The sequence below is a fragment of the Symphalangus syndactylus genome, chromosome 11 (genome assembly GCF_028878055.3).
Source record: "Symphalangus syndactylus isolate Jambi chromosome 11, NHGRI_mSymSyn1-v2.1_pri, whole genome shotgun sequence".
Classification (NCBI taxonomy): domain Eukaryota; kingdom Metazoa; phylum Chordata; class Mammalia; order Primates; family Hylobatidae; genus Symphalangus; species Symphalangus syndactylus.
Genome location: NC_072433.2, coordinates 131,948,610 through 132,018,532, shown reverse-complemented (window position 1 = coordinate 132,018,532; position 69,923 = coordinate 131,948,610). Strand labels below are relative to the sequence as shown.

The 69,923-nt window shown below is 50.2% G+C and overlaps 3 protein-coding genes and 1 pseudogene across 22 annotated transcripts; 1 reads left to right on the top strand and 3 right to left on the bottom strand.

Annotated features, from left to right (window-relative positions):
- Window positions 1-7,364: 7,364 nt before the first annotated feature.
- FOXL1 (forkhead box L1) lies at window positions 7,365-8,399 on the bottom strand. Its single transcript, XM_055233039.1, has one exon. It carries the CDS (start codon window positions 8,397-8,399, stop codon window positions 7,365-7,367), a length of 1,035 nt encoding a protein of 344 aa, XP_055089014.1.
- Window positions 8,400-17,319: 8,920 nt separating this feature from the next.
- FOXC2 (forkhead box C2) lies at window positions 17,320-20,203 on the bottom strand. The gene has a single exon (XM_055299268.1). The coding sequence runs from the start codon at window positions 19,703-19,705 to the stop codon at window positions 18,200-18,202; it is 1,506 nt and encodes a 501-aa protein (XP_055155243.1). The 5' UTR covers window positions 19,706-20,203; the 3' UTR covers window positions 17,320-18,199.
- An 11,571-nt stretch (window positions 20,204-31,774) lies between these two features.
- MTHFSD (methenyltetrahydrofolate synthetase domain containing) lies at window positions 31,775-57,767 on the top strand. Of its 20 annotated transcripts, none has more exons than XM_055232623.2 (8): window positions 31,775-31,837; window positions 33,845-33,948; window positions 36,491-36,604; window positions 40,057-40,170; window positions 41,969-42,059; window positions 45,540-45,652; window positions 46,179-46,304; window positions 55,472-57,767. In XM_055232623.2, exons 1-8 carry the CDS (start codon window positions 31,786-31,788, stop codon window positions 55,940-55,942), a joined length of 1,185 nt encoding a protein of 394 aa, XP_055088598.1. In that variant the 5' UTR covers window positions 31,775-31,785; the 3' UTR covers window positions 55,943-57,767. The 20 variants fall into 20 exon arrangements, with proteins under 20 accessions (XP_055088598.1, XP_055088599.1, XP_055088596.1 ...); XM_055232624.2 differs by lacking the exon at window positions 36,491-36,604 and adding an exon at window positions 36,345-36,458; XM_055232621.2 differs by having other exon boundaries at window positions 33,842-33,948.
- A 5,805-nt stretch (window positions 57,768-63,572) lies between these two features.
- On the bottom strand, window positions 63,573-64,380 carry LOC129457460 (large ribosomal subunit protein eL8-like; annotated as a pseudogene).
- Window positions 64,381-69,923: the final 5,543 nt, after the last annotated feature.

Below are 69,923 nucleotides of genomic sequence, written 5' to 3'. Positions count from 1 at the left end.
ATTACGCATTTCCTGTATGACCACATATAACTTCTACAGTGGTATTTTACTGAAAGACAAATCTACACAGAATAAAGAAAAAAGGTAGTTGAGGTCATAGAAGGATGCTGAGAGTCCACTCTGAACAAACAAAACTTGTATATAAATATGAACAGATGAAAAGAAAGAAATGATAGCTAATGCTGAGTAGGTCTTCTCTCTACCCCTACAAATGCACCCAGTGGCATCTATACCTGACTGCAGGGGTTCTCAGCTCTGGTTGCAGAATCAACAGAATTGCCTGAGGAACTTATAAAAATACACCTGTCTGGTTTCATCAAAGGCCAAGTGAACCAGGGTCTGGGGTCAGGACACAGATGCTGGGCGAATCCAAAACTCCCAGGTCATCCTTGGTGCAGAGCAGGTGGGAACCACAGCCTCATGGGTTTCTTCTCATCACATTCGGATGCTGCAGTGAACACCTCCCAAAATGGCTGAGTCAGAAATGCAACACACTGGAGATACATTTGTTTCTCTTCCTTATGCCACGGAGTGGCCCTTATGGAGACAGGGGGCTGCCCTTCCCCTGAGAGTGTCTCCCTGCACATCCATCCTTGTCCCACAACTTGAGTCAATGCAGAATGTCCATTACACTCAGGGTTCCAGAAAGAGCCCTGGGCAGTGCCAGTGATGAATTATTCATTATTTCCCCACCAGTCACGCTCTCAAGATGGAGGCTGCAGGGCCGACTCAAAGTCCAAAAATGTGGGAAAGTTTATTTATTTCTCCAAAACATTCCTGATTTGTAATGTGCTTTCTAAAAATGTTCTAGCTGACCAAGTCCTGCTATATTTAGCTACAGCATTGAAAAGAAATACTCTACACTTTATAAGGCGGGCTATGAAATGCATGAGTTTAGGGAAAACTGCTCCTCCAGGCTAGGCCTTTTCTCCCCAGGAGAGGGGTGGAGCCTCTGTTTGGGCTTATAGGAATGGTCTCAGTGCTGGGGGGCAGAAATAAAGAGTTGTATTCATTCCCAAGGCCCTTGAGTTCACAATGGCTAGACAGTCAGCCCTGGGAATTCTCCTCTAGGCTCCTTGTACCGCCTGGGCAAAGCAAAGAAGCACCAAAGGAATGTTACTCTCCTCCAGCCTGTGAAAATCATCTCTCCTACGGTTTTCCTAAGATCCCCTGCCATGTGTAGCAGCTTATTTTGCTTTTGGTTTCGTGTTCAAACGGTTGGATCATCTCAAGAGAGAAAACATGGCAACAAAAAGATGAAATGGATCCCACCTTGCCCAGGCAGGAGAACTGGAGAAATCAGCCCCAGGACCCTTCTGTTCTTGACAGAATTCTCTAACATGAGCAGCGCTGTTTGTTCGTGTTTTTGTTGCTGAACAGAGAAGTCATGAATGGAGACTAGAGGTTATGTCTGTATACAGCCATAGGACTTATCATGTACTGAGTGTTTTCTGTATGCCAGACATTTTACAAACATCAACTAATTTAACTCTGATGAGGTCTCATGCAGGAGGAGAGATTACTCTTCCTGTTTTACAGATGAGAACCAGGGCAGGCTGTTGTCATGAATGTATAACCATTATTTAATTTATGCCCCATGACAGCTCTGTGAGGCAGTTACTAATGTTGTTTGTACCCTTGCCAGGAGTTAAGGGACAAAAGAGTTAGGTCATTGTGCCAATGTCAACAGCAAGTGAGGGCTCAGCTGCATTATTAGCCTCTGTCTGATGGGCTCTAAGGCCACACTCTTATCCAGGTTAAGGAACCCTCTTCCGGGGCCACCTCACCCCGACTAGATCAATTACTGAGGGGTAAGGAATGAATAAGATGCAATTACAGCAATTGTTCCCATTGTTGGGTGTGTTGCGGTGGACCTGGAAGAGGTGGATAGGAGATGGTGACCAGCTACCTGGGAGACATGAGAAGCCAAGAGCTGTGGGTGGCATGAGGTTCATAACACTTTCTGCTGCGCATTGCAAAGGCATGAGCTGTTCCTTAAAGTTCACGCTGTCGAAGTCCACATGACCTCTCAAACTCCAGGGTGTTTTCCTCACCCTTCCAAGTGGGCTTAACACGGACACTGCCCTGGGGTGGAGACACTTTCTTCATCCCAACTTCTTCTGGATTGGGCTTGAGGATGCCCTCGCCAAAATGTGGTCCACACATTCCAGAAGGGCAGGACAGCATCAGCCACACAACCCAGAGAAGGCTGGGCCCTGTGGCTCACCCCTATAATCCTAGTGCTTTGGGAGGCTGAGGTGGGAGAGTCACTCAAGGTCAAGAGTTCAAGACCAGCCTGGGCAACATGCCAGACCCCTCTCTGCAAACATAAAAACTGTAAAATAAGCCAAGTGTAATAGTGTGCATGTATGGTCCCAGCTACTCAGGAGGCTGAGGCAGGAGGCTGGCTTGAGCCCAGGAGTTTGAGGCTAGTGAGCTATGATGACACCACTGCACAGCAATCCAGCCTGGGCAACAGAGTGAGACTCAGTCTCAAAAAAAAAAAAAAAAAAAAAAGAAAGAAAAACCATTGCTACTGTGCACAATCACAGGCAGTCCAGCAACTTCTCAGACTCCAAGACATCCAGGCAGAGATGCACGGCCAGAGCAGGCCCTCTCTGGAGCTCAGTTCAGGCCGAGGCCCTGCCCACCTAAGAGGGATCCAGATTAGTATCTACATCCTGCTTCTCTTGGAAGCTTGCCAGATGGGAGATTCCAGTCTTCTTGAACTCCAGATGCAGCCGCAGGCATTGTCTGGGACATCCCAGCCTTGGTTCTTATATATCAAGGTGTGATCAGGGCAGCAGCAACTTCCTGGTCCCAGCAGAAGGACCCCCAGTGTGCTGGTCACAGTCAGCTTGCCCAGCCCTTCCCTGGTCCATTCTCAGCCCCTCGTCACCTCCTCTGCAGGTTGACCCCTATGGACAGCATTACCTGGGCTCCCTTGCAGGCTGGGCTTCTGGCAGGTTTCAGCCCATAGGAGGCATCAGATGAGGCTGGAAGGCGGAAGAGGAGAGGTGGGATATTTCCCTTCCCTCCTGTCTGCTCCAGCACTGTGACTTTCCACTCCAGCTCTGAAGGTGGTACCTGCTGCGGGCTGAGGGGGCAGAGGCAGGATGAAGCTGTTCTCACCCTTGCTAACCTCTGGCGGTTTCCTTCACCCAGCCCAGTCCTCCATAACTAGTCCTTCCACCCTGATCCTTTCCATGGAGCCATCTAAGTGGGTTTCTATTTCCTGCCAGGACAATGATTCTTGTACCTAATGGAAAAAAACAGGTTGGGACCAAATCTTTGTCCCATTGCCTCCCTCCACCCCCACTGCTAGTGTAAAGACACCTGAGTTGACTGTGACCCCCTCAGATTTCATTTGCACCCCATGGTGGAGAGCCTGAGCTTGACTCTACATCTGGCCTATAAGCCACACATTTGATTTGCGTGCTGCAATCGGCATTTGGATGCCATCTGAAGGGACAGAACTTCCCTCACCCCAGTTCAGCCCAAGCCCCACCATTGCCCGCTCCAGTGATCAGGCCCCACTCCAGGTCACTGTAAACAACTGCAGCCCCTGCCTGAGCCCTGAAGAACTCAGTACTGGGGCCTCTGGATAAGGACCAGCAGAGGAGACAGCTTGCCATGTGGCTATTCAGGCGTATTTAAAAAACTGCTTTAAATGTGAGCCAAAAGAATCTTACTTTTCCACAAACTCACGCTCTTTATTTTTAATGGACAAACTTTGTTTTGTATCATTTATGTTTTTCAATCTATGAAACAACCTTTATTTCATGGAAGCAAGACTCCAGCCACCACGAAGCCAGGAAGTGCACAAAATCATGGCTCTCCCCCTATTTTCTCACTCCCGGTTGCAGCTGGTGACTGGAAACGTCACCCACTTTTGTGATGTTAACATTAACCTGCCAGAGTCTGGGCAGGCTGGCTCTGGCTTTCAGCTGTAACAATAATTATATGTGGCTAATTCTTTAACATGCACAAGGGCATACACTCACTACATTGAGTGAAATAGTGAAGACCACCATTCAAACGGGCACAATTAAATCTGAAAATGGCTAAGAAGGTCCTGTTCAGGTTCTCAAAACTCTTATGGTTCATTGGAGGCCCAGGAGGCCATTTGTTTCTAGAAGAGCCAGCAACTAGATGAGGCCAGGCAGAGCAAAAGTCCTTTGTAAAGTTCTCTGTCCTTGTGAACAGAGGGAAGAATTCTCAAAGCGGCTGTCTTCCGCGATGTTTAAATAAAATCTGTTAGTTTCACTATAATAACACAGAACGATAAAGTTATCCCTGGTTCATACTACATAGAGAAAAAAAACTATTATGCTATATAGAAATTATTATCTATTTTTAAAAACTATATAGAAAAACAAAATCTTTCAAATAGTATCAATACTTGGGTTAAAGTGAAAGGACTCAGTACTTGATCTGAGTTTCAGGTATATTCAAAAAAGATACATTTATGAGCATTCATGTACACAGAACAAATACACACACACCCCCTACACATTCATGTATATATATGTATATACACATATATAAACGTGCACATATGTATACACACTTAGTTATCATACACGTGTGTGCCATATCCTCATTATGATCAGTGCACTCATATGTGTGAGAGTATGTGTTTGTGTGTGTGTATGTAATCAGGGCTTGAACCAAAGATCATTTACAGAAGACAGATCTGTTCCCTTTGTTCAGATGAGAGCAGAGAGGTATTCCTTCAGATTGCATAGGAGCACAATGATGAGCTTGCCTCTGGCTCACCCTAATTATAGCTGAGATTTTGTTTTAATTAAGAGCAGAAACTATTGACCTTATTGAGCGATAATTTTGAGCCAATGATTAAATCTGGATCAATAGAACAGCTATTCGGATTGGTAAGACCCAAAGCTCCTCTTTTTGGTTCGGGAGGAAGGAATACACATGAAATTATACAGATTTCATAAAAATGACCTCACTATCCCTTTGTCTTAGCTTTTCTAAACCAGATGAAAGTGGGGATTAAATAGAATTTCTCATCATGCATGTATAAACACACAAAGTGGACACATCTGCATTTTTTCTGTGTCATAAAAGCAACATTTGTACAATACTTTCTGGAATAGTAACTTTAAAATATGATCCTTTTAAAATTGCAAAACATAGCCATCACAAATTAACAAAACCTCCCAAGATAACATATCAAACACAAAAAAGAAAAAGGACAGATTAAAAACCGATTCAATATGGCAGAATTAACTCATCGTGCTTTCTGATATGGAGGCAGCTTCCTGGGCCCAGCATCCTCTCCACTCCTTCCCCTCCATCTGTGTGTTTACCCCTCGGAAGCCAGAGCCTCCTGAGATGCTAACATGACTCCCAAATATAATCCCACTCTCCTCTTTCTTATTACACTGTTTGTTTATTTCCCTCCAGTAATCCACTGAACCAGTCACTGAGAGGTTAATGAAAAAACAACTTTATTCACAGAGGCTGAGAGTCTGGGATAACAAAATATCCAGTGACAGCCCTTCCACTACATTTTCAGTTAATCACAGTGAGCCTGGATCTCAGCAATGGCACCTCCTGGAAGTTTTTCCAATCAAGGCTGGCCTGCAGTTTCCGAGTCTTCCCACTGGCCTGGGTAGAACCCAGTTGTGGAAGCCTGCTTCAGCATGGATATGAGAATGAATTTTCCAAAAGTCACCTCTATGCCTATGAATTATCCAATTACTCTGACGGCCTGAAATGTCCTTTCCAACACATTGACCAACAGGCCCTCTGGATTCAAAGTTTGTCATCATTTTTAGACAAGTCCTGGAAACTATTTTAAAAGCGATCTTAAAGACCTCCCTCCCAGCCTGTTTCCAATAATGCATGACTACTTGTGTCTTTATCACATGACATAAAATAAAAGTGACTTAGAGGTTCAGAAAATTGCATTTCAGGGCCTCGAAGATTACCCAGCTAGAGATGGCATAGAGGTGGGTCTCATGTCCCCGAAGTTCCAAGCTGAACTTGGTTGTGAACATCTCAATGTTCTTAATCAGATTTTTGTTGCAGAGCTTTGCTCCCCTCCCCAGACTGTCAGTCACCTCTTTAAGGTATTGACTTAGCATCAGCCTGCAGGCCTTCCTGGCAGGGCTGGGAGGGAAGAGCTGGCAACTGCAGGGAGTGCGGGGGCCAGGAGTGTCTGGGAGATTCCTGCCATCAAGCCTCAGATCCTCTGGGGCCCAGAGAGGCCCCTTCCAGCTGACACCAGCACGTCCCCTTATTCTTCCCCCGCATTCATCCCTCTCTCTCTCTCTGCATCTGCTTTTGGTTGTTTCACCCATTTTACATTAAATGTAGTCCTTCATTATCTGTTTCTGAAAAATATAGCGACCACCAAGCCTGGATCTTGAAAAAAAGATGGAAATCAAAACTCTGACACTGTCCGAGGCATACCCCCTTCCCCCTCACACTCTTCCTCACAGTATCCCTTGAAATATTTTGATCCCTTAAAAACAAAAGCAAAAGGATAGGACGTCTGCTGTTGTGTGTTACATAGCTGCATGTGTATTGGCTAATGAGCTATCATAATGCAAGAAGATGTTATATAGAGTGCACTTTCTTAATCAAAGTTATTAATACAGGCGTTTTCAAAGGTCAATGCTTAGAGTCAAGTATTTATGCAAAGAATAAAACATGTTCCTTTTACTACCCAGAAAGAAATTAAGAGAAAAATTCTCTGTTTAAAATAAAAGTGTTATTGCTCTGGGTGGTTTATCAGCTTCTATACCTGAACATAGGTCATAAATCCTCATCGCGCCCTACATCTCCCAGAAAACCTGAAAACTCGGGGTCACCCCCGACACCTCCACAACTTCAAGTCAGCTGTGACCACCCACCACCCAGATGGGCTCAAAACCAAGGCCTGAGCCACACGGCAACAGCGAAGCAGGCGACAGTCATACGGGGGTCGCCGGTCGAAAGGACCACACTGCACCTGTAGGGCCTGCCTTGGGTGGTCTGCGGGCCCTTACATGCCCGGGACGCGCAGGACCTGCGGTGGGCGGCTGAAGACCATACTCCATTAGACAGGCCAAAAGTCAAGGAATCTCCCGCGGTAGAGGTCCCTGCAGGGCCCACGACCCCGCGGGGATCTGTTAAGTCTCCGTAGCTGCGCCCGGTTGCTGGGAAAAGTTTGCTTCGGAGAAGGCGGGCGAGCGCTCCCACCTGCGCGCAATGGTTGGTAACACTTTCCTGAACCCACAGGCCGACCCAGGCAAAGATCATTTTAAAATCCTCCGCGGGTGGGAGCTGTGGCCTTTCGCTCCGCGGAGGCTCAGGCTGGGCCAGGGAGAAGAACCGTGCCATTGTTTGCTTTACTAGAAGTGGAGTACCGTGTCGGGAAGCTGCAGGGGGAAATAGGAGAGGAAGGGTATCCCGAGCTGGTAAAAGCCGCCCTGGACGTGCGGGTCGAGCATCAGGGAAGCGTTGAAAGGCGGACGGAGGCTGGAGGAGGCGGCCAGGAGCGAGGCACCCAGACGGCCGCCGGGCCCAGGCTTGGCACCCCCTAGGAGCTCGTCCCCTGAAGGCGGCTTCTGGCCCTGCCTTCCCGCCAGAATGCTGTCTATGCTAAAGCTCTTGGACTTGTCGGAGCTCTTCGGAGAGCTACGGGAGGCGGGGCGCAGAGGGGACCCCGGGCCTTTCCCCGTGCGCGCTGGCTGGCCGACCGCCACTGCCGCTGCGCCCTGGGCAACGTCACCGGCGTCTTCGTTCGGGGACGCGGTCCCCGGCCAGTGGAGGGGCGCCGGCGGTGAGGGGCCGTCCAGGAGGGGCGAGGGGCCCGCGGGCGCTGCCTCCAGGCGAGGGATTGCGGGGCCCGAGTCCCCTGTCCCGCTCCCCGCCTCCGGCTGCGCCTCCGCGCTGCGCTCGTGCGTCTCGGCGCGGGGCCTCTTGGCCTCCGGGGCCCCGGGGCCCGGCTTGGGCTTCCTCTTCCGGCGCCGATAGTTGCCGTTCTCAAACATGTCCAGGCAGCGGGGGTCCAGCGTCCAGTAGCTGCCCTTGCCCGGCCGCCCTTTCTCGCGGGGCACCTTGACGAAGCAGTCGTTGAGCGAGAGGTTGTGGCGGATGCTGTTCTGCCAGCCCTGCCGGTTGTCGTGGTAGAAGGGGAAGCGGTCCATGATAAACTGGTAGATGCCGTTGAGCGTGACCCTCTGCTCGGGCGCGTCCTGGATCGCCATGGCGATGAGCGCGATGTAGCTGTAGGGAGGCTTCTGCGGGGTCTCGGCCCGGCCGGAGGCAGCCAGAGCAGCCGCGGGGGCGAAGGCGAGAGGCAGCCCGGGTCTCTCGGGACCGTACAGATAGAGCATGGGCGAGGCGGCCAGGGCAGGCAGCCGGGGATCGAAGAGGTGGCTCATGGCAAGCGAGAGCCTGCGCTGCGCTCCCCGCAACGCAGGAGACCCGGGCGGCCTAGGCACTGCGCCCCGCGCCGCAAGGGCCCTCCCGGGGAGCCAGCCGTGCCTCTTCCTCTGGCTCTGCCGTTCTCCCCGGCCGCTCCGTGCTCTGTCCCTTCTTCATGACTTTAAAAATGTTAAATAATTGTTGTAAGTTTGCTGTTATATGTTGACTTAGCCCTGGAAAATAAATTGTCTATGATAAACAGTCCTTGTGTTCTCAGCCCACCCACATTAATTAAAATTTCATTGCTGAAAAACTCCAAGCTTTTCCCTCCACGTGTCTTTTTGATACCAGCCAATCGGTTTGGGGGCTATTCCTTCATTTGTTTATAGAATTAGTCTGTTGATAAGTCCGCCCACCCAAGTTGAATCAAGCTGTGTTTATTTGGAAAAATTTCCGGGCACCCAATATATAAACGCACTGATCTGATGTTTGAAATATCACGTCCACCCCTTGACGCTGTAAGCACACACAGTCAGCGAGGCAGGATGTAGACCTCGGTGGCTCAGAGCAGGGTCTGCTGAGCCAGGAAGGAGAGGTGGAGATGGGGGTGGGTGTGCAGGGATGAGTTTTACGCTGCCCTGGGGGAGCCCCATAACCCCAGGGCCTCCCACAAAAGGCCTTTTCTTCTCCCAGGCTTAACCGGAGATGTCGAGATGCCACAGTCTAGTAAAACACTTTCTGAGGTCCTAGGAACCTCTTAGATTGGGGCAGGGAGAGTGTCTAAGAAGCCTGAGTGTCTGCTGAGAAGGGGATGCGACCCTCCCTGGAAAAACAGGTGGCGGACCCAGTAGGAGGTGGCACTCTCTAGGGACCTGCTCTCCCACACCCTCCCTTCCAGGGGTCTCCGGAAATCGGAGGGAAAGTGGACTCTGGGAGCCCAGTCTCTCTGGAAGGGAAGGCCTAAGGCACTGGGGGCCTGGGGAAGAGCACATGGTTCACAGCTCCATTGAGGAAGGTTTCAAAATAAACCCATTTAGAGAACTGGGGGCAAAAGTAAGGTCCTCCTGATGGGGCCAAGTTTGCAAGAAAGGAACACCATAAAAGGAGGCCGTGGCAGCTGGCGCGGGAGGCCTGGTATTTGTGAATGTGGGTCTCCAGCTTTATATTCTGGGCTTTCCTGTTTATAACAAGGAGGGGGTTATAACAACTTTACAAGTGCATGCAGCTGGCCCGTGATTACATTAGGCATTTAGGAAGCCTGCTTGCTCTCCCTATATCCACCCACCCTGGGGTGTAAGTGGCCCTCCACCCCCATCTCATTTTACATTTTCCCACATCACTGTTTGAATAAAAATCCTGAATCATGCTGATTTCGAAGGGGGCCTCTCTTCCCCACTCCACCGGTTAGGGTAGGGGTAGACAGCACCCAGTGTGACTACTTCCTGTTTATGACCACCACCTGAATATTAAAACACACACACACTCTCACACACACACACTTTCAGATAACTGGCGTCTCATTGAGCAAATCGTGTGAGCATGTGAAGGAGAGGAGGGAAGGGGATGGATGGCAGGTGGGTGTAGAAATGGCTCACTGCCAGTGGGCCAGGAAGGAGGGAGAGGCACTGAGGGCACTTACAGGGGTAGGGGGAGTGTCTGCCGCTGCCACACCCGGCTGGGGATGTGAGTGCCCAGGTAGCCTCTGAACACGGAAACGTGGCGGGCATCCTTTTTCAAAATGAGAAAACCAGAAATAACCCGTGTGTTTGGGGTTCCCGGGTACCCAGGCCATGGCATAAGTAGACCGCAGGGGAACGGGTAAATTTAAAATACCAGAAAGGAAGTCGCAGAAAGGGTGGAAAAACCGGTCTGCGTACCGGCACTGCCTGCGGGAGCGACAGGCCAGTCCCTGGGACACCTCGGGCCTCCCTCCGCGGCCCTAGGTCCTGGGGGTGAACCTCTGGCCAGCAGGGGCGGGGCTTTGTCCTTTCGTGACCACTCGCTCTCACCCGCGCGCCCCTTTCAACCTTGGGGTGAAGGAACCTCAATGCAGCGCCTTTGCAACCCGCAGGCCCCACAGTCTCTGGGGTCACCCAACCTCTCCGGGGCCGCGCGCCCCCAGCAAGCTCAAGTTTGGATCCAGTTCCTTCTCCAGCCTCGGCGCTCGCCCCAACACACCCAGACCGAGAGATAAACCGGTGTCACTATGCAACCCTTTCCCCACCTTCCTATCCCACAGCCTCCCCCGCCGGAGCTCCCCAAGCGGCACCCGAAGTCCAGCACCCACATCCCTGCCTCTACCGAAACGCCCGCCGTCCCGGCGCGTCTTCTAAACTGTAAGGCAAATCCGAGCTTGAATTTGTACAGTGATAAATACTGCCCGATTTGGTAATGGGCGGGACGCGGGCGGAGACACGCGCGGCTGGTGGGCGGGGCACCGATAGTAAAGCAAAAAAAAAAGAGAGATTGGGAGAGAGAGAGAAAAAAACAAAACAAAAAAATAAATGCCCACGCTCTAGTCGCGGTTTGGAGACGCACACCCAGCCCCGCGCGTTTGCAGAAGTGTGCAAAGTCTCTGGGAGGTTTCAGCTGTAGAACTCCGGCATTGCGCCCCAGCCCGGCTCCAGAGCGGGTTTGAATCCCGGGCTCCTGGGTGATTGATGAGTTTGTAACCTGAGCCTAGGAGGGGCCTCTGTTAGAAGGAACCCCTCGCTGGGGCAATTTCCATATTTCCGGGGAGTGCAGGCTCAAGCCCAAGCCCTGGGAGTCCGAGAGCGGATGCGCCCTCGTGCGGAGGCTCTGTTGGCTGAGGCCGGAGCGTAAGACCTGCGGCGGGCAGCGGAGCCTGGGAGACGGCCGGGCGAGCCTCTAGAACGAGTGTCCTAGAGAGCCAGATGGGGACACTGAATGTTCCCTGCAGATTCATAAGCCTCGGATCCCAGAAAAGCGCGTCATCTGAGAAGTCACTTGGTGAGGGCTCACCTCCCAGCCTGCAAGAAAAGCCTGAGGTCTCTGGCCTGCCCGGACGCTCCGGAAGGACTGGAGTTTCCAACTCTGAGGCTTGAGCAGAAACGGGGTTCAACGTGGGATGAGGGTAGACAGCCTCGTTCCCAGGCCTGGGACAAGGCGCATGTGCGCTCCTCAGGTGAGGCAGATCAGAGCCCAGGCACTGGTGATGAAAACGGCCTCAGATAAAAAGGCTGAGGGGTGAGAGACACGAGCTCCTCCCACTGCGCCCCAAGCCATCCACTCACCCTTCCTCACTGGAAAGTAAAAAGCAGAAACCTGAGTTAACAGTAATCTGTGTCGCTTTCCAAATATCTGCATCACTTTTCCAAATGTAAAGTCGGTTAACACATATACAATGTGCGTGTGTGTTACATACGTACGTATGATTCAACCGCATGTGTAGCATGTTTGAGAAGATCTGCGGTGGAAAGATGAAGGGCTTAGCCCCTCACCTTACTGACAACCTGAAAACATTGGAGACAAAGATGATAATAATATGAATAACTAAAATGTATTGAGCCATTTCATCCTCACAGCAGCCCTAATAGAAACCTTTGCTGCTCCCACTTTGCAAACCAGGAAACCGAACGAAGCCGTGAAAGTTAACCTGCCTCAGGTGTCCCATGAGGAAGTGCTCCAAAGACAGAAAATCATCTTATAATAGCACCACGTGTGGACACTCAGGGCTCCATGGAAGTTCTCTTGCCAACCCTTACTACATCTATGAAAGGCATGCGTGGCAGATTCACCCATTTGACAGATGATGAAACTGAGGTTCGGCACAGAACACCCCAAGACCCTGAAAGTAGGAAATGGCGGCACAGGGACCACAGCCCACGTGAGTGTCCTGCAAAAGTGGGTGCTCTGGGGTCTGACACGCTCAGTTATCTGGAAGGGCTCAGAGGAAGAGATTGTCTGGAGTAGACAGTGGGAGAGGGGGAGAGGGGCCCTCCAGAAAAGAGAGGGTATGCAGCCCCCCTGGAGCTGGGAGATTCAGGACATTATAAGAAAATTCCAGAGTCCTTGCTTATGTTCCACCAAAACCCAGAAGACCTCTTCGTCCTTCCCTCCCCGCCCACTTTGAAAAGAGTGGAAGATTTCCAGAGCTGGAGGAGCAGGGCCCAGGGCCTCCCTTCTCTTGGGAGGCAGTGAGCGGACATGAAGGCAATGGTGGTCCCACTGGGTCAGCGAATGCAGAAGGAGACCCAAAAGCAGGGCGGGATTTCCCAAATGATGCACTTATTTATAGCACACCTTGTTCCCAGAAATGACGGAAAGGCTCTAAACCGAAGCAGTTGGTGCACATGCTTTCATGGGGTTTTTAAAAAGCCCAACCCTCTGCTTTCCTTGTAGAGCAGGAAGGTTGAAAAAGGAAGCAAAAGCCTGGCAGAATTAAAGGTGAGTGGCATCTTCCCAGACACAGTGGCTTTCCCTGCCGGGGCTGCACAGCACGGTATGAAAAATGCAGGTCACTCAGACCAAAGATTCCTTTCTCTTTCTCTTTTTCTCTTCTGTGTTCCAGGTAAACCTTAATGGCTGGTCATGAGAGTTTACTATGAACAGGACACTATGGAAGCACCTTGCCAACCGCTGTGAGGTTCATGAATCCCGGAGACAGCCCTCTCAATCCTATTACTGTTTTTAGCCGAGACTGTCCCGGAGTTGCATAAGGTGATCTGTCTGATGTCACCTGAATCTTTGTAAGGGCCTGAGTTGCTGCACGTGGATTCAGCCTTAGAGAGAGGGACTCCACTAGGGAGGCCACCTGTGAAAATAACACAAGACAGTTGGAGACCTAGGGCCAGAGGGCCGCTGAGACAGGCAAGGCCCAGTGTCTCCATGACCTCGCAGCCTGGGTGGGCATAGACTGAGGTTCCAGAGGATGAAGCTGCACCTCAGGACACAAAGAGGGGGGAAGCCTCCCAGCTCCATCCCCTAAATGGGTCTGGGATGCCAGCACCTTTACCAACCATCTCACCTTCCCTCTTCACACACCCATCGCCCAGGATGAAGTCCCCACAAGGCTGACACTCAGACAAACCTAGCCCTCTGCTTTTGCTCTACAGCAGGAAGGTTGAAAAGGGAAGAGAAAGCCTGGCACAAATTACAGGTGCATGGTATCTTCCCAGACCCAGTGGCTGTCCCTGAAGAGCGGCTGCCAGCCTTCCAATCTCCCCTGAAACCATCTGCCCCCTTCCTTACATGCCTATGTCAAAAAGCAAACATTTCAAACGTCTTGGCGAGCTGAGGCCATGCAAGAGGCAGGCAGGGAACGCGCTTCTCAAAGTTTGGGAAAGCATTTCAAATATGTGGTGAAGAAAGCGCTCACTGGGAGGCAAGGGGCGGGCTCTCTGGGTGGTTCTGACCCGGCCTGTCCCACTCACCTGGAGCAAAGGCACCGGACTCTAGACCCCCAACCAGCCTCAGCCTACTGGCACCTAAGGCATAAAACCTCAGGTCTCTACTTACCCACCTTCATCCCACTGAGAGAGTCAGACAGGGACCCAGGCAAACACACATTCCCAAGGTGCCAACCACAGGCTCGGAGACCCCAGCACCTTCTCAAGACACGTGGCTCTGCCCACCCTTCAATGGGTGTCTTATCTTGGTGTCTCTATCTCCACCCAGCTCATGTTTTCAGTTAACAATAAGTTCCCATCAACCAATCTTGCCCAACACTCCCACCCCCTTTTTTGGATGGGGGTGGGGAGGAGGAGTGAAGAGACCTTCACAAGCACACAGGGTTCATTTTCACTGGTGAGCTGGGAGCTCTGTTCACAAGCCTCTCCCTGCGCCAGCAGCAACCCCCACGCAGTCACTGGGTAAAGGGAAGGGGACGGACCCCCGAAAGATTTATGAGCCAAGCGCAGAAGTTCCCAGGACCCTGTGTTTTCTTCTGCGTCTGGCTTCTGATCTTCATGTCTTGGTGGCAGGAGGGTCAGCAGCGTAAGTGAGGCCCTATGGCAGCAGCCCTGGCTATGCCCAGAACGGGAGTGCAGCGCAGCCCTGGCCACCTGGTCATTTTACAGATAAAGAGACCAAGGCCAGGGAGGGGAAGTGGTTTGTTCACACAGAAAGATGTGATCTTCTCATTCCTAGCCCAGTGCTCCAGCAATTCCCAGACAAAAGTCACAGCAAGATTTGCATCTTCAGGGATAGGTCACCTATTCCAGAGCAGTGATGGCCTTTTGACCACAGACCCAAGCGCAGCCTTCGAGAGGCCTGGGCACGGCCGGCAGGACGCAGGCAGTCCCTCTTCCTGAAAGCTGTGAACGTGGGGTGGAGCCTCAGAGGTTACACAAGACGGCCCATTCAAGGAGGCTACTCTGGCTGCAGCCTCTCTGGGGCTGAGAATGTACGGGATGCTCAGAGGCCATGGGGGTCTCTCCGGGTGGCCCATATCTGTCATAACTGGACTGTGCTTAGAGTCAGAGGCCACCCAGCCAAAACCCGCCAGGGACACAGCGTTAATTCAATGGGAAGGTCTCTGCCACGGTGTTCGGGCGCCTTCATTTTATTAGCGACATCTTTGTGATTGGCCCTGCGATATCTTCTTACTGGGTCAGAAAGGCACAGCGTTATCAGACAGAGTTCGTGCAAACTGCATTTGCGTGGTCTGCAGAGCCGCTCCAGCCCAGAGTCCCTGCAGCCTGTGGCAGACACTCTGACCCTTCCATCCTCAACCTCCTTTCCCCTTTCCTTGAAAGGCCCAGAACCTCCTGAGGACCAGAAGGCAATAGGAAAAGGTGGCGGATGAGTGGATCAAGAATAGCCAACGCCCTGGGCATGTACTTTTTGTACACTGGGCAGCGGACGAACAAGGTGGCTGCCAAGATGCAAAACTGTTGGCGAGAACGTTGGCTGTTCACAGCACGTGCTGTGGAATCTTCCCACTCAGCTGAGAGAGCAACAGATGCCCTAGAGGCCGTTAAGCCGCCAGGCCTGAGGTCCACACAGGCACTGCAGGACGCCGGGGTTGCAGGAGACTGGGGCTGCGCAGAGCTCTGAGCCAGCTCACAACACAAGGCGCCGCTGGCCTTCTAGCACTTACCGTACCTATCCCTGTCCCCACTGAGATGGAGGAAGCCTTGAGTGACAGGGTCCTCAGATGAGTCCCAAAATCCCCAGGCCGCTACACACTAAGGGCCTGGTTCTCCACTCTGCTGCCGCCGAAGACCTGAATAAAGCTTCAGATACAATCCCCCAGTTGCCCACGTTCCCCAAGGAATGGAAAAACGCCCTCCCAATCACCTCCACAAGGGCCACTCACTTGGGCTTCCGGCCCCCACACACAGCAGGACTTCTTTAAAAAGGCTTCCTAAAGGTGCAAAAGCCCAGCGTAGTTTCAACAGCAGGGCTGGGGGCTCTCAGCCACACCATCGCTCTCCTTTATTTCCCGTGTGTCTCTCAGGCCTCGCCACTAACAGGACACCAAAGGTTTCAAAGCTTCCGATGAGGGCAAGCTTCCAGAAAGACTTCTTTAAAACATCAAGGGAAGGGGAAAAGCCAGCTCGCTTAGGGTCTGGAATACTCTACTCTTCTCCTGGGGCAAATAGCACGAAGCGAGCAGAAGTAAAATGAAACTGTCACGGCAGACGCAGGCAAGGAGCTTGGGCCGCCTTCTTCTGCAGCTTGAAGAGGGTCTCTCCCCACCCCTACCTCCTTAACTTCCTCCTCCTGTTCACTCAACCAAAGCCCGCCTGGCTTGGGGCCTGCTGAAAGTCTAGCACCCGGACACCCAGGCACCCGCACATTATGAAAAGGAATGAAACAGCCTCCAAGTCTTAACTGTGTGCCACCTCTGGGGCCACAGATTGAAAGAGTCTGTGTTGCACATATGGGGGAAATTATTATGCTTTAAGCTTCTCCTAATTCTATTTCAACATAGCGTAAAGTGCCATTTTTAAAACAACAACAACAACAACACCCGGGTTACGTTCAGCGCCACGGCATCAAGCAAGATCACCTTTAGCAAAATCATCACGTCTTGAAACGTTAAGCTCACAAAGAACTTCAGCACCGGCAAGGTACAGCTCACCTGCTGGGGTGGGAATTGATGAAGCTTTGGTCCCCAAATTCACACATAGAGGCCAGCAGGGGAGTGGTGGGCTTCAGCCATTGAAATAGATAATAAAGCCATTTCATCAGCTACATTTCACAAAAACCATGTTGCTATTAAAAATGTAAAAGACAAGACATTAACATTGAAAAGAAAAATAATCTATTATTTAACATATTGAAAAACTTGAATCTAGAACTCTAAAAGCATCATAAATTATTTTTGAAGGGTAATGAGGTTTTAACATTTTTCACTGCGATGAGGGTGTAGATTTAGACATGACACAGAGAAGTAATGAAGTCTGAAATTCCCCTCTGATCTGGCTGCTAAGGGGGATAGATATTAAACGCTAGAAAATCCGTCCCCTTCAGACCTTCTTTGGCCCAGTTCAAATTCTCTGGAAAACCATTAAAGCAGGCAAAGAAGCTCAAAATTTATAAAATCGGGGGAAAGCAGGACTCACCCTGGGTTGCAGTTAGCAAACGGGAAATGTTTATTCTTCCCTTCCTTCACCTCCTAAATTGGGGACGGCTGGACACTGAGATGGAGTGGCACTGTTTGTTTTGACAATTAGCATGTTTTTCTGCATTTAACAAAATGCATCACAGCAAGCTCATGGTCGGTCCTTCAGGCAGCCCCCTCCAACTGGGCGGTTTCTCGAAAAGAAAAAAATCCTAGAGTGGGATTTTAAAATTAATCAAAAGTCTTTTTCTGTCACTAAACAAGACAGCAGGTGTGTGCTCCTATTCTCTGGTCATTTTTATGTGTCTACACATATACCCACCTGTATAACAAAAATAATCAAAGCAGGTGGGTTTGCAAACACACCTCGTTTTTAAAAAATGCAACAACACAAACACTGTCCAAACTTTGGGCAGAAGAGACAACATGGGTTTATTTTAAGGTAAGTACAACAATTAAGACCACATAAGACAAACACAGATGAAGTTAGATTTTTTAAGTTTTTTTTTCTCTTAGGAATACTCAGGGTGGAACCTACTATACAAAACCATGACACTTTGTAAATAAAAAGTATCAGATACTTGACTTCTTTATCCACCAACGAAAAAATAAATTATTTTCTTGTTTTGTAAAAGACCTACAATGGGAAAAAGAATTATATCTCATAATTGTACAGGAAACAAAACCCACATCGGTTTCTTGAATTCAATTTGGCAGTTATAAATGGTTGGGCAAGATGAAAAAATTATCCAGTGAACTCAACTTTAAATATTATATTAATGGCTCTGAACAACAACAACGACAACAAAATAGCCTGATTACAAATCCACACATTTGTACAGCACGGTTGGAGAAATTTAAAATTACACACAGCACATACATTATCTATAGAGACCCCCAAACACCTATGGGGGCCCCTACAGAAAGTCACTAGGGGCTCGCTATGGGATTTGGTCCATAACTTAACTTTTGAAAGCTCAGGTCGAGCATAGCACAGCCGTCCTGGTAGGGGAGGGGGATTTTAAGACCAATACTCATTTTGCTGGGCTGCGTCCCTTTGGAGGGGTTTCCTGGGATCCCAGAAACGGGGCGGCGAATTAAAGTTACCTGCGCTCTTCACAGACGGCTGGGGGCTAGCGTGCCCGCTCTCTGCTCCTGGGTCTGAGAAAAGGTTTGTGGACATGTTTTGTTTCTTTTTTGCGTCTCTGCAGCCCCTTAACTGTCTGGTTGGGTCGGGGCTGGGAAGCGAAGCCGGGGCGGGCCAGGGAGGGGAGGTCCCGGGACAGGTCAGTATTTCGTGCAGTCGTAGGAGTAGGGGGCTGCGTGGCGATAGAGAGACGGCGTGGATCTGTAGGGCAGCTGACAGCTGGCATTGCCACTCACCTGGGAGTCCCCGAGGGTCGAGTTGTCAATCCCCAGCCGGTGGGAGTTGAACATCTCCCGCACGTTGGGGAAAGTTTGCTGCTGGGCCGCGAACGTGTGGCCGGGGAGGTGGTTCAGGTCCCCGCTGTGGTTGAGATACCAGGAGGCCGCCTGGGCCGCGGCGGTCCCGGGCTGCGGCGTCGGCTGGGGCTGGGGAGCCGGCGGGGGCGGCGGCGCCTGCGGGTGGTGGTGGCCGTGGTGCTGGTGGTGGTGGCCCGTGGCGGCGAGCGCGCCCTCCTGGCCGGCGGCGAGGTTGAGAGCGCTCAGGGGCGACGTGGGGCCGCTCGGGTGGTCCGAGAGGGCCTCGTCCAGGGCGGGCGGGACGCACATGTGCGCGGGCCGCTCGGCCCCGGTGTACAGGCTCATGGCTCGCATGCTGCACTGGTAGCCCCCGGCGGCCCCGGCCTCCAGGCCCTGAGCGCACGGCTGGCCGTAGGCGGCGGGCGGCGCGGCGGCGTAGGGCAGCGCCAGCGGCGGCACCACCAGGCCCGCGCGTCCGGCCCCCGGGCTCAGCTCTCCGCCCGGCGGCGACGTTCGCAGGGTCATGATGTTCTCCACGCTGAAGCCAGGCAGCCCGTTGGGCGCCGCGGCGTGGTGCTCGGGCAGCGAGCCGTCGGGAGAGCCGGCGGGCGTGGAGGCCGCGCTGCGCGGGCTGCCCTGCAGCGCGCTCTCGGGGCTCAGCGTCTCCACCTTGGTGATGACCGGCAGCGCCGGGGACGCCGCCTCGCTCTTGATCACTACCTTCTTCTCGGCCTCCTTGGGGGCGTCCGCTAGGTGGGGGGCGGCCGGGGCGCCCTTGGACGCCGCCGGGGGCGGCTCCTTGAGGTGGGCCCGCTCCTCCTTCTCCTTGGACACGTCCTTCTTTTTGAAGCGCCGCCGGCGCCGCAGGAAGCTGCCGTTCTCGAACATGTTGTAGGAGTCCGGGTCCAGGGTCCAGTAACTGCCCTTGCCGGGCTTCTTGTCGTCGCGGGGCACCTTGACGAAGCACTCGTTGAGCGAGAGGTTGTGGCGGATGCTGTTCTGCCAGCCCTGCTTGTTCTCCCGGTAGAAGGGGAAGCGGTCCATGATGAACTGGTAGATGCCATTCAAGGTGATCTTCTTCTCGGGCGCGTTCTGGATGGCCATGGTGATGAGCGCGATGTAGCTGTAGGGCGGCTTCACCAGGTCCTTAGGCGCCGCGGGCTGGTGGTGGTGGTAGGGCGCGTAGGAGCGGCCCATGCCCGCGCTGTACTGCTCCGGGTGGCCGGAATAGACGCCCATTGGGCTGGCCATGCCGCCGTAGCTTCCCGCAGCCCGGTAGTAATTCTGCTCGCTCAGGTAGGGCACCACTCCCAGGGCGTTGGGGTCGGACACGGAGTAGCGCGCCTGCATGCTGCTTCCGAGACGGCTCGCCGGCGCCCGCGCGCACGGACTGCGACCGGGGGAGCGAAGGGGGCCCCGGGAGCGCGAGAGAGCCAGAGGAGGAGAGGAGGGGAGCGGGAGGGGCGGCCCCGGGCTCCTGGCAGCCTCTGGGGTGAGGGGGTGCGGGCGGCGGCGCTCGGGCAGAGCAGGGGCGCGCGCTTTTAGCGGACCGGGCGGATCGGCATCCTGGAGGGCGCGCCCCGGGCGAGCACAGCGCCGGCCCCGCTCCTCGCTGGCTCCAGGACCCGGCGGCGGCAGCGCGAGCAGGCGGCGGCCGCGGACCCAGCGGAGACGCCGCGGCCTGGGGACCCAGGTGGACCCTCGGCCCGCGCGAGGAGGGGCGCAGGAGGCTCTCCAAGCCCCCAGCGAATCGGCAGCGCCGAGGGTCAGCGCACCGGGGTCCAAGCGGCTGCCCCGCGGAGCCCACAAAAAGAGGCGAAGTCCCTTTTAGGGATTGGGAAAAGTTTCAAAAGTCTTCTTGCCGAAAGCGAGTTTTTACTTTCCTCGGGCCACGCCCCCTCCCAGAACTTTGAGCCAATCACCCGGCAGCTGAGAGGAGTCGGCGCCAATCGGGGCGAGGAGCGCAGGAATCCGTCGGCTCTAAGACCCGGCCGCCCCGGCCTCCGCCGTGACTCCGTCTTCACTTGAAAAGACTTCTTAAAAAGTTATATCTTATTAAAATTTATTATATGATCACATTTTGGTGAATGGGCCCACATGCCCAGAACAAAAAAATAGCTACTTTCCTCTGTTAAAAAAAATCCGTTTGAAATATAAAATAGAATGTATTAATGGAGTAAAATATCTCCACCAAGGACCTTGTGAGTAGCAATGATACTGGGACATTTTTCTTATTAATGAGTGATGAAGCGAATAATTAGATTTCCTAATTATGGGGGCCCAGGTGTAATGGATTCAAAGCAAACGCGCTGCATCGGAATGAAAGGGCCTTTCCTGGATGTTATACATATTTAATCAAATGATTAATCATCAACAGGGAGTTTCCAGGCTCGGGGTCGTCAAGGATAACCTATTGAGGTTTTAGAGGCAAACCCTAGAAACTAAGTTTCCCTCGCCCCCCGCCGAGGAGCCAGGCAGCGGAGTGGATAGAGGGGAAGGTAGCAACGTGCTGACAATTTAATCCTCCAAATTAGCCGTGAATTCGGTAAATCATCCGCGTCACTGCGAGCAGTTTTGTGGGGTTTGGGGAAAAGGATGAAGTGACTCTGCTATTTCCCCCTTTCGTGTCCCGCGTGGACACTCGCAGCCCACCAACTTCAGCTTCGAAACTCCTCTCCCTTTTCCCAGATAGAAATTCCCTCTCACAAGCTAACCCCGCGCTCCCAGAAGACCGGGTCAATGCAGCGACCCACCGGGGCCAGGCAAAGCCGAGTTCCTGGGCCCTGCGAGGAGAAACCCGAGCCTGTTTTCCGCGGGGGCTTCGCTCGAAGGCGCGCGCAATGAGCGCCGCGCACCGCGGGCACCAAGCGTGGACGCTTCCCCTGGCCCAGGCCGGCGCCGGCCGCTAACACCGACCCCAGGGCGCTGTCCCTGCCTCCTGCTCCTGGCAACTTCCCTCTGGGAGTCTCCAAGTTGATTTTCTATATTTTCGCCTTTTTTTTGTTTTGTTGGGTGGGTAGGGTGAGTTGGGGAACGCGCTCCGTGGGGAGACTGGGTGAGCGGTTGATTGCAAACGGTTCAAGATCCCTTGGGGATGATATTCGGGAGGCAGACCTGGAGCGACTTGGATCTCCTTGAAGGATTTCTCCTTCCCTCTAGGAATCCCGGACAGTTTGTTTATTTGTGGACTGATTATTTATTCCCTCCACACCTCAATAATCAGATACCCTTTTCCCACTTTCCCTGAAGGAGTGAGACACCCCTTTAACAAGGCTCAACGCGGGCAGAATTTTGGAAGTTGCTGGTCTGGTTGGGCAGGGAAGAGGGCTTCAGGGAGAACATTGGTATTTCAGGTTTCCTTGCACCCTTCCTGGCTGTTCATCGGCTGCGTATTCGATTCTCAGCAAAAGGCTGTTGAGAGAACCCACCAGGCCTCTTCGCCACCAGGCGACTAGAAGGCGATCGGGGCGTGCCACTCATTTCCAATAAAAGAACAGAAGACGAAAATGTAGACGCATTACCTTTGTCTCCTGATCAATTCAAAGCCAAAGGGAAGCTACAAATCAGGTTCCTTTACCTTGAATATTCCACTTCTGAAACATTGTTTTTATGAGTATTCTGGGCTCTTTTTCTAACCTGATCCTTTTTCTTCTTTCTTTGAAACAAAGTAAAATAAAGCTGCCCAGTTCTCAGCTCACAGGCAAATGATTTGAGCTTTCTGCCCCAACCCTAAACTCCCACCATGACTTTATTATTTTTAATAACTCTAGTATTTCCGCATCTAGCTTAAAAAAATAAAAAAGGACTCTAGCAAAAAGTGCCCTTCTCCTGCAGCGCATGACAGGCACACTGAGTTCGTGTCACGATTTTACTGGAAATGCAAGCTATTGATCAAGAAACACTCCTCAGCGTGTACGCTTCCTGGAGGAATATTATTTACTCTGCTTTTTACTCTGCTTTTACGAGGGGTGTGTGTGTGTGTGTGTGTGTGTGTGTGTGTGTGTGTGTGTGTGTGAGAGAGAAAGAAAGAGAAACAGCTTTATCACAGCAAAACCTAAAATAGCTAAGGATTATGAAAAAATAAATTCCAAAATGGCAGTTGCTGCCTGCGTTTGTATTTACAAGGGTGTCCAGGTTTAAACCAATGTTATCTGGGGAAACAAACAAACACCTAAATCGAGTCGCCCAATATATTAACCACCCTCCCCCGCCCCAAAGAAAGGAAAAGGGGAGGGGAAAGAAATTCGTATAATCAAAACAGAAAAGGTGAGACACACACTTCCCTTTACCCCTGGAATTAGGTTTCTTGTTTGCTCAGTGGGACTCCGGGAAAGACGTCTGTTCAGGTTATTAAAACAACGCCTTCCATACACCTGGACTTTGCAAAAACCGTATTTCCGAGCTTTTCTTTAACCTGCCAGGGTATTTTGGATTGGGGGCTGCTACTTTCTGGCTCATTTTCCCCCTTCTTGACCTTGTAAGTCAGTGAGCCGAACGCGGAATCGGGTCCCAGAGGGCCTCGCGTGTTCCTGGAATAATAAGCAGCGATAAAGCCTAAAGGTATTTAATTCGCCTTCCACCCCCACCGCGCTGCGCTCTTCCCGGCCGGTGGCCGCTGCACCTGGAGCGGCTGGGCGGACTCCATGGGTGTTGGCGTCATCTTGAGGCCAACCAGGGAACTACTACGAGAAAGGGAAAAAGAAAAAGACAGCCCGGGCCGCCCTGCTTATCATGAAGGTGCTGACACCTTGTGGATACCCTTGGGCATTGCACGGCAGGAACGGAGCCTTCAAAAATCTGTAAAAGCAGGGAAAGGAGATAAACTGCACCGCGACGATTAAAAACATTTCCCGTAGCTTTGCAACGTGTCAAGAACATGATCTGTTGTGAAACAAAAATGTCTTTGAAACTGCTCGGGGAGCAAGAAATTTTCTCTAGGGAAACTTGTTGAGGTTTTCAGCAAATAAAATCTATGCCTCTTCGGTGGCTAGAAGTCTGCATTTTCTTCCCCCAGAGTTGTTGAACAAATTGCCTCGTCCATGTTTTCCCGCTGCAGCTGTCTTTCTGCCCGAGGTGTGGCGTGAGCTTCAGGGAATTCATCAGAAAGCAGTTTGTGCTGGGCGTGTGTTTAGAGGGTTGGCTTGAACAAGAGGAAGACTTTGAAACTGGGCAGCAGCCACTTCTGCTTTTGAGGCACAACAGAGAACTCAAAGAGGGGACAAGTGAAAGGAGTTTTGTTTCCTGTCTCACTATTTCCCATTCATTCATTTCAATATCCTTCAAACATTTCTTTTCTGGGGTCACGAGGTGCCTTGGTTTTGGGGAAAGGGTTCGGGTAACAGAGGAGTCCTGGGCTTCTAGAAGCTACTTGGGAACCGAGGAGCCCTTGGGTTACACAAAGTCAGCGCCACCTCCTAAAACTCCATTGTAATCCGGCTTCTAGAGATTAGCTTTTGTGGGACAAAAAAAAAAAAAAATGTGTCTTCTCTAAAACTGAGTTCAAGCTCATTTTACTGTGCGTGAGTTTTCCCGCTAGTGAAAGCCACGCTGCGCCATCGACAAATGGCAGGGCCAGAAAGGACTACAAAACCGGGTGGGTAGTGAGGACAGCTCTTGGTCAAAAGGATTAAAGAAACTCAACAACTAAACGCAAGCCTCAATCCTAGGTGGAAGAAATTTTTGTTGTTGTTGTTGTTGTTGAGATGGAGTCTCGCTCTGTCACTCAGGCTGGAGTGCAGTGGCACGATCTCAGCTCACTGCACGCTCCGCCTCTCGGGTTCACGCCATTCTCCTGCCTCAGCCTCCTGAGTAGCTGGGACTACAGGCGCCCGCCACCACGCCCCACTAATTTTTTATATTTTTAGTAGAGACGAGGTTTCACCATGTTAGCCAGGATGGTCTGGATCTCCTGACCTCGTGATTCGCCCGCCTTGGCCTCCCAAAGTGCTGGGATATTGTAAACAGCAATCCAGGACAGGTTTGAGGAAACTTGGGAAAATTTGCATCTGGGGTGTGTATGAGATAATAATCTTGTAACAAGGGTAAGATTCTTGCGTGCGATAATTATACATGGTCAAGTAAGAGCATGTCCTTGCTTTTAGAAAGTACGTGTCAAAATATTTGGGGCTGATATTCATCATCTCGGCAACCTTTAAAAAATTCACCCTGCTGGGCGTGGTGGCTCATGCCTGTAATCCCAGCACTTTGGGAGGCTGAGGTGTGAGGATCGCTTGAGCTCAGGGTTTTGAGACCAGCCTGGGCCACATGGTGTGACCCTGTCTCTATAAAAAATACAACAACAAAAAAAAGGAGCCGGGCGTGGTGGTGAGCACCTGTAGTGCCAGCTATGTGGGAGGCGGAGGCAGAGAATTACTTGGGCCTGGGAGGTCGAGGCTGCAGTAAGCCATGATTGCACCACTACATTCCTGCCTGGGTAACAGAGCAAGACCCTGTCTCAAAAAGAAGAAGAAGGAGAAGATTCAAAAGATTCAACCAAGTTGGGGTCAGAGGGGAGAAGGAGGGTGGAAGGTCGTGCAAAGGTAGTAAGATGAGAACAGTTGTTGAACCCGTGGTGCCCGCGTATTGATTGTATTGTTCTTGCAATTCTGTAAATTTGAAATTTTTGAAAATAAAAAATGGGAGTAAAACACTTTTCTTACTCTGAAAATGTGAAAAGAAATGTGACAGTAAAGGAAGGTATTTCCATGGAAGAAATTTGCAAAATGTTTAGTGAGGGCCTAACTTAGTCCAGCGTCTGCTCTCCTCCTTTTCTGGAAGTTTCTGGAAAACTACCATAAATCGCTATGGAGTTCATCACAATAATTCATGGTTTAAAAAAAAAAAGGACTTTCTCTGAGGAGCTTATCTGTTTTATAATTCAGGCATTGCCACAATTAACCAAAGATGCCAGACATTCCGTATTATAGATGTTGTGGGATTTTTTTTTTTTTAGACAGAGCCTCACTGTGTCACCCAGGCTGGAGTGTAATGGCTCATGGCTCATGGCTCACAGTAGCCTGGAACTCTTAGCCTCAAGCAATCATAATATTAAAGATACATACATGTTTCTTTTTAAAGAAAGTTAGTCTCAATGACGACCCTGAGCCAACCCCAGCTTAGCAGAGGGCTCTGTTCATCAAAGTCACTCAGGAGCCTGAGTTTTCAAAGACCACCTCTCATCATATCTGTTCCTGTCATCTTGGCAGGGGAGAGAGGTGATCTGGCCCTGGGAATTAAGTCTTCCAGCCTGGAAGTGACATGTATCACCTCTATTCACAGCTCATAGGCCAGAGCTGGTCATACATCCCCAACACGCCCAGGGGACAGGAAGATCAGTCTTCCCTGGGCGCAGGCATCTGCTCCGCAGCCTCATATTCTGTCTTTCCAGGTGGGTAATAACTGTCCTCTGTTCTCTGCAGCCCCAGTGCACTGCCCAGTACCTCAGCACAAGATGTGTGTGCAAGTAGGGCTTGAGTAAGTGTACAACTGTTTCCAAGATTTCTCTCCTTAGTAGCTAAGGGGAAAAGTGATGTGTACATACCGTGTGTCATGCACTGTGCTAAGCGTTTTGGCCACAACCTCTCACTTACTCCTCTTTTAGGGTAGGTACTATTAATACCACCATTTTGCAGGCAAGGAAACTTAGATCTTAAATAACTAAACTAAATGTTGCCACTGCCAAGTGATGAAATTGGAATCTCTTAACCCACTCCTTTGCTGCCTCTTTGAGATTAAGAGTTAGGGACTTGGGCCAGGCGTGGTGGCTCACGCCTGTAATCCCAGCACTTTGGGAGGCCGAGGCGGATGGATCACCTGAGGTTGTGAGTTCAAGACCAGACTGACCAACATGGAGAAACCCCGTCTCTACTAAAAATACAAAATTAGCTGGGCATGGTGGTGCATGCCTGTAGTCCCAGCTACTCGGGAGGCTAAGGCAGGAGAATTGCTTGAACCCGGGAGGCGGAAGTTGCAGTGAGCTGAGATCGCACCATTGCACTCCAGCCTGGGCAACAAGAGCAAAACTCCATCCCCCCCGCCCTGCAAAAAAAAGAATTAGGGACTTGGAAATTAGAGATTTAAAAAGTTAAAAGAAAAACATCTATAATGGTGTATCCATGAAGCCATGACTTCTGACCACACACAACTTAATGTGTATGAGATTTGAGATTTTTACAGTACTAACTTGAACCCCTGTGATTAACCCTGTGGGGTACATGGACTCACTGTAATGGCCTGTGGAAAGCAGGCTGCCCCTGGGGAGGTCAGAGAGGACTTCAGTGTTTGGACAAGGACAGGTTGAGAAAGAGGCGAGGGGGATGATTTAATTTTCATCAAATGCGCAGCCTGTAGGATGGGTGTTCTGAGCCCCAGGAAATAAGCCAGGCTCAAAAGCCACAGTCTGGGGGCAGCTTCAGCCAGTGATTCCAGTGACCACTGGGACTAGGGCTGGGGCCCACAGTGGCATAACTGAGTGGGACTCCAGGGGGTCTCACTGAATAAGGCCAAGAGTGCAGAACGCTCTCCCAGGGGAGTCCAACCACCACCGTCACTGGGCGCTGTCCACCTTTAGGAGCCTGTGGAAGCCAAGAACACTCCGTGGCCCTGGCCCCCACCTCTGCCTGTGTGCATCCCGACACAGGGCTTGCATGGCCAGCCCAGCCTGGACCCACCGCAGGGCCTTTGCACCTGCTGTGCCCTGGGCCTGGTCCCTCATCTCAGTTCTTTGCCCCCTTGCCCCCTCCTCCGAGGCCTCCCCCAGCCACCCGCTCATTTTGCCTGGCCCTCCACCTCCCCCCTTCTCCTTGCTCATGTTCTCAGTGGCACAGGCCCACCTGCCTGGTGTGGTCTCATTCGGTCTTCTATCTGCTGTTTGCCTCACCACCCCCATACAGGGAAGACAGGCAGGGGCCTGGTCCGCCCTGTGCATGGCTGTTTGACACAGACTCCATGAGACTCCATGTTCCTTTTTTTTTTTTTTTTTTCTTTTTGAGACGGAGTTTCGCTCTTGTTGACCAGGCTGGAGTGCAATGGTGCAATCTCGGCTCACCGCAACCTCTGCCTCCCGGGTTCAAGCGATTCTCCTGCCTCAGCCTCCCGAGTAGCCGGGATTACAGGCATATACCACCACGCCGGGCTAATTTTGTATTTTTAGTAGAGACAGGGTCTCTCCATGTTGGTCAGGCTGGTCTCGAACTCCCGACCTCAGGTGATCCTCCAGCCTCGGCCTCCCAAAGTGATGGGATTACAGGCATCTGTCACCGTGCCCGGTCACAGACTCCATGTTCTTAACTATACATTGAACAAATGGGGCTTCAGAGATATGCAGCCTACCCCACTTCACTGACTCCCCAACCATACTTTACAGCCTTTGTCTCCCATTTGTGGTTTAACCCCAGAATTTGTTTCAAACATTTACTAGCGCTTATTTTAGGCAGACACTGCATAAGAAATGGGGACTCATCGTCAAGTGCTCCCTGGCTCCCAAGCTGTGGCAGGCGCATGGGTGACGACAGGCTGAAACAATTTTAGGCCAATGCTCATAGATAGCTCTCCCTGTGTTCTAGGTGCTGTTCTCCGGGCTGCATGGATCCGGAACTTCACCGTCACCAGCGTGGAGAGGCAGATGCCAATGGTGCTCCTATCTCCACTCCACAAACGAAAAGCAAGGCACAGAGACGTTCAGTGATGCCCCCAGCCTCACGCAGCTAGAGAGCTGCAGACCTGGGATTTGAACCAGCCAGGCAGGAGGCTCAAACCTCCACCGCGGTGCCGTCCCTGCCACAAGACGGTGCAGGAAGGGAGGGACCAGGTTGAGCAAGCCCAGAAGAACCAGAAAGGGGAGGAAGAGGCTGTGTGAGTTTCTTGGAGAAGTTGGCAAGAGACTGGGGGCCCTTTCAGCTTGCCAGCTTGAGAAAATGAAAATAACAATGTCCACAGACTGCATGGAACATGCTTACACTAAAAATGAAAAAAAAAAAAAAATCGCTTTATCTGAAGTTCAACTGGGAAACGTGTATTTAATCTGGCAACCGCTAATTTGAGGGAAGAAATTCCTTAAATACCTTTTCAGTTATTAGCTTATTAAACAATCTTACATTTTGTTAAGTTGGTTGGTGCAAAAGTAGTTGCGGTTTCTGCCATTACTTTGAATGTAGATTGAAAGTACAACTGAAGCTACTAGATGTAGTTTCGGAGAACTATGATGTTTAAAGTTCACAGTAAACGGGAACACAGCCATGTTCTTCATGCCTAGGCAGACTCACCATTGCTACGCTATTCCTTCCAGCCAGGTTCTAAAAGATGCCTGTGACAAGCTTTGCAATCCTCCGTGAACCTGCACAGGAATAGTTATAGCAGGTTTATGTGTATTTGCGAAAATGTAGGGGCAACTGACGGGTCCTGCAGTGGGTGAATGGATAAATAAACCGTGGGACACCAAAACGATGGAATATTACTCAGCACTAAGAGAGGACCGTCCGGCCATGGAGAGACATGGAGGAACCTTAAATGCATATTACTAAGCGCTTACTACTTTGAAAAGGCTACATAGTGTATGATTCCAATTATATGACTTTCTGGAAAAGAAAAAGCTATGGAGAAAGAAAAAAGACCAGTAACTGCCAGGGGTTAGCAGGGAGGGAGGGAGGGAGGGAGGGAGGGAAGAAGAGGCAGGGCACACAGGATCTGTAGGGCAGTAAAAATATTCTGCCTGATACTCCAGGGATGGGCACATGCCATTATGCATTTGTCAAAACCCCAGAACATAGAGAAAGCCTGAGCTCTAATGTAAACCATGGCTGTTGGATGATAACAATGTATCAGTGTAAGTTCATTGATTGTAACAAATGTACCATTCCACTGCTGTGTATAAATACAGCCGCAGGGGTTGTGTATGGGAACTCTCTGTACTTTCTGCTCAATTCTGCTGTGAAGTAAAACTTTTCTTTTTTCTTTATTTTGAAACAGAGTCTCGCTGTGTCGCTCAGGCTGGAGTGCAGTGGCGCAATCTTGGCTCACTACAACCTCCGCCTCTTGGGTTCAAGTGATTCTCCTGCCTCAGCCTCCTGAGTAGCTGGGATTACAGGTGCCAGGCACCGCCCCCAGCTAATTTTTTGTACTTTTAGTAGAGATGGGATTTCACCATGTTGTCCAGGCTGGTCACAAACTCCTGACTTCAAGTGATCTGCCCACCTCAGCCTCCCAAGGTGCTGGGATTACAGGTGTGAGCCACCACTCTCAGCCAAACCAAAACTTTTCTAAATGATAAAGTCTACCAAAAAAAAAAAAAAAAAAAAAAGAAAAGAAAAAAATTCTGAAGTGCCCAAATGCAAATTTACATATATGATTGAGTTTTAAGTATTTAAGGTTGAATAGCATCTTCTTTTTTAAAAATTTTAAGTTCTAGGATACATGTGCAGGATGTGCAGGTTACATAGGTGCCATGCCATACATGCGTGCCATGGTGGTTTGCTGCTCCTGTCAACCCATCACCTAGGTATTAAGCCCCACACGCATTAGCTATTCATCCTGAAAGCATCTTCCTTTCATAAAAGAGCCAGTTGATTTTTTCTAAGGGGTCTCTTATTACTACTATTTATTATTTTTATTATGTTTTTCAGAGAGGAGTTCTCGCTGTGTCGCCCAAGTGGAGTACAGTGGTGCCATCATAGTTCACTGCAGCATCAAACTCCTGGGTTTAAGTGATCCTCTGCCTCAACCCCTCAAGGAGCTGGGGGTAAATGCTCTTTGAGGCACTTCTGACTTGAAAACATGGTATGAAGGAACTGAAGAGAATGCCCTTCCTAGCACCACCTGCTTTCTAAAATTGCCACTGGCAGATTGTCCCTGGCATCTCGTTACCATCTGGGGGCAGTGCCAGGCTGTCCATCGGAGAGACTTGGGCTCTGTTTTGAGCACAGCTGGGTAATGGAATCCTGCACACACTTCCACTGCTGGGACCAAGTCTACTTGCATAAAACACTCTCTACAGATCTACTGTGCTTCCATGAAAGGGGGAAAGGACATCCAACCTCTGCGAGAGATTTTATTTTATCACCTCTAAAATAATGTTTGCACTCCTTTTGCCAGCCTGATGACAGACACGCCTGCCCCCACGTAGAACTGAGGCTCCTCGGTGTCTCTATGTATTAATGTTGCGGACACCACATAGGAAGAGAGAAAGAGTTGTGATGGGACCCACAGGAGTTGCAATTAAGCACGTTGTCAGGGCTACATGCTCTGCCCTTTCCCAGCTGGGAGACTCAGGCCAAGCTTCTTTAACATGTCTGAGCCTCTGTGGCCTCCTGCGTAGGAGGCGGGTCACATTTGCCTCTGAGGGTTTGTTGTGAAACATATTTAGCTATGACTTTTAAGGCGCTAAGCTCAATGCCTGGCACATCGTAGCACTGTTAATTACTATCATTAATTATGTCCCAAGAAGGTCAAACGGCACAGTATCAGTTACCGGCAGACGTAAGTCACTTGAACACGGAACACCATTTTCTGTATCTGTCAAGTGGGCGGGCATTCAAACGCTTTTGTCTGTTTCCCAAGGGTGTTGTGAGGATCTCATAAAGTTTTGGGTATGTAATTTTGAAAGGTGGCAGTCACGTTTTGAGTGCTTGTGATGTGCCAGGCACGTGGCTACGGGGATGACTTCATTCGCTCAGGCAGTGGTTCCTAGTGGCTGGTCCCTGACATCTGTGTGTGTGCTGGGTGGCGGTGGGGGATGTCTTCTTCCTAATAAGTGAATGCACAGCCAGGCTGCCCTCGTTTTCTTCCCGCTGGGCTGGGGCCTGGGAAGGAACGGACGTGACGGTCTGTGCAGCCTGGTCTCCTCGAGCCACTTCTCGACCCTTACGTTGGCAAACATGAAAGACATAGACGAGCAGACGCAGGCTGCCACGTTCGTTATTTCGCAGGGTATGCAGAGGTCAGGGTAAGAATCCACGGGTGTTTCTCAAAGGATGGCCTCTGGCCGTCCGCAGCGCAGTCGCTGGGGCTGGGCTGGCCTCGAATCTCCACCTGCCTGACCCTTTAAAGAGCTGCCGGCTGAGTCCGCTGCACACCCACGTGTGAGCACCCGAGAGTCGGCAGGATCTGAGGAGGGAACCGCGTCCTGCAGGAGGAGCAATCAAGGCCGGCTTTCCGGAGGAGGCGGCCTCTAGGACTGGAAGAGGAGGTGGGATGTGTTTCAACTGCCAATGGGTCCCGAGAGGCCAGGGACTCGTTCACTTCATTAACTCCAGGGCTTGGCAAAACGCCTGTCACGGGCGGCGCTCGACAATGACTAGCTGAAAACAGGAGCGAAGGGCCTGGGAGCGTCCCCGGCGGGGGTTTTACCCACCCGAGCATGCGCGCCTGGGCCTCGCCCGCTCAGCCTCCGCCCCTCCCCCCATCGCGGAGCGGGTGACGTCAGTGCGCGCCAGACCATGAGCCTGGAGGCGTCGCGCGGTGATTGCGTCGCCATGGAGCCCAGGGCAGGTGAGGGGCCCCGCCGGGGCTCCCGGGCGGCTGGGAATGCGGAGGGACGGCCGGGACCGGTGCGGGTCGAGGCGGGGCCACCGAGACTGGCAGAGGATGGGGCAGAATCACCGGAGGCGGGCGAGGAGGTCAGAGGGGGTCTGTGCTGGGTTCGGGTCGAACCAGCGGCTCTCTCGCCCGCAATCCCGAGAAAGATGTCGGGAAAAATAAAGATAACGGGAAGACGAGGCGGGAGGGACACAGCCGTGCACGTGGGGGAGCCCGTGGGCCCCGTGAGGTCGGGGAAACTGAGGTTCAGGGGCAGGATCGGAAGCCGGTTTGACCTACACGCGGGGGTCGCTTAACCGCTGTGGTCTTAACAGATGCTTGTGGAAGCCCTGTCCGTGCGGGGCGAGGGGCTTCCTCCCGTAGAGCCCCTGGCCTGTAGGAAGTCACTCTCTAGTGGGGGAAGGGCTGGATGATTGATCGCAGGATTGCCTGGCAGATAGCACGCCATACTACTAGTACAAAGGGTGTGCCAGGGTCTGTTAAATGCCGGAACCACAGCTGTGAACAGGTCCACTCCCACCCATACTACGTGTGCAGCATGTACACAGTACATACACGGAGGGCGATCATATGCTGGCATGGTAAGAGTGACCTTTGGGGTTGCCTGCCCTGTGCCAGGACTGAGCTGGGTCTGGAGACTGAAGGGTGAATGAGACCCACGCTGAACCGACAGGGCCCACAGCCTGCTGGGGGAGCAGACAGACAATTATAGAATAGGGTTCAGGCATTTCACACATTACTATGTGTCACCTATTATTCTAATTATTTCTCATGTTTTTGTAACTTTCCAAAGGAAGGCCCTGCCCTTTTATTTTGCAGTGACCCCCTCCCCCTGCCAGTTAGCCCATTGCTTTCTTAGGGGGAGTCACTGTTAAGGGACTAATTGACTCCAGAGCAAGGGCCACAGCGTTACATTTCTTGCGTCCCACAGGGTATCCTGCGCAGTGCTGGGAATATTCCAGGCCGTCTGGGCTGTTAGTGAAAGTGATACATGTGGTAACCTTGTAGTAATTGTTCCAATATAATTGTTTCTGTTTGGAAAAAAAAACCCAAATGGTATAGGTACTCTTTAGATTTCTAAAGGAAGGTCATCTGCCTGAGACAGCACTCAGAGAATGCTTCCCCGGCGGAAGTCAAATCTAAGCTAGACCTGAGGGAGAGCAGAGGAGGTACAGGTCTCAAAGGGAGAGGGAGGTAGGCAGGTATGTTGGGACCAGGGAAGAACAGTCCTTGAAGCACTTTTTGGATTCAGAATGAGGAATGACAGGAGATGACGCCAATATGGTCATCTCATTATTAAGCCCACACTAATAAAGGGAATTGCAGTCAGTAATCCAAAATAATAGCTGTCTTATAGATCACTTAGTTTTAAGGCAAGCTTACCTGACTTACGGCAAGAATAAGTGAATTACAGTTATAACAAGACGGAATACACTAAGATGACACTTTCTGTACATCAGCAGAACTTGAGTCCCCAAGCAAGGACTTGAGAGGGCTTGGTTACGAGGCTTGGGTTGTATTTGGCTCCCCTACTGTTACAAGGTTAGTATAACTGGATTAAATATTAGGGCTATGTTTAATTTACTCTGAACTTTAATACTTTCTCTTATGTGGTGGCACATACCTGTAATCCCAGCTACTCAGGAGGCTGAGGCAGGAGAATCGCTTGAACCTGGGAGGTGGACGTGGAGATGGAGGTTGTGGTGAGACGAAATCGCGCCATTGCACTCCAGCCTGGGCAACCAGAGCAAAACTCCATCTCAAAAAAACAAAACAAAACAAAACAAAACAAAAAAAACTTACTACATTTCTCGATGTAGAGACCAAAAGACCTCTCAATCTGGTCTGGCATAGTCATGAACTCTGCTGTAGGGGTGAGCATGTAACTGAAGCAGGCTTTCAGCATGGGCTGTGGAATTCCTTTGTATGTTATTAAGTGGGAATCTTTTGTTGCAGTAGGTGTCTCCAAACAGGATATTCGTGAACAAATTTGGGACTACATGGAATCACAAAATTTAGCTGACTTTCCCCGACCTGTTCATCACAGGATTCCCAACTTTAAGGTACTGACACATTTCTGGAGTCCAGAAAAGGAAAACAAGATATTCCTAAATGAATAACACTAGTAATAAAATTCTCTTACTGCGTCATGGTGGATGACAATGTGGTGAGCAGTGGTATGAAATCAAAGCCACTTGGCCAGGGCGTCCTTAGCATTTAGAGACATCATTTACCCTTCACCTGGGGCCTCTTGCCTTTCTGTGCAGGGTGGTTTGGTTGTCTCCAGGTGAAGTTGTGTCCGGAATTGGTGGGTTCTTGGTCTCACTGACTTCAAGAATGAAGCCCCGGACCCTCGCACTGAGTGTTACAGTTCTTAAAGGCGGCGTGTCCCGAGTTTGTTCCTTCTGATGTTCGGATGTGTTCAGAGTTTTTTCTTTCTGGTGCGTTTGCCGTCTTGCTGGCTTCAGGAGTGAAGCTGCAGACCTTAGCGGTGAGTGTTACAGTTCATAAAAGCAGTGTGGAACCAAAGAGTGAGCAGTAGCAAGATTTATTGCAAACGGTAAACGAACAAAACTTCCACAGCGTGTAAGAGGACCAGAGTGGGTGGCCACTGCTGGCTCCGGAGGCCTGCTTTTATTCTCTTATCTGGCCCCACCCACATCCTGCTGATTGGTCCATTTTACAGAGAGCGGATTGGTCTGTTTTACAGAGAGCCGATTGCTCCGTTTTGACAGGGTACTGATTGGTGCGTTTAAACCCCTGAGCTAGACACAAAAGTTCTCCACCTCCCCACTAGATTAGTTAGACACAGAGTGCCCTCTGGTGCATTCACAAACCCTGAGCTAGACACAGGGTGCTGATTGGTGTGTTTACAATCCCTTAGCTAGACATAAAGATTTTCCAAGTCCCCAACAGACTCAGGAGCCCAGCTGACTTCACCCAGCGGATCCCGCACCAGGGCCGCAGGTGAAGCTGCCTGCCAGTCCCGCACAGTGCGCCCGCACTTCTCAGCACTTGGGTGGTCGATGGGACTGGGCGCCCTGGAGCAGCGGGCGGCGCTCGTCTGGGAGGCTCTGGCAGCGCAGGAGCCCGTGGGCGCGGGTGGGAAGGCTCAGGCATGGCGGGCTGCAGGTCCCGAGCCCTACCTCGTCGGGAGGAAGCTAAGGCCCGGCGAGAAATCGAGCACAGCAGCTGGTGGCCCAGGTGCTAAGCCCCTCACTGCCCGAGTGCGGGACCCACCGAACCCGTGCCCACCCGGAACTCGCGCTGGCCCGCAAACGCCGCGCGCAGCCCTGGTTCCCGCCCGCGCCTCTCCCTCCAGACCTCCCCGCAAGCTGAGGGAGCCGGCCTTGGCCAGCTCAGAAAGGGGCTCCCACAGGGCAGCGGCGGGCTGGCCCACTCAAGTGCGGCCAGAGTGAGCGCCAAGGCTGAGGAGGCGCCGAGAGTGAGCGAGGGCTGCCAGCATGGTGTCACCTCTCAAGGTGGTGCTACTTGCTGTTTTCTGTTTGATACAAAGTAAAATATGTATGCTGGCCGGAAGCATGTTATTGTTGTGATGGCTCTTCACAAAATTGACCCTGCTAAGAGCGTTAGGGAGTGAAGGGGTACCGAACTGGAAGTCCGGGCTCTAGCGCCTTTGGAAAGAAATGAATGCCTTGCCAGCCTAACGATGCTGGGCCTCAGTTTCCCAGCTGATCAAAATGTAAGAAAATCAAAGATGGCTGTTCCTAACAGTGTTGACGGAAAAAAAAAAGGTTACTCGGAAGAGGCAATGCAACAGTTCATAATCTTTGACATGCCTATTTTCCAAGAGCAAAAGAAACCGCTTTTCAAAAACGCTCTCTCTGGCCTGAAGGACTTAGCTACTTAGCTGTTGGCTTGCTTCACCCCATTTTGTCGGGACTGTCTCTCCCCAAGCCTGGCTTCTCCACAACAAGCTCCACCTTCCCTGGTCCTCAGCTGAGGTGGTTCCAAGACTGTCCTGTCCTTTTGAAAAACTGATCTTTTGATGGTTTTTTGTTGTTACTGTGTTTTGTTTTACTGTTTCTGACCCCAGAGAGAGAAATGTATCTTGACAGAGGTAAAGATGAAGGATGTAGAGAATCATGTAGAAATCTTTAAAAACGAATCAAACAGGAGAGAGGTGGGGGCTTCCAGGTCATGCTCTTGCTTGATTTTGGTGGTGGTTACACAGCAGTCTTCATTTTGTGAAAAATCATCACATTTTGCACTCGCAATTTGTATTCTTTTTGGAATGCATGTTTTATTTCAGTTAAAACTCAAATGAGGTTAGGCTACTTTTCTCAAATCCCTTTCCTTATTTAGAGTGCTTCCTTAGATGTTTCTTTGGGTGACTGTTCGTGCCTGTCTCGGTGAGATTCTGGGGCGAGCTGCTTGGGCTGCCGTTGGCCTGAGAGCGTGCTGTCCTTTCAGTAACGTGCAATTGCATTGGAAACAGGGCGCTTCTCATGCTGCCGAGCAACTCCCACGCTTGCAGGCGTTCCAAACGGCCAGGACCATTAAAGTAAACCCTGATGCCCCCCAGAAAAGTGCTCGCTTCTTCGTCCTTGAAGTAAGTGCAACTCTGTCTATTTGCCTAACTAGGGGTCTTATCTGGCTTGCCAAAACATCAAAGACCTAGACGTTTTTGCCAGAACACAGGAAGTTAAAGTGGACCCTGATAAACCACTGGAAGGTGTTCGGCTGCTGGCGCTGCAGGTAATTCCACTTCCCTGAGCTGAGCCAAGACCTGGCCGCCAAGGGGGACACCTTTTCCAGGTAGCTGGTCAGTGCACACATCTGTCTTGCATTTAGAAAGTCGGTGCTTCTGATTCCCTCCAATACAGAAAGTGCCCTTGGTGGTGATTTTTCCAAGAATAGTTCAGAAGCCCTTCAGCTGTTTAGCATTCAGTCAATCAGGAGTCTCGAATATTTCTAAATTCAGAGATAAACGATGTTCAAAACGATGGCTTCCAGGCCCTGTCGGCACAGGAGAGGGAACCCAGGCAGAACCTGTGGTGTTCCAGAATTGAGGAGCTGGAGCTGAAATAGATGACACCACTTTGCCATTTGAAATGAGCATGCTAACAAGCTTGCTGAACACAGAATCATTTGCTTCTGGATGACAGACGGTCACTTGTCATGTTCTGATACTACAAAGACCATGGTTAAGAACTGGAAAGGTTTCTTCTCAACACTGCTAAACTTTTTAAATTCAGGCATGCTCTTATAATTTTTATTTTTTTGCTTCCTAACTGAACAAACACAAAAACTATGGCATTGAAGCATTCTCAGTTTTGATGTGCTTCATCAGAGGAGGAAGATTACAACATATTTAGTTCTTTTTGCCACAGTTGTAGTATTATAATTCTTTGAAACATGATAAATCACGAGTAAGAAGTCGATGTGCCCTCAAAATGTATCAATTAGAGCACTGTTTCTCAACTGAAAACATATAGGCCCCTTTTCAAGGAAAAAAAAGAAAACTCCAGGGTTGATTTAAATTAGTTTATTATAAACTAATTCAATATGATAAACATAAAACTTGGTATAAATTTTAATGCAGATAGCTTTTATGCAACTATAAAACCAAAATAAGCATCTAAGTTAAATACGAACAAAACTATAAAATCAGTAACATTCAAATAACCCCATTAATTTAACATAATGGTTGATGTGGTTTTGCTGAAGCAAATCGCAGCTGATAACGTGAGTATAGTACTGGCCATCTCACTGCAGAATTGTCATTCTGCCTGAACGCTGCCACACGTTGTGTGCTGACTCCATTCTCCCACCCAAGTTGTCAAGTCAAACTCCTGAGAAGCCCTAGTGAGAGGGGCACTTTCCACACTGCGTGGCAAAAAAGGTGAATGGCAGAGTGTATTCCTGCCGGAGCTGAGAGGAGGGGCCTGCCCTGGGTCTAAGCTCCTGTGGGATCATTTTGTCTGCCGATGGTGGTTCAGCCCCAAGAGAGACATCCGTGTAGGCTCTTCCAGAAGCGTAGCTTCCTGTCAGCCTGATTTTCCCAGTTAATGAATCATTTTAATAAGCTAGAAGTAGTAATAGCAGCAGTAGCAAGGAAGGACAGCAGTCGGCAGTCACTGCATTCGAGGCGCAGTTCTGTCTAAATGTTTTTCCTGTATTATGTGGTTTAGTTGTCCACTACTCCTATGGGAGCCATCTCTGCTCCTCTATGACACTTGAAACCGGACGCAGAGAGGCTCCACCTCAGGTCACCACACATCAGTCCCAGCACAGCCAGGATTCTGACTCAGCCGCCTGACTCCAGAGCCAGTCCTTGCAAGTGTGAAGTTCAGGGTGTTCTCAGCTGTCAGCCCCTCAGAGCAAAAATCAGAAACCTTGACCGTGTAGAGGTCAGCCTTAGCCAAGACGGCCTGGAAGAGGGGTGCAGCCCTGAGCAAATCCCTATTGCTTCATGCCATCGTTTATTCAGGCTGAAGAAACAACTGCATAAATAACTGAGCTATCTCCCAGGCTGCGTGCTGGGCATAGGACGTAGTGGTGAAAGACCCCAACAGACATGTGGTCCCTGAGTTCTGGTGCTTACAGGGTCCTCAGTGGTTTCTGGAAACTTTAAGGGACTTAAGGATCAGCTGGGATGCAGGTAAAAATCCAAGTTCCTGAGCCCCAGCTGCGTGTGGGCAGGCAATGGTGACATGCACAGCCTCAGGCCACACCTACAGGCACAGCAGCCAATGTCTGACTGGACAGTCCGCAGTGCCGGGGGCATGCACAACCTCAGACCACACCTACAGGCACAGTGGCCAGTGTCTGACCGGACAGTCTGCAGTGCCGGGGGCATGCACAACTTGCGAGGGGGCATGCACAGCTTCCCAGGCCCAACCCCAGACCTGTGAGTCCCTGAAGTGGCGTCAGACTCTGTTTCATCAGTACTCTGAGGGTGCTCCAAGTACACAGGCTTAAGCACCACTGGCTTAGGTGCCACTTGCCAGCTCTGGCCACATGGTGGTGTCACTCAAGGAGGTTTGAAGACTGTCTGTTGGCCATGCCAGGTTCCAAAAAGTCTCTGGAGTGAGGTCTAGACCTCGGTAATTCTTAAAGCTTGCTGGTGATTCTAATGCACACTAAAGGCTGAGATCCACTGAGCCAGAGGATGAGCAGCTTCTAGAAAAGAGAGAGTGATCCCCATATGTGGGGCACAGGATTCCAACACTGCCAATGAGGGGAGCCACACTCCACCACTCACAGAAAAGCAGCATGTGGCAGTTACAGCTGCCTGTGTTGAAGCACTCTGCTCTTGTGGTTGACAAGCCTTTGCTGAAATAGGCCAAACAGATGTTATAGGTCTTTTATTGGTCTTGGGTTGTCATCTCCTGCTCAAAAACTAAAATATACTATTAATTGCATGAAAGATTTCACAGATCTTATGATTGCCTTGTGGCTTACCCTTGCATAATCTACAGAGACATCTCAGCCAGTGGTGTTCAAACTTTCGTGTGCATCAGAGTCACTGGAAGGCTCATCGAAGCTCCCCACCCCCAGAGGGGCTGATTCATTTCTAACAGGTGCCAGGGGCACTGATGTGCTGGCCCAGGGCCCTCACTTTGAGAAGCCTTGTTCTAGAGGTTCTCACAATAGGCATTTGAGAACTAAGTAGAAGTAAAGGGCTATTGGCACTTGTCAGTGTATTGATTATCATGATTACTGATCTCTTTGACTGTGATTTGCTGAACAGCCAAACTAGATAGAAATGTTTGAGTGACTAAGGTAGCTATGCTATGCCAGTTTCTAATGACAGCATTATTGTAACTGTGTCGCACTTGGTGCTGAGAGCAGAGGGGGCACAGGAAAGTTGAGGTTGGGATTTTGTCAGAACCGACCTTAGTTTGGATTTCTGTTGTCAGTTTTTACCTGTAACGATTTTGAATGGCAAGTGAAGTCAAATTAGCAAGTTTATTAAACCCTCTGGCTCTTCAGGGTAAGGAGGTGCCAAGTGGTGATTTTAAGAAAAATCGACCCCACACATTATTTAATTAGGTTTTCAAATAAGTAATTTCCTTGGCACACGCCAAAAAATAAATGCAGATAATAGTAATTTGCCTCTTCTCCTGAAATGGTAAAAACACATATAAGAAAGTCCTATGGAATAATTTAATTTTCTAATTTATTGATTGTCTTTTCTTTAAAAGAGTAAAAAAACATTGTTGGTTCCAACACCACGACTGAGAACAGGGTTGTTTAATAAGATCACACCACCCCCTGGGGCAACTAAAGACATCTTGAGAAAATGTGCCACCTCTCAGGTAAGTGCTAGAAGCAATGTCCCCACGTAGGAAAGAACTGTACCCTGTGAAGTCTTCTGACGAGTTAGCATGAGATAGCATCACACAGTTGGAATTCATTCTTAACAGAGCCAAAAGAACAGAGATATTAAAGTATTCAAGAATTCTGTCCTTAATGGAGCCAAGTGGGAAAACTATTTCTGTAACTCAGTTTCTATTTTGCACGAAATTGGCAAATTATAAATTCTTTATTGTAAGAAAAGGGAAGGCGAGTGATCTGGTTCTCTGGCGCTGCCCAGTGTTAACCTGCGATGTTCAGTATTGTGGAGCTTTTTCTTATTCCTGGCCTGTTCATCAGATGCCACCAGAGCAAGTGGGGAGACGGGATAGAATTTCCAAAACATGGTCCATTGGAAATTGCCTCACCAGTTCTAAGTGAGTAATTGCCGACAGTTATATATTTAAGATTTTCTTGAATGCCTCACAATTTAGTAAAACCAAATGTACAAATATGACTTTGGGGTGCATTATAATAAAATTGGTCGTGTATTTTACAGTTAAGTCGAATTTGGTGACTGTTTAAGAATCTTAAGGTAAACTCCAAGTCATTTAATTTTTAATCTATTGAGAAGAAAAAATAAGGCAATTCAAGATACCCTTTTTTATGGGATTTGCCACTTAAGCCTAATGTATAAAACTGGAATGTTTTATTGTTTACTTATTAGCACCCTGCTTATTCCAAAAACAGAATTTGATATGGTTTATATAAATACATACAATAAAGTAAAATATATATATATAGAGAGAGAAAGGAGCAAAGGAAAAATAAAGGTAGAAAAATGAGACAAAACCATGGTGATGGACAGCATTCACAAATGCAAACCGTCTGTTCCTCTGCAGTTGGTCAGTGCCTACCCCCTGTGGCCCCTGTGGGATGATGAGAACACAGGGTTTCCTGCAGTGGAGGGTTTCCTGGACTAAGCCCCCTTCTGTGACTGTCGGGAGACCCCAAGCCACCCATATGCACTGATCCATACGGAACTTGTCATAGCTCTGCAGGCACAGCCCACTGCCACATCGAATGATCAGTTACTGCCGGATACAGGACTGAAAATGGCTTTTTCCTGAGACTTACGTAAACCGTGTTATGAGAAACATGAACATATTCAGCTTCCCTATTCTTTATATGCCGGCCTGCATTAGTATAAAGCAATACACTTTTGGGACATTTTGGTTGAAGGGATAATTTTTTAGAAGCGAGTATATTGTACATAAAGATAGTGGCCTTCAGGATTTTGTATTGAATAAATATGTCATACAGTGTTTACTGACCATGTCTTATGTGCTAAATGCATACGTTTTGTTATTTAATTCCAACACTGGTCTGACGAGGCAGAGGGTGGTGTCCCTGTCCTACAGGTGAAGAAACTGAGGCTGAGAGAGCTCCAGCCTGCTGGGGTCCTGTGGCTCAGAGGCTCTGAACCCAGTTCCCTGGGACTCCGCCCCTGTGTTTTCACCACTGTGCTCTTCTGCCTTATGGGGAAAAACGATTTGTTAAATGTTATGAAATTGGCAGCCTATGAATTTGTGCTGTGAGTTCCTCTTGGCCACCTTTCTGGGAAAGAGACCGGGGAAACCGTGCCCTAAAGCGCTTTCTGGAATGTGGCTTCTCCTCAAACGCCGCATCTCCAGTGTTGCGTGTGCCTGCATCTGTTTTGTCCAAGAGGTTGATTCAAACCCTGAGTGCACTTTGATCATGAATTATAACATGAGGAAGCAGCTGGAGTGGAAGTTTGCCAATCCGTGTCTCTGTGTGCAGGGTGTGAGGAACTACAGCGTCCCCATAGGCTTGGATTCCAGAGTCCTTGTGGATTTAGTCGTGGTGGGATCCGTCGCCGTTTCTGAAAAAGGTAAGACTCGCAGATGGGAACTCTTGAGTGTGACAGCTCTGCCTGAAGGCGGCTGCGTGCCAGGCTGTCTGTGCCAGGCTGTTTGTCTTTCAAAAGTTGCCAGTGATTTCTGCTTTCTGGATGCGCTTACCTGGTCTCCGAAGCCACTGCATTTTTCAGTGGTGAAGAATTGGCTCAGCCCACCCGTTCCTGGCCCCAGCCCAACACGTGTACAGCATTTTCACTTTTCGTAGCAGGAAAAACAAAGTGAGATAACTGTCTCTTCAGGTGGTGAAAGGTTTTCTCTCTGTTCTTAAGTGAGCTGGAGCTGAATTTCTTTTCACTATGTCAGTAAATAGTTGGGTTTGGAGGGACTCCAGCAAATGGAAAAACAGTGGGTTCCAAGCTTTGTTTTTATTATGATGCAGCAGACTCCTGAACAATACGGTGTGTCTGAGACTCCTGAACAGCATGGTGTGTCTGAGACTTCTTCTGAGGCCTGGTGCTTTGCCATGCTGCATGTGAGGCAGGCTGCTCTCGGTCCACAAGGCCAGGGGGTCCTTGCTATGAGGTCAGGGTCACCGCACTACCCCTCACTGTCTCCAACTTCAGGGTGCCCTCTTTTTCCAGCCACCACTGGAGCTGATGTGGGGACATTGTTCTTTATTCTTTGCTTTCAGTGCATTTCCAGTTTCTGGTGCTTTGTGTCATCGGGACTGGGGACTCAGGAGCGCACTGTTCTGGTATACCTGCTACACCTGCTGTGTGCCAGGCAGGCAATGGGTGGTCTCTACCTCAGTGCATGGTGTGTGGGTGGGCCAGACACGAGAGCTGGACCAGGACAGGACGTGACGTGCTCAGTGCTGGACACAAGTCAGGACTGACGGGAGTGGGAGGGGGAGTCTGAGGAGGGACGTGCCCGCCTGGAGGGGGCACCTCCTCAGTAGCGGCCTCAGGGCTGGATCCTGCATGCTGGCCACTGTCCAGGCAGAGGAGACTGCAAGGTCCTCAGGCAGCAGGCCCTTTACTAGGTTGCGGCCCCTTCTCAGCAGCCTTGAGGTCAGATGATGGGACTTGGGCTCTTGGTGGTGGGAAATCAGCAAAGGTCCCCCTTGGAAAAAGATCATCAGGTTCAGGGATGTATAAAGAAGAAAGTAACGCTTTGTAAGCTTCATCGTTTAGCTCAGCCCCTGTGTAAAGTAGTAAAGTAACCATGTGTCTGCTTAGAAAATGGTACAGCACAGAAAGCTCCACCATACCTCTTCCCTGTTCCTTCCCAGCTGCCCCATCAGGAGTTCCTAGTGTAGATGTTTTTAATGGGGTTGTTTGGGTTTTTTCTTGTAAATTTGTTTCAGTTTCTTATAGACTCTGGATATTAGACCTTTGTCAGACAGATAGTTTGCAAAATTTTCTCCCATTCTGTAGGTTCTCTGTTCACTCTGATGATAGTTTCTTTTGCTGAGACACAGATATCTTATAGCAGTGGTCCCCAACTTTTTGGCAGCAGGGACCAGTTTCATGGAAGACAGTTTTTCCGTAGACCAGGGAGGGGATGGTTCAGGATAATTTAAGCACATTACATTTATTGTGTACTTTAGTTCTGTTATTCCTACATCGTAATAAATCACGAAGTAATTATACAACTCATAATATAGAATCAGTGGGAGCCCTCAGCTTGTTTTCCTGCAACTAGATGGTCCCATCTCAGGGTGATGAGAAACAGTGACAGAGCAGCAGGCATTAGATTCTCATCAGGAGCACGCAACCTAGATCCCTGGCATGCACCGTTCATACGAGGGTTTGCACGCCTATGAGAAGCTAATGCCACAGCTGATCGGACAGGAGACGGAGCTCAGACAGTAATGAGAGTGATGGGGAGCAGCTATAAATACAGATGAAGCTTCGCTCGCTCACTGCCCACCTCGTGCGGTGTGGCCCAGTTCCTCACAGGCCACGGACTGGTAGTGGTCTGTGGCCCGGGAGTTGGGAACCCCTGTCTTATAGTTTATAGGTATAGATTTATAGATATCCCTTTTCTACATTCACAGAAGGGACGGTGGCACACATAGAGCTCCGTGCCTTGCTGGAGAATGTGTCTTAGAGCCCCTTCCTGTCAGCACTGCAGGCTGGCCTCCTGGGTCTGTGTTGAGGAACTGCATGGTGTTCTCACGTGACTGCACCTCAGTAACTGAAGCCCACCCCCGCTGATGGATACATAAGTTATGAGTTATTTCCACATTTGGCTTTGGTCTTTTTCCTTACAGACCATGTTGGAGTGAAGTATGTTCTGTGGGATAGTCTAGGTGTGCCTTTGAGCTATCCATGGGCCAATGCCTCGGAGGGGAGTTGCTGAACTGAAGGGGGGATTGTCAGCCTTGATGTTGCCACCAGAAGGCCCGCTGACTTTTGGCACACAACAGTAGTGCCTGGCCTCTTTCCCCGCTTCCTTGTTCCTAGCTGGAATGAGCCAGCTTTGACTTTTAGCAGTCTGCTAGTGAACAGTGAATAATATCTCCTTTGCCTTTGATTTGCACCTAATTAGGAGTCAGTCAAGCATTTTTCATGTTTGCTGCTTATCTGCCTGTCATTTCCTGTGAACTGTTCATATCCTTTGCTATTTTTCTGTTGAATTTTCTTTCTCTTGTTTCTTTGCATGCACAGTTGAAGGTTTTGAATTGTCAAAGTAGCTTGATCAGATGTGAGTCTTAGACACGGCAGCAGTGATGCGGCTGCTCTGCGGGTGATGCTGGTGGTGACACACGCCGGCCTCAGTTTCTGAAGTGCCTCAGGCTTCTCCTGAGAAGAATTGTAGCTTCTCCTTGGGGGCCAGAAGGCATTTGATGTATCCTGTCTTCCTGCATTTTTGTCTCTGAATAGCTGATTTGGCAAGAGAGGCTGTTAAACCTCGATTTCATCTTAGCTACTCTTTTAGGCTCAGATAATCCTTTTGTTGTGCCACTAATTACACATTTGCAAAAAGCTTTAGTACTGCTTAAACCGTCCCTCGGGACCTGTTATCTAGTGGTGAATATTCAGTGCTTTCGAAGAAACAAGGCCATGCCCTCACGCACTGCTGACTTCAGAGCAGCGATTTTCCCTCCGAGGTAAGCTGATTAAACATGTTTTGCTTTCAGTAGGAATTTGTTTTTAGTCTTTTTGAGAACTGCTCTTTTCATTCTTTTTAAGTATGAGTCTTGCTAACATACAGCTGACATGAACGTGATCTGTTTCTCTTTGTGACATGCTTAAACGGTCCAGTGTTCATGTCATTGTAGTTTCACCACCTGACATTTGCCGTGGTGTTATTCCTGTTTAATGCCCAAAAGTCCATCTTCAGTGTGGGCTGCCGGTGGGCATTTGGTGGGCATTTCTGTGAAAATTTCTATAGAATAGCTCAGGATATTGGGTTCAAGTTTCTCCTTCCACTGGACCTGATGGAAAATCCACATCTCAGCGATGCCCCGGACCGCACAGCGATACTGATTCTCGGTTGTCTCTTAGGCTGGAGAATCGGGAAGGGAGAAGGCTACGCCGATCTGGAATATGCCATGATGGTATCCATGGGCGCCGCCAGCGAGGAGACGCCGGTGGCCACCATCGTCCACGACTGCCAGGTGCTCCTTATGAATGGGCTGAGCAGAGCCACTGCCATTCTCTTCTGAGGGAGCAGGGGGTGGGGAAGGAGACTCGTCTGCTTCTGAACCGTGCCGTGTCGCGAGTGGTGTGGATCAGCCAGGGCTGGACTTGCTAGTGGTGCAGCGGCTAAGCCTTAGCCCCAGAGTGGATTTGGGGGTGCTTCTCTAGCCAGCCTCACATTCCCACCAAGCGAGGCAGGGTGCACAACTGCAGTGGCGTTCCCACCAGCCCCTTTATCCTGCAGTGGCGTTCCCACCAGCCCCTTTGTCCTGCAGTGGCGTTCCCACCAGCCCCTGTATCCTGCAGTGGCGTTCCCACCAGCCCCTGTATCCTGCAGTGGCGTTCCCACCAGCCCCTTTATCCTGCAGTGGCGTTCCCACCAGCCCCTGTATCTTGCAGTGGCGTTCTCACCAGCCCCTGTATCCTGCAGTGGTGTTCCCACCAGCCCCTTTATCCTGCAGTGGCGTTCCCACCAGCCCCTTTATCCCACCTCTGTTCCCCCAGGTCGTGGACATCCCTGAAGAGCTTGTTGAGGAGCACGACATCACCGTGGACTACATCCTCACCCCAACCAGAGTCATCGCCACAGGCTGCGAGCGCCCAAAGCCAATGGGAATCACCTGGTTCAAGGTGGGTCACGGCCATGGCCAGCTCTGGCCTGTAGCTTAGCAGCTCCTCCTCTTTTAAGTATTTTCTGTCTGGCATGGGAGCTGTTGGCAATCCCAGCATGGCTGTATGTTAGAATTACCCAAGGAGCTTTTGAACAATTTGGCTCCTGAATGACAATCTCCAGGCCCAGGCCCAAGAATCTGTGTACAGATCTCTGGCATTCTAAAAAGGAGCTAGGTTTAAAATCTGCCTCTGTAGACGGCAGAAATAGCCATATGGGCTGGGAGGGCGAATGCCTTGAAGCTTTACTTGCCCACTGTTTTTCATTTTTAAGAGTTGTTTTCTGCCATCCCAAGCGCCGCAAGCTCTGCCTGGCCTTATCTCATTGGTCTTCCCTTTTTAAATCCAGATTTTTTTTTTTTTTTTTTTTTTTTTGCTGAAGATCTGGATCTTCAAGCAGATCTAGCCTGAGTAGGAGGCAGTACCAAGCCTTTGTACATTTTATGCATTTGTGGTTTTCATCTCCAGATTAGGTAACGGCACATGTTGCAAATTAGTCTGCAGCAGGAATTTGATGTGCAAGTCAGCCTGTAGGTTATGATGCTGTCTCTGCTGGCAAACAGCCAGAATTACTGAGAAGACATTTGTGCTTCATGTGGACAAACCTATTGGTCAAATAAGCATACGTGTCCACGTCTCCCATTCTTTAAACCCAAATCATTCAGCATTTGAAAGTATCCCTCCTTTGGGCATGGAAAATCAACAACATCACCTCTAAGGATGAACACAAAATACCTGCTACTTTTGCCACAGCCCAGCGGGGACTTTCCCTGCAGGCGTCCTGGGCAGGCACTGTTGGGGCCTCCCGGGTGTGCACTCCTCGGTTGGCCGCTGATGAAGGCAGAGGGAACAGCCTGTAACCCAGAGTGTACGGGTGGCCCTCTAAGCGCACCGGGAGCACTGGGGAAGAAGGTGGTCACTGCCCTTCCAGGAAATGAAAATATCCCTTGGTGTCTGTCTTGAGAGTCTTTCACCTGGGAACTCTGGTCCACAGCTTCCTTGTAAGTGGAAGCCAATGCACTAGACAGAGCATGAGGCTGGCGGCTTCTCAGAGCCAAGAACAGTGATGGCGGGAAGGTTGCACAAGGGCATTAGCCACAGTGAAGCTGCTGGCAGTCCCTCCAGGCCTGCACGTCATAGAAGGGGCCCATTGCAGCCATATTAGGGGGAGCCTGGACAGCCTCTCCTGGCAGAGAGCTAGGAACAGCCTGGTTACATTCTGAAGATTTTAACAAGAAGAGTAGAAAAGTAGCAACAAATGAAGTCATCGGACAGGTTAGGTGAATATCTCCTCTTACAGAAAAGCAAACCGAACTCAGCCAAGGTTCCTGAGGGTCAGCACTGTCGGGGAGGGAGGGCATCGGGGGCTTCGCTGTTTGTCAAGACCCTCTTCCAGGAAAATGCTCACTGTTTATGAGGCCTCAGCAAGAATCTCAGACTTTTCAAAGGCTATCTCTCATTTTGGGTTCTGTGTTCTCAGTTTCACCATCTGGTAATCCCTTTGCATGGTCAGAGGAAATCAGTCACTTTCTACAGCTCCCAATGTTTCTGTTTTAGTCTCGCTAGCTGTGCAGCCAAAGTGAGTTTTATCAACATTTGATGGGAGAAAAAAAAAATCCCTAAATTCCAGTAAAGAGTTTGGATGTGGAAGGCAGACAGTTCAGTGCTAGGTTATGATATCATTTCAAATTGACTTTTTGGCAAATATTTGGTATACCTCTCCATGGTATATTATCACTATAGGTTTGTAGGTTTTAGAATCCAAGAATTTACCTCTTGGCTATCTTACTGGAATATCTGGGATGCACTATAGGTCTCTGATGAAGTATGTGAAGGAAGTACAAATTGCCTTTTCTTTACTCATTTTCAATACACAAAGATAGTTCAGCATCTGATTCCCTGGACTTTGTTCCACCTTTCCAGTAGCTGACATCCTGCCCTGTCTTATAGACCAGTCTAATACGTGCTCTGTTTGTTTGAGTGCAGTTACTGTAAATTGCTCATCTCCTTGATTCACCATCAACATCCAGTGGGCTATTCTCAGCTTGTGTCTCATAATTTTAAAGAAAGGAGACCAGGTGGCCAGTGAGTGTATTGCTGAGGTTAGCAGTCAAGAGTTTCCCACTTCACAGCTCTATCTGTAACCTCCAACACACTCTCCAAGCCCTCTCGTTTGTCTTTGAAATAGAGGCAGTGCATGTAGAATGCCCAGGACAATGCTTGGAAGCATGGCCACAGTCATCATCATTGTCACAAATGCGAGGTAGGTTGTTAATCAAGTTGAGAAATCTTCCTGGGCGCCATGCGTGTTTCTTCTGTCTCTGTGCTGCTGGCAGAACCCTTAGGATGGTCTCTCTCTGTGCTGCTGGCAGAATCCTTAGGATGGTCCCTCTCTGTGCTGCTGGCAGAACCCTTAGGATGGTCCTTCTGGGCAGCTCACTGAGCCAAGATGGGGTCCTGCACGTGTCTCCCTATAGCCACAGGCTGTATCTCTCAGTGGAGGACAAGGAGAGAAAGGCACTGACCCCGGCTCTCCAGCCCTTTGGCTGCTCCATACCGCCTGTGACTGTGCAGGTGCTTTGCAGAGACCCCCCCACGAGTAGCCATTGTTCTTCCTCCTCCATCTCGTCTTCAGCAAAGGAAGCCTGGTAGGGTTGGGTAAGGGGCTGAAAATGCATTCCAGCGCCCTGCACCCTCATCAGAAACTTTCTGGCAGGAAGAGAGAGAGGCACAGAGACATTCCCCAGAAGGCTCTGCTTTTACTCGTCCTTTCTAGAAGGCACATTGTCTGCTCTGTCTTCGTGGGCTCTTCTGTCTCTCGGGGCGATCACCTCACCCACAGACCCGTGAAACTCAGGGTGACTTGGCCACATCCAAACCACAAGATGCATAGCCACTGCTGCCCCATCTCCCAGTCACCGTACCCTGAAAACCCAGGACTCCCTGAACCCCCAGCTACACCAAGGATCTCTGCCAGGCTGGAGATGGTACCAGAGACCTGGGCCTGAAGCTGGAACGTGGTCCTGAACCTCTGGGCAGTTCGTCCAGCTCCGATGATCATCTGATCCTTGGACACAGTCATCCGATGTCCCTCCCTGTGACAGCCGTGTGTCATGTGGTCTGTAGTGGGCTGAGAGCCATTTGGCTGCCTCAGCTCTGTGCAGTAGCAAACCGAAAACGGCTGAAGCTCTGGACCCGCTAGTGTCAAGCAGCCCTGGCCACTGACCAGTACCTGCCCCTGTCAGGAGTGAAACGCAGAGTCCCAGCCAGCTCCCAGGGCTGAGTGGTGTCCTATGAGTCACTGACAACAGAAGAACGGAACTTCCTGTTGAGACCCATGGTCACCTGCTGGACCCAAGTGAGCACCTGGACAGCAGCAGCAGGTGGAGCCTCTGTGGGGAGACCCGGGTCTGCTGCTGCCACCCTGGAAGCTCTGTTCTGCCCAAGCTGCACCTGGACAGTGGAGACCCGCCACACCATTGTAGTGTTTCCCTAGAGCTGGCCTGAGCTGGGGAGCAGGAAAGATATATGTTAGGAATACCTTGGAGACAGAGAGGAATGGCAGGGCATGGCTACGGACTCCAGAACCTCAATTGCACCGAAGGCAAGGCCAGCCTGAGTGGGAGACTGAGGGCTCAGGAGAAGCCACTCGGGCACCCACAAGCCTGTGGTCGCCATCACCAGACCCACAAACCAGAGGGCCTTTTGGCCTTTGCCCAATGGAAGGACTGTCAGTCACACACATCTTCTCACCCGTCCTGTGCTCCTCACCGTCAGCACATGGCTCCTGATTACCACGGAGGTGGCAAGGACACCATAGACCAAGGCCTGTGCATCTGACTTTCCCGGGTCAACTCATTTGCTCCTTAATGAAGGAAACTGGATTCTTCCAGAGCCACTCTTGTGCTTATACTCAAGGAAACAATTCTGTAGCTTTCCAAGCATGGCCCGCTCTTCCCCACACAGCCTGCTGGGGAGTGTGGCCCTCTTCAAAGCATGGCCCGCTCTTCCCCACACAGCCTGCTGGGGAGTGTGGCCCTCAGATGGCCACAGTACGCTGCATTATCTACAGAGACCTCAGGAAAAAGGATTTGAGAACAGGGCTCCTCTGTGAGCAGCAGTCCTGGGACAGCAAAGCTCAATTTCCGATCCCGCATAAAACAAAATTGTTCTCTGCAAATAACGCAGCTAACTGTGAACCAACCCCTACCCACAACAGGGCCAGTAGGTTTAGAGGGCTGAGAGAGGCTTTCATTGAAAAAGAATTACTATATTTGACCCAACAATTTACCTTCTAGGAATCAGTCCTAGAGAAATATGTGAAATTCAGATAAGGATTTATTGAATTTCTATAGAAGACATGCAGTGCCTTAAAATGGGGGTGGGGGGAGTCCAATTTAAATGCACCCAGCTTTTCAAAGAATATTTAGTGGCATGAGAAAGTGCATGTGGTATAAAGTAGAAAAGGCACGATATGATATTATACATGTTTGATACGGAATTTCATATTCTGCTCATGTTAAAAGGCAGAGAGTAAAGACAGTGAGGAAATATAGCAGAATATTAACAGTAGTTATCTCTGGGAGATAGGATTTCAAACGTTTCTACTTTTTTCCTGAATTTCCCACAACAAGCATATACTAATTTTATAATCAACAATATTTAGGAAAAAAAATAGTAAATTTGTTCAATATTTTCCAAGGCAGACATTGCGTCCGGGTGCATTTGAACCTAGTCACACAGCAGCAAGGTAGGTATCTCTGTTCCCAGGCTACCCAGTTAGTAGAAATGAGAATTCAGAAATGAACATAGTTAAATATGCGCCAGTTCTTAAAACTCATGCACACACGTGTGTAGGGTGACACTGGAATGGCCAACACGGAAAGCTCAAGCATGTCTGCTCGAGGGGAACCACGCGGCTGCTCTTCTCTTCTTCACAAGTGCAGAAGTGAGACAGGAGCTGCTGGTCCCATGCAGGACTCTGTGCGGAGCAGGGGGAGGGAGGCACGCCACTCCCACGGGCCTTGCAGTGAAGGCCAGGCAGGAGCCACGGTGTGCAGATGGAAGCTGGCATTTCGCAGCATCAGTTGTAAGGTGATCGTGTATACCAGAAAACGGAAATGTTCTTCACTGAATAGTTCTTAGTGACTTCCATACCCCTCCCAAGTTGAGCCATCCCTTCCCGATGTTGGAGTACAGTTGAACGCAGCGCTGCCTGTGGTCAGGCCCCCTGTTGGGAGGTCCAGGCCTTGCCCCTGCTGTCCGTCAGCACTCCCAGTTGAAGCGTGATTATAAAGGGGCGGCCCTGTTGAGCCTTTTTCTACCAACTGACACCTTCGATCAACTATGAAGAAAAGGGTTTTCCATGAGCCATGTTGAAGAGATTCTGCCCTTAGAGAGCCAGCAGAGGCTTCGAGGCCTGCCTGGCGTTTATGTTCACGGAAGGCAGCACATTCCCTTGGCCTTCCCTATGCTCTCCTCTGATCATACCTACTCCATATGCTTATTTCACTGTGGCTATTTGGAAGTGTCTTAAAGCATTTTCATCAGCGAACCATCAAATTTAGTCTCAGGCAAGAGAACTCATTATTTATGGAGGTTGAACTTAGAAATACTTCTGATGTCTGCTCATCTTCACCAGCATGGCTCACGCCTATAATCCCAGCAGTTTGGGAGACCGTGGCAGGATGATCACTTGAGCCCGGGAGGTGATGACCAGCCTAAGAAACACAGCAAGATCCCGTCTCTACTGAAAATACAGAACTTAGCTGGGTGTGGTGGTGAGTGCCCACATGTAGTGCCAGCTACTTGGGAAGCTAAGGCAGAAGGATTGCTTGGAGCTGGGTATTCAAGGCTGCAGTGAGCTATGAGTTGTGCCACTGTACTCCAGTCTGGGTGACACAGTGAGACCCTGTCTCTTAAAAAAACATGAGGGGGATTCAAAGATCATCCTCCCAGTTTCCTTATCTTCAAGTCAGGTAATGCAAGAGTCAGAAAGAAAAGCAGTTTATCCAAAATGGTAAGAGCAGCATGTAGCTGCCTTAAGGTTGAAGCCCAAGTGTCTGCCTTTTTGAGCAGTTTCTGACTCTCAATTGGAAATCTTGAAAGTCAGATTTCAGATTCGTATTTGACTTAGCATGTCTAGGGGACAGGTTTTTAAACTTAAAGTTTATTCTATTTTTTTTTTTTTTAGAATAGAATTAGTTATAAAAGGCAAAAATGTTTTCTCATGTTTGATTAACAAGCATAATTTTTCTCTTCACATGCCAGATTGACAGAATGTAACAACTATTCCTCATTGCCAGCCAGGAAATAGTAGCACTGCCATGCACTCATCCCAACCATGACGTCCAGCCACCCTGCTGGCTGGCACACAGGAGGCTTTCTTGTCAGCTGTGGCAGGGATCGGCGTGGTCATCCAGCAGCTGGTAGAGTGGCAAAGCCGCCCCGCAGCCAGGAAGATGTTTCCATTAGAGCTTGAGGAGGAGGGAGCTGATGTGAAGCCTTGTCATCCTTTACCCACAAACACTGCTCATGAAAAGAGCAATGTTCTTCGGTGGAACATACTTCCACATTTCCATTCTAACAGCCCCCCTGTGGATGCCAGTGTGTCAGTGCCCCGGCCGCCAGTTAGCTCATAATGTGTGGTTAAGATGTTTTCATTATTCTTCAGCTGATTGTATATTTGCTGGCTCAGAATAAAGGAGCTCCCTTTGATGTGCTTGGAAGGATATATATGTCTTTCCCACGGCATGTTTCAAAACAGATTTCTGCTGCAAAACCCCAAGTGTGAAACCTCGCCTGAGAATGCTTGCTTCTGCCATAGGGAACCTTGAGGTGCTACCGGACACAGATGGGAGGGGAAGTAACTTAGGAGGCAGGAGACTGGGCTGGGGCAGCTCCTGATGGACCCCATCAGAAGAGCAGTGTTTACCCGGAGGGTGCATCCTGCCCCCAAACCCCTACCCCTTACTGCACCCCTTACCTCGCCCCGACCCCCACCCCACGGGATGCTGTCACCTCAAGGCTTCTGGTGCTGTACTCAGAGCCCAGTAACTTTCAGTTCTTCCAGATTAAGGCATAGCCACGCTTTTTCTCATTGGAATTGCAGGTTTAAATTGTATCATCTGTTCTCGATACTAAATCTGGTAATTTGAAAGATCGTTCAAAATCAAGTGATGACCAGTTTATATCTACTTTTAAATGTTTCAAAAAACACACTAAAGCCTGAACTTTCTGAGAAGGTGGAATAGCGGTGTAGGAAGAGGTCGGGGTGGTTGGGCTTAGGTCGTTTTTGAGATTCCTTGGGCCGCAGAGCTGGTATGTTACTGCTGTGTGAGTTTAGTCTCCTCACAATGAATCAGTTGAGAAGGACGGCCGAGGGCCCAGTGAAGAGAAACGCCTTGTGATTAGAAAAGAGCGCATCGTGGATGTGTTCTTGGCATAGACGTGAGTTGTTTTCCTTTGCGTCTGAACAATGGGAAATGTTGGAGCAAGTCTTTCTTTGCAGAGTCTTTCTTTGACAGCCAAGAGTCTGTTTGCCGTTCAAGGCCAAAATGAGGCCATGTGCCTGCTACCTGCCAAGGCTTCTGACGTGGCAGTGCCAGGGAGCAGAGTGGCATCCCGCCACAGAGGACTCTGACCAAAGCAAAAGCTTCGCCGGGAGGGGAGGTTACTTTCCACCCAGCACTGGGAGATGGAGCCAGGGATTAGCTGAGAAGATTGAAGGCCTCTAGGTTTGCAGAAATGCACTTGGCTGTTCTTAGGTGTTTGTGTATCTTTAACTATGACTCTAATTTATTGATGCTGAACTTGGGGCCTGTGTAATTCTTGTAGTTTGGAGGCCCATGAATAGTCTTTATCGACCCTGGGAAACTACAGAAAATTGTGGGTGAGTCATTCTTGGGAGGGAACCCCAGCTCCTCACAAAGGTTCCTCTCTCACCCTGCCAAGGATAAGAACCATTGCTCTAAATTACATATTATTCTGAATGTAATGAGAGCATTGATACTAGTTGAACTATGTCGTCTTGTAGAACAATTTACAGTCGTCTAGCTCATGTGCTGCCCCGTACTGTGACATACTCCGTTCTGTCGGAGGCCTGCAGGTGACCATGGCTTGCCTCTTGGTGACCATGCTCATGTGAAAGCTTGGTGCCCAAAAGAAAAATAAAAAGCATCTCTAAAGAATGAGAATTGTCAAAAAGGACTACACAGTGTCTGTCTATTTCTTTTCTGCACAGAGCACGGTGGTCCAGGCATCACCTCACTTGTCCTGACCCATAGGCAGCCCCCAGTGCAAACTGCCCCACAGGACAGAGCCATCAGGCTTTCACCGTTCAGGCTGCATCAAGCCAGTTCCAGTCTGTTCCAAGGGGCCCGCTGCCATAGCTGATTGATTAGAAAAATCCAGATAAAGCCAAAGATGTCCTTTGTCTGCAAGTCCCATAAAATTGAGACTTAAGCTTTGCATAGTATTACTGATTTCATAGTTTGATGACCCGTTGCTAGGAAGTGTTTTCAAAGCTATGTTTCAGACTTGCCTTGTTTCTCCATTTTTGGCTGTGCATTGAAGGGAGTGACCCCTGAGATACATTCCTTCAATATCTCCCTTCAGGAGAGGAGACCCCTGTGGTCCTATTAAAGTCCTCATCCCACCCAAAGGCACAGGTAGGGGGCAGATACGGAGGCAGCTCCCCATTATTATGGGGGGGTCATTAGGGGAGCTGCCTTTTGTGACCCTGTAATCCCAGTAGCAGCAACCTTAGGTGCCTCTTCTGGGTAGGAGGCCTGAGCGGAGAGCCCCAGCTTTACTTTCCTGCTTCTGGGCCTAGAGGAAAATGGAGGCCCAACCCTGCAGCCTCCACAGCATGTGGGCAAACGCTCCAGAGCCCCCAGGAGTGCGGATTTCCCTTAAGCCAGGGGCGAGGGGCAGAGCTACAGACTGGTGACATCGTCTGTGTGAGACAGTGGTTGGGACAGTGGGAGTCCCATGTCCTTGGGGCTCAGACCACTCGGCATCCAGTCCACGTGTGCAGCACGGCCGGTAGTCAGAGGTATGGATGCGTGTTTGGCAGGTGCCCCTGTGATTCTGTCCCTAAGAAGAGCTGCACCTGCTTTGCTTTTCAGATCAGCCGGGAGATGATGGAGAAAATCCCCATACTGAGGAGCCTCCGCGCCCGAGAGCAGCAGGCTGGGAAGGATGTCACCCTCCAGGGTGAGCACCAGCACCTTCCGGAACCAGGCCGCCAGCAGACAGTGCCCCTGAGTGCTGACAGGAGGCCCCCGGACACACCCGGGCCAGAAGCCAATTCCATGGAGGCAGCCCGTGGCTCCCCACCAGGGGAGGGTGCCCTGCTTACAGCCGATGTTTTTGTTGGGAACCTCCCCCAGGACGCCCGTGTGAGTGACCTGAAGAGGGCCCTGCGGGAACTGGGCTTCGTGCCCCAGCGGCTCACCTGGCAGGGCCCACGGCTCAGAGCTTTCCTCCACTACCCGGACTCGGCCACAGCCCAGCAGGCTGTCTCCTGCCTGCAGGGCCTGCGCCTGGGCACCGACACCCTGAGGGTGGCGCTGGCCAGGCAGCAGAGGGACAAGTGACCTCGTGGACAGCCATGATGCTCACTGCAGACTCGCCATCCCCATCCCCTGCCGCTCCGGTTCTGGTGGCACTCGAGAGGTCTGCGTGGCAAGATGTGTCGGAGCCACCGCCTGAGCTGCTCGGGTCTCAGTTCTTCTCAGAAGTCACCGCTCAGTGAACGCCCGGGACCTCCTGTGAGTGGGGAAGCTGGCCTGCAGTTCATCTCACAGCACGCAGAGACTGCAGCCTCCCATGCGTGCAGGCTCGGGCCTTGAGCCAGTTTGCGTTTCTCTGGAGGGACAGAGCAGAGGGGCCAGGGACTGAGTGAGTGGCTAAAGCAGGGGAGGGTGATGTGAAGGTGATCTCGGGTTTGCCAGGGGTGGGCTGAACAGGAGAAGATGAACAAAGGATCCGGCTCTCAAGAGGCCCTGGCAGGGACTGGATGCCAGGTACAGAAGAGCGCCCTTGGGCTTCAGGCTCCTGAGCCGGCAGCACGGCAGGGAGAGCTCCATCCATGTCGCAGGAGCCCTGGGAGCTCAGCCCCCGGGTAAAAAGTGCTCACTGCAGCTCACATCAGTCCTCAGGTCACACTTTGGGGAGCCAGCCTCCCCTCTTCCCCTCCCCAGCCCCACTCCTCCCTCTGCAGACACACACTCCGGGCCCTCAGCCAGCTGGCTGCGTGAGGAGCAGCTTTGAGCTGTGGGAGAGACCGGCTCTGGGAGAATGGGTTTCATCCCAGCCTATGTCACATTTGCCCAGTGCCTTATGTTTTCTGGGTTTTTTTCCTCCAGTTCTGTTTCTAAAAACCAGCTGGAGTTTGGCTGAACTGTCCTTTCTCAACAGAAGCGCTTTTGCAATTGATCCCGGGCAACAAGTCAAAATAAGCTTTTAAGTGGAGATTTTGTTTTTTTCAAATGTATATGCTTTGGAAATTTTGATTTTTTAGCCAGAGGGTTTTACCAAGTGTTATTTTAAGCACGTGATGATGCCTGGAGAGGGCAGTCCGTGCACGCACTTTCAGGAAAATGTTCTCGGGACACTCAGTCTTCTCGGAAAGGGCATTTTCTCGTCGGTTTTACCGTGAAAATGCTGTGGAGACTCTTCGGACAGAAAACGCAGCCTTGGATTCGCTCATTAAAGACATCCCTCCCCAAGTCGCCATGAATAAAATGAGCTGGTAGAAATGTCTGCAAGCGCCACACCTGGCCCTGGGCCCTGGGACCTCTGTGTCCTTGGCCTTGCCCCCACCCACACGGCTGGTCACATTTGCCATTGGGCATTCAGCTCAGTGTCAGAGGCCGACTCAGTCCCCAGTTGAGAGTAGTCACCTGGTTACAGTGAACTCCTCACCTTGTTTTCTCTCTTTTTTTAAAGAATGCTTCTTTTTTTGAAAGATTCTTTTTTGTTTCTTTGTTTACCTTTTTTCCTGTGGATTTGTCACCATTAGAATAGCAACTGCAGGAGAAGAGCAAGTGAGTCAGCCCCACCTTGTCCACTCCCTGCCCCACCAGCAGTGGGCACAGTCCTGCAGACAGGAGCAAGGACATCGGGGAATAGACCCACTGCAGCCGGGAGAGGGAGAAGCTGGATTCTGACCCCACCACTGGAACTCCTGTGTCCAGCCATGCCTGAAGCCCACCCCACCCTCGGACGGCGGGATTAAACCAGGCAGTACAGGGTTACTCGGGGAAGCCAGACTGCTGGGATTTCCTGTCACTTCAGCCAGAATAATCCAGGTGTATGGATATACAGATAATCCGAAAGAGTTTCTCATTTTTATATTTGTGGAACATCGTGTAAGCAAAACTAAAGAGCAAGTGCCTGAAATAAAATCCCCCACATGTATCAGCCTGCCCACCTTTCACTGCCCTGTCCTTCCCAGGGAGGCCTGTGAGGACACTTCCCAAGGATTGTGGTCAGCAGGCAGTAGCAAGGCAGATGCTCAACAACCCAACTTCTTGTTCCCATGACTCTTGAGTACCTGTCATCATCGGGATTGTGTCACTCACACGTGATAAGGCGAGAATGGAAGACATCCACTTGACAGGTGCTGAGACCATCCCTTTTATTTTTATATCTATTATTATTTTTTGAGACAGGGTCTTACTCTGTCACCCAGGCTGGAGTGCAGTGGTGTGATCACAGCTCACTACGGCCTTGAACCCCCCCCAGGCTTGAGCCATCCTCCCACCTCATCCTCCAAGTAGCTAGGATGACAGGTGTGCACCACCACGCCCAGCTAATATTTTTTAGTAGAGATGGGATCTCACTATGTTGCCCAGGCTGGTCTCAAACGCCTGGCCTCAAGCAATCCTCCCACCTTGGCCTCCCAAAGTGCCGGGATTACAGGCGTGTGTCACTGTACCTGGCATGTACCCTTCTTTCTGAGACAGAATCTCACTCTGTTGCCCAGGCTGGAGCGCAGGGGTACAAACTCAGCTCACTGCAACCTCCACCTCCTGGGTTCAAGCTATTCTCTTGTCTCAGCCTCCTGAGTAGCTGGGATTACGGGTGTGCACCACCACGCCTGGCCAATTTTTGTTTGTTTGTTTTTTTTAAGTAGAGATGGAGTTTCATCATGTTGGCCAGGCTGGTCTCCAACTCCTGACCTCAAGTGATCCGCCTGCCCCGGCCTCCCAAAGTGCTGGAATTACAGGCATGAGTCACTCTACTCAGCCTGTACCCTTTTAAATGAAGCCGTCCTGATTCATGGGTCCTATCTTGGTATCTTCCTAAATGGTGGCGTGGTTTTGCCAGTGGATGAGAGAGACTTGTGCAGAATCTGCAGCTGCAGTTTCCAGAACACATACCTTTGGCTCTGCAGCAGTGAGCGCTGGACTCTGGAGCCCAGTAGCCCAGCTGTCACTGCGGGCTGTGGTCCTAGGTGGGTGCTGTGGGCAGGTCACCTACCTGTGCAGGTTTTGGCTTAAGGGGTTGAACTCCTTGGTTTCTAAAGTTCTTACCAGTTCTAATATTCTGAGTTTATTTTGAGACTAACTAGTCACCATCCCATAGGTTTTTTGGTTGTCTAATTCCTTCTAGAAATTTTAAAATATGAGAAGGATAAAGAAGGAGCACCACTTGGGCAACCTTGACATCGCCCCTTATTTATTTCCAGGCTTTCTTCTCTGCACTTTTGAAACATAGCCACAATTCTTTTGGCTTAGGATTGACTTGGTGATGCGGGCTCTTTTTTGGTTCCATATGAACTTTAAAGTAGTGTTTTCCAATTCTGTGAAGAAAGTCATTGGTAGCTTGATGGAGATGGCATTGAATCTATAAATTACCTTGGGCAGTATGGCCATTTTCATGATATTGATTCTTCCAACCCATGAGCATGGAATATTCTTCCATTTGTTTGTATCCTCTTTTATTTCATTGAGCAGTGGTTTGTAGTTCTCCTTGAAGAGGTCCTTCACGTCCCTTGTAACTGACTTCAAACTATACTACAAGGCTACAGTAACCAAAACAGCATGGTACTGGTACCAAAACAGAGATATGTATCAATGGAACAGAACAGAGCCCTCAAGAAATAATGCCGCCACATATCTACAACTATCTGATCTTTGACAAACCTGACAAAAACAAGCGATGGGATAAGGATTCCCTATTTAATAACTGGTGCTGGGAAAACTGGCTAGCCATATGTAGAAAGATGAAACTGGATCCCTTCCTTACACCTTACACAAAAATTAATTCTAGATGGATTAAAAACTTACATGTTAGACCTAAAACCATAAAAACCCTAGAAGAAAACCTAGGCAATACCATTCAGGACATAGGCATGGGCAAGGACTTCATGTCTAAAACACCAAAAGCAATGGCAACAAAAGCCAAAATTGACAAGTGGGATCTAATTAAACTAAAGAGCTTCTGCACAGTAAAAGAAACTACCATCAGAGTGAACAGGCAACCTACAAAATGGGAGAAAATTTTCCCAACCTACTCATCTGACAAAGGGCTAATATCCAGAATCTACTATGAACACAAACACATTTACAAGAAAAAAGCAAACAACCCCATCAAAAAGTGGGCAAAGGACATGAACAGACACTTCTCAAAAGAAGACATTTATGCAGCCAAAAAACACATGAAAAAATGCTCATCATCACTGGCCGTCAGAGAAATGCAAATCAAAACCACAATGAGATACCATCTCACACCAGTTAGAATGGCCATCATTAAAAAGTCAGGAAACAACAGGTGCTGGAGAGGATGTGGAGAAATAGGAACACTTTTACACTGTTGGTGGGACTGTAAACTAGTTCAACCATTGTGGAAGTCAGTGTGGCGATTCCTCAGGGATCTAGAACTAGAAATACCATTTGACCCAGCCATCCCATTACTGGGTGTATACCCAAAGGACTATAAATCATGCTGCTATAAAGACACATGCACACGTATGTTTATTGCGGCACTATTCACAATAGCAAAGACTTGGAACCGACCCAAATGTCCAACAACGATAGACTGGATTAAGAAAATGTGGCACATATACACCATGGAACACTATGCAGCCATAAAAAATGATGAGTTCATGTCCTTTGTAGGGACATGGATGAAACTGGAAACCATCATTCTCAGTAAACTATCACAAGGACAAAAAACCAAACACCGCATGTTCTCACTCATAGGTGGGAATTGAGCAATGTGAACTCATGGACACAGGAAGGGGAACATCCCACTCTGGGCACTGTTGTGGGGTGGGGGGACGGGGGAGGGACAGCATTGGGAGATATACCTAATGCTAAATCACCAGTTAATGGGTGCAGCACACCAACATGGCACATGGATACATATGTAACAAACCTGCACATTGTGCACATGTACCCTAAAACTTAAAGTATAACAATAATAATAATAATAATAAAAGAAACAGCCACAATTAACAACAGGAGCTTTGGAAACCAGCAAACGTGGCTTTCAGCGTCAGTGCTGCCACCGTGTGGTGCGGTGGGTGTGTGGTGGCAGCAGGAGCTTCGGAAACCAGCAGACGTGGCTTTCAGCGTCAGTGCTGCCACCGTGTGGTGTGGTCGGTGTGCGGTGGCAGCTGCATCATCCCTCCGAGCCTCCCATTGCTCATCTGTAAGGCACACGCTGCGGGTTGTGTGAAAGTTAGCCGAAACGATGTGCCTGAAGTGCACGGTCACAGCTCAGCGGTGCACCCGCTGCTGAGGCCAGTCGGCCTGGCCGCCCCAGACCCACTAATTACCCCCCAGACAGAGGACTCACTCTCCAAAGGGGTGTGACTGACGACTCAGCCAGAGCTCCTGCCTGGTGCCCTTGTGTCAAGAGTGGACCCTGGGGCAGAAGTCTTGGAGATGGCCCTGGAGCCATCTCCCAGGTGACAGGGCTGACACGGGAGCCGAGCCCTGGGGAACGTGGGCTGAGAAGCTGGAGCACTGGGTGAGCTCTAGGAGGCTCCCTTGGGCACAGCAGGTGGGAAACGCAGGAAGGAGCCTCCGTTCCTGCTCCAGGAGGGAGGTCAGGTGTCATCTGGCCCCAGCTCACTGGCTTCACCCACGCAGGTGGAGGCGTGTGTGACCCGAATTCCTTGTCTGGGTGAGCCTGGCCACACCTCTCCCCAGCCCTCAGATGGCCGGTCACTGAACTGGAAACCGGCCTCTCCGGGTTGAGCTCTGAAAGCCTGCACCACACACAAATGGGAATGCGAGACCTAGGAAGCACCCGCGGGCCTCTTTCCTGGGCAAGTATGAAATCGATACAGTCGAATAAATAGAAAACAGATCAACTTGCGGCCTGTGACTCAAAGTGAAGGAACTACATCGTGAGAAAGCTTCACTGCAGGAATCAAGAAAATCGGAAGCATCATCTACTCCTTACTCCTGACACATGTGAGACGGTTTTCCACGAAAAAAGCTTGCGTCGATGAAGTGTCCTCGAAACTTTATCAAGAAAAAGGTTTTTTTAAAAAGGAAAATGTGTCATTTTTTGCTCGTGTCTGCTCTGATCTTAAAATATACAGGAAAATATAAGCTCTAAAAATAGAAGTCCTGTGAGGTGGGTGAGGATCCCAAACAGAGCCTGCAGATGGTGAGCAGGAATAAAAAGCTCAGCAGGAGGGTGGTGATGTTCTTAAAAATACAAATGCATCCTCACAACATCAGCGTTTGTATTAGAAGCCTCGATGTGGAGGGAGAAAGAAAGTCTGTGAGCAGTAAGACGAGAGTGCTGGAGACCAGGCAGTGGCAAGCCACAGCCAAGCCCGGTGTGGAAGGCAAGCCCCCACCGGCATTCAGAAACACGACAGAGGACATCCCCGGGCTGCGGAGGCAGCGTCTGAGCCAGGGCTTCTCCACACACCTGTGGCAGGAGTCTGGGCCTCGTCTGCAGATACGAGCAGGTAACAAGGAGCTGCCAGGCATCTGAGGACATCAGCATCTTGAGACACGCACTAGCCGTGGTGGACACGTTCACACAGGAGTCACAAAGAGACTTGGAGGCCACTATGTCCGTTAAGAAGAGAATGGACTGGTAAGAAAAAACTCCTTAGCAATTGAAACCAGGCCAGGCGCGGTGACTCACACTTGTAATCCCAGCACTTTGGGAGGCCGAGGTGGGCGGATCACTTGAGGTCAGGAGTTCGAGACCAGACTGGCCAACATGGTAGAACCCCATCTCTACTAAAAATACAAAAATTAGCCAGGCATGGTGGCGCATGCCTGTAATCCCAGCTACTCGGGAGGCTCAGGCCCAAGAATTGCTTGAACCCGGGAGGCGGAGGTTGCAATGAGCCAAGATCACACCAATGCTCTCCAGCCGGGGCGATAGAGTGAGACTCAGGAAAAAAAAAAAAAAAACAAGTTGAAATCACAAAATACACAGACTTAGTAGTGGGCTGAAGGCACAGGGACACAGACACAGATAGTGCAGAGATGGAGCCCCGTGGTTCTTGGCAATGACAGAGAAGCAGATAGTGCAGAGATAGAGCCAGGTGATTCTTCCCCACAGCCCTGCAAAATGGGATAGGGGTGGAAGAAGCGTGAAATGGAAACAGTCACAGTAAAACTTTGCACCAGCTAAACAAAGATTTGACTTCACAGTGAAAAGCTGTGGAGGGCCAGAGCAAGTCACACGCAGTTCCACAACTCACTAGCAAACGTTTAAGGCGAAACAACAAAAACTCATATGGGATAAAATGGTCTTACATGGATAAAATGGTCACACTTTGCTGAGAGAAAGGAAAGATCTGAATCAAGAAAACACGTTGTGTTCCAGAGGGAAGGGTTTGATACTGGGAAGATGCTGCTTCTCCCTCTGCGAAGGCATTCTATACCGAACAGCAAAATCTCACCAGGCATTGCTCATGGAAATCGACAAGGTGGACAGGAAATACTCAAGAACAGTCCCAGGCAAGGAAAAGAGACGGGCCTGCAGATGCAGGTCTGATGATGGAGCTTCCCGTCTGCAAACAGCAGAGTGTCTGCAGATTAGGAGAGCGGAAGACAGGGTCTCCAGGCAGGTGGGAACCTGGGAGGTGACAGTGATTTCAAATGAGGGGAGGATTTGCCTCTTCAGAGACAGACTCAGAGCTACTGGCTGTTGTTTTGAAGGGTGAAAAAAGCAACTTGGATTTTTTTTTAAAGGAAAATTTGTACTATTTTAATTATTTTTATGTACGGAAAACTCAACAGTGTACATTTAACCCAGTTTAGTGGCAAGTTCTTTACCCTTTGCCTTTTTGAGTTTGGCAATGTGAGCCACAGACTTGGGACCCAGGACACTGCCACCCCAGTGACGGCGGATCTCATCGTACCTGTCATTATAATCGGTCCTGATAGCTGCTACCAGCTTAGCCAAAGCAGCTGTGTCTTCCGAGTTCACCTGTGTGAAGGCGACAGTCATGCAGGTCTCCCTGTGGGCTAGACGGCCCAGTCTTGCCTTCCCCTTCATAATGCAGTAAGGCACCTCCATTTTACGACACAAGGCAGGCAGGAAGACAACGAGCTAGATGGGCTCCACGTGTGTGCAATCACCACCAGCTGAGCTTTCTTGTTGTCCACCGAGGTGGTGACAGTGTTAACTCCTGCTCAAAGGACAGGTGGTCTCTTAGTGGGAACATCCCCTTGCTGGTAGCTTCCTTCTCGGCCCGGGCCAACAGTCTCTGCTTCTTCTCTTGCTTTGTCTCTGGTCTGTATTTGTGGGCCAGCCTAAGCAGCTGAGGAGCTGTTTGGTGGTCCAGGGCCTGGGTGAACTGGTTAATCGCAGGAGGCACTTTCAGCCGCTTACAGAGGATGGCTCTCTGCCACTGCAACCTGATAACGGGGCCATTTCACAAAGTGGGTGAGGTCCCTTTTGGGCTGGATGTCCTTTCCAATGCCAAAATTCTTAGGCCTTTTCTCAAATGGGGATTCACCACTTTCTTGCCCTCCTGCTTCTTCACGACAGCAGGGGCTGGAACCACCTTCTTCCCCTTAGCCTTCTTTCCTTTCAGCATCTTGGGCAGCGGGAGGAGAGAGCGCAACTTAGATTTCTAAATTGTGCCACACATAAAAATAAATCCCAGGCTAATTCAATATTGAAACATAAAATATAAGGGGTATCCGGGCACAGTGGCTCATGCCTGTCATCTCAGCACTATGGGAGGCCAAGGCAGGCGGATCACGAGGTCAGGAGTTTGGGAGCAGCCTGGCCAACATGGTGAAACCCGTCTCTACTAAAAATACAAAAATTAGCCAGGCATGGTGGTGGGCACCTGTAATCCCAGCTACTCGGAGGCTGAGGCAGGAGAATCGCTTGAACCCAGGAGGGGGAGGTTGCAGTGAGTCGAGACCGCACCATTGCTTTGGAGAGAAGTAGGAGAAAAGGCTTTGTAATGTTGGGATAGGAAAGGGCTTCATAAGCAAGACCTTGAATTTCAAGAGGAATCTATTCCTTTGTCCCCCTTAGAAAGTCAAGTTTTGACTGGTGCAGAATCCAAGTGAACCCACCAAGATGAATTATCTGAAGAAGACTTCTCCACGCAGCAGAATTAACCAGGCCAGGTTATGTAGTTATTCCGTGTCACCCCTTTTTTGTTTTTATGAGATGGAGTCTTGCTCTGTCACTCAAGCTGGAGTGCAGTGGCACAATGTCTGCTCACTGCAACCTCCGCCTACCGGGTTCAAGTGATTCTCCTGCCTCAGCCTCCTGAGTAGCTGGGATTACAGGCGCATGCCACCACACCTGGATAATTTCTGTATTTTTATTAGAGACGAGGTTTCACCATGTTGGCCAGGCTGGTCTCAAACTCCTGACCTCAAGTGATCCACCTGCCTCGGCCTCCCAAAGTGCGGGTATTACAGGCATAAACCACTGCGGCCAGCCCCACGTCAGCCTTTCTGATGCTGCCAGGTACAACAGATAAAGCACCTTTCAGCATCACCCATTTAAAAATATGACCAGTGAACCCAGCGCTCCCCAAGTGTGAGCTGAGAAGGTATGGAAGAGACTGCCTCTCCCAATTCACATCTTGTTTCTATTAATACTAAACAGGAGGACGAAATCCATAGGACAGCCCTGTTCCAACTTCTGGAAAAGCATTCTCAGCTTCAGGATGAAGCCCAAACCCCTGGCTTCTCTCTTTTTCTCTCCCCCCTTTCTCAGCTCCTCCCTGCAATCCCACCACACTGCTCAGGAAAACAGATGGGACACATCTGGCTGCAGGCCCCTGGCATCTTCTTACCATGGCTCTGCACCCTCAGCTGAGCGGCAGGGCTGTGACACAGGTGCTGGCGTTCCCGGAGTCTGTATTGACATTCACAGAGCTTTTTCACATATGGTTTCTATGTGAAGTCAAGTCTGAGTGATGTAAATAGTTCCTAATTATTTTTCAGTAAGATAATAGAGAAGAGCAGTGATGGGTGCAGGAAGAAGCACCTCCGAAACCTTGTGTTCTTCATTCAAAGTGTTTGACAAGTCTAGTTCTGCAGTTTGTTGAAAGTGATGTTTGCACAGGGTTCCCTCCATGCTGCAGGATGACGGCAGGCAGGCGAAGGTGCAGTGGGACTCCAAAAGCCAGCAGTGTGGGCTGGCCAGAGGACAGCAGCAGCAGAATCGTCACGCCACCTTAACTAAAGCACCGCTGGGGTTTCCACGGGCTCTTTTCTAAGGCTTGTCACTGCACAGGTGATTTTTTCTAATTTAATTTTTTTTAGTATTAAATCATTTTTGGAACAATAGGATAAAAACCTTGTGTAACATTTGTCTCCTTCTAAAAACAATTTCTAGAATGCACAGGGCAAAGGCTTGGTGTTCCACTTACACAGGCAAATGTGTCTGTTCTTGAGTTCGGCTGCACAGGTTGGATCAGCACCCAGGTTGCCCCGGGCGCTGGCCCCCAGCACACACTCCCAACTCTGTAAGGAGGAAAAATGCTGTCCCCAGTTTTGCCAGTGAAAAGACTGAGGTCCCAAAGGAGGAAGTGACTTTCCTCCTGCCTGGTCCCACAGCCAGTTGTGGCAGAGCTAAGCTAGTAAAGGTGACCTCCCCTAGCCAGTGCCCAGCTGCCTCCGCCATTCTCATTGCTGACAGGGCCACACATCCCAGACACAGTCCGTTCAGCCTTTGGAGAAGGATTCCATGACTGTGGCAAAAGGAAAGGGCCTCGCTCAGAAGGCCTAAGGGACTTAGGTCCAGGGTCCCAGACCTAGGCCAGGGTAAAGCCAAGACTTGGGCCCCAGTCTCTCTGCCCCCAGAGCTGTGCCTGCCTCTTTCATTACTTCTTTCTCAACCAGCCAGATGGGCAAGACTGGCGCCTGTTCTCCCAACCCGCTGCAGCCCCTCAGCTCTGGCAGAGCTGTCCCCTGCACTCAGAGGAAGTGTCCTCTGGGCATTTTTGCCCCCGGCCCAGCTCTCAGCCAGTGACCCACACATACCTCACCCCAGATACTCATTTAGAGAAGGAAATGGATGGAGACACAAGACCGCAAATCAGAAAGGCCGGGAATAGCAGTGGAACAGAATCACCGAGAAATCAGAAAAGCTGAGAACAGCCGTGGAACAAATCACCGAGAAGTCAGAAAAGCTGAGAACAGCCGTGGAGCAGAATCACTGAGAAAGGGTCAGTGCAGAGACCACCACAAAGAGTTACATTTTAGCAAAGCGATGATGGAGAGGATGAAATGTCAGATGAGAACAGCATTTAGAACAGGAAGCAGTAACCAGCTGAAGGAATGCTGGTAAATTTCGGGTAAACATATGGGCCCCTCTGGCACCCGCCACAGACATCACTAATGATCCCTGTGCCCTTCCTGGCCGATCCGCAGTGCGTTCTGCAGCATGTTCAGCCCCCAAACCTGCTGATATGGACAGGAGATGTGAAGCTTTCTGCCTTTTTACCAAAGGAGCAAAAATGAGGATTCCCTCCCCTCCCCCTTCCTGTCCTCCTGGGAATGGCTGGGCAGTATCCTCTCCCCGTCCCGCAGGCCCCCAGGAAGCACCTGGCTTGAAGCCAACTCAGTTTCCAAAATTTTAATTCTCACACACCCTCCCCTCCAGCAAAAATAACCAATCAAGGCTTGCTAAGCCCACTTCTCTCCATCCCATTCCCTTTATAGATTTATAAAGTACATGATGTATTTATGTATAAAATATATTAAAGAGGAAATACTAACTATATACATAGATACATTTATATCACTTCACGTAGTCCTTGCAGTCACTTTTGAGAGGCCTCCTATTTCACAGCCGAGGTTACTGAAATGCAGAGGAGTCCATTTGCCCACTGTGCCCATGAGCAGGGAGTGAAGCCGCGATTGCAGCAGCAGCTGACCACAGGTTGAACCACCAATCCCCCTGTGCCTTCCTTCACTGGGGATTGTCCCCTACTTGCCACCTGAGGTAGGAAGAGGCAGACAAAGCCAGGGGTGTTTCCTAGAAGAGCAGGGCCCTGTGGAGTGGAGCGATGGGGGGCTTCCACCGGGTCACACAGCGCACAGTGCAGAGGTGCGTTGGGGCCCAGGGCTGCTCCGTCAGAAGCCAGCTCCTGCTGGCTTCCCTATCTTGCATGCCCTGAACGCTTCAACTCTGATCCGCACATCACCACCCCATGACCTGCGGCCAGCCCATCATGCGACAGCCCCACACGACCCTGGTCCTGTTGCTGGAAATAGCCCCATATTTGATTGCATTCACAGATGGAGAAACTGAGGCATAGAGTATTGGTGGCTTGTTTCCTGGTGCACTGCAGAGCAAGAAGTTCAGGGGATCTGGGATCCCCTCTTTTGTCCCCCTCTCCCTGCCACCCACTGCCCCAGCAAGTCCCTATGACTGTGCCAATCTCAGTGATCATCCTGTGTTTTTACCAGAGACCATCTGGGCATTTATTCAAACAAGCAGAGACGTGTAGGGAACCCACACTCCCATTCCTGCGAACACGGCAGCACTTCTTCCTGTAAATGGAACCTTTTATTTTTGATGTCCATAAATCGCAGAGGTCGGAATGGAGCTGACGTGTGACCATGTGGTTTGGGCGTTTTGCACTCTGGATGGTTTGGAAGCAATGAGCTCAGGCCCTGAGTGCTGAATTGTGAGCAAGTTAAACATCCCTGCCCACCTTGGAGGGTGAATTAGCTCACTTAAGCCTTAGAAGAGTCCCAGGAAGCACGTACTACTCTTTCCCTTTTCCAGATAAGACAGATGTGGCTCAGAAGGGCTCTGTGACTCCCTGTGGTCTCATAGCAGAGTTGGCCATAGCGTCAAGCCTCTCCCTGCTGGGCGGCAGAAGGCTGTTCCATGGAGAAACACCAAGTGCTCATCTCTTGACCACAAGCAGGGCCTCAGGGGTAACGAAGCCACCGCAGCTTGTCAGAACAGAGAGACCGTTTAATGGTCGAAGAGTGCCGTGCTGGAGCTAGGCACACCAGGCTTTGCACCATGTCCTGGCTGTGTGGCCTCTAAGTGCTTGCCCTCTCTGTGCCCGGTTTCTTCACTGTAAGCCTTTCACAGATTATTATTTATTTAAGCCTCACAGCAATGCTGTGGGAGCCCTGCTCTTACCATCATCCCCACTGTACCGATGGGGAAGCCGAGGTGAGCAGAAGAGAGACGCCTGTGCAGGCTCACGAAGTTGAGAAGAGATGGAGTCGGGACTTGAACCCAGGTCCTGTGACTCCAGGGCTATGACCCACTACATCCCTTATCTGCTCCTCCTAGAACCGCGGAGTCCCTGGGGCTGCAGGGAGATGTCTCCTGTGGCCAACGGAGCACAGCGGCCTCACTCAGGAATGGGGTTGGAAGTCATTTTTACTTTCTTCGTTTCACTTTTCTAAAGTTTTATTTTTTTATTTGGAATAAGCCACATCATTTGTGTAATTAGAAAAAGACTGAATTAACTGACCCCCTGACCAAAAAAAAATTAAATTAAATTAAAAGCCAGCTACCCCTTGACAAAGGTCAAAGGGTCTGAAATAGAGCAAGCAGGTTCATTCCTCGCATCCGCGGCTGCCCAGCCTGGGGAGATCAATTTTCCTGATGGGACTGATTTTTAGACCCCAACAGCATCTGCGCGAAGTGGACAGCAGGTGGCGCTGCCTCCTCGCAGAGAAACAGCCGAGAGAGAAATCCTTGGGGCAGGTCAGAGGCTGCCCTGCAAGAAGGACCCTGGTGCCCTGGGTCCTCTTTGGTTTCCCAAGAGGTTTCCTGACCCTGAGCTCTCTCCCTGGGGTGGGCATCGCGGCGAAGGCCCCTGGGAAGTGACCTGGGACAGCTGCCCTCCTGTCCCTCCTGTCCTCATGGCCCACATTTGCTGTGGCCTCACCCAGCCTCCCCTGGCTGCCTCCCCTTGCCCTCCCCACTCTGCTGGCCCGCCTCCTGCACCTGGACAGAGGCGGCGCAGTCCTCTCTGCTCATTCAGGCTGGCGACCCTGCCGAGGAGTCACAGCAGAAAGCCAGGGTTGGCCAGTGCTTCCTGCCTCACAGAAACGCCATGCACTGATAAATCACTGCCTGTTTGGGGGGAAGTGTCCAGAACAGAAACGTTGCTATCCTCTTCCAGGGGCA

Bases quoted from the DNA above. Each gene is read 5' to 3' on its own strand.
- FOXL1 (XM_055233039.1), bottom strand. From the start codon at position 8,399: ATGAGCCACCTCTTCGATCCCCGGCTGCCTGCCCTGGCCGCCTCGCCC.
- FOXC2 (XM_055299268.1), bottom strand. From the start codon at position 19,705: ATGCAGGCGCGCTACTCCGTGTCCGACCCCAACGCCCTGGGAGTGGTG.
- MTHFSD (XM_055232621.2), top strand. From the start codon at position 31,786: ATGAGCCTGGAGGCGTCGCGCGGTGATTGCGTCGCCATGGAGCCCAGG. The intron at 33,949-36,490 runs GTACTGACACAT...TTGCCTAACTAG, and splicing joins ACAGGATTCCCAACTTTAAG to GGGTCTTATCTGGCTTGCCA. The intron at 42,060-45,539 runs GTAAGACTCGCA...GTTGTCTCTTAG, and splicing joins CGTCGCCGTTTCTGAAAAAG to GCTGGAGAATCGGGAAGGGA.